The 67,500-nt window shown below is 52.1% G+C and overlaps 1 protein-coding gene across 1 annotated transcript; it reads right to left on the bottom strand.

The window, feature by feature from the left end:
* Positions 1-42,349: 42,349 nt before the first annotated feature.
* Positions 42,350-64,556, bottom strand: lsm4 (LSM4 homolog, U6 small nuclear RNA and mRNA degradation associated). The gene is made up of 5 exons (XM_087975876.1): positions 64,248-64,556; positions 57,597-57,638; positions 49,886-49,984; positions 44,262-44,454; positions 42,350-42,599 (listed from the first exon to the last, which is right to left on the bottom strand). Exons 1-5 carry the CDS (start codon positions 64,539-64,541, stop codon positions 42,508-42,510), a joined length of 720 nt encoding a protein of 239 aa, XP_087832002.1. The 5' UTR covers positions 64,542-64,556; the 3' UTR covers positions 42,350-42,507.
* Between the last annotated feature and the right edge of the window lie 2,944 nt (positions 64,557-67,500).

Raw genomic sequence — 67,500 nt, 5'->3', positions numbered from 1 at the left:
CTGGGGTACGGGCTCCCACACACACTGACTCTCACTGGGCTATGGGCTCCCACAGACACACACACTAACGTTCACTGCGGTACAGGGTCCCACACCCCCACACACACACACACACTGACTCTCACTGGGGTGCAGGGTCCCACACCCCCACACACACACTGATTGTCAATGGGATACGGGGTCCCTGACACACACACTGACTGTCTGTCACTGCGGTACGGGTTGCACGTACCACACACACACACACACACACACACTGACCCTCACTGGGATACGGGCTCCCACACACATGGACTCTCACTGGGATACAGGGTCCCACACACACACACTGACTCTCACTGTGGTACGGTGTCCCACACACACTGACTCTCACTGGGGTACGGGGTCCCACACACACTGACTCTCACTGGGGTACGGGGTCCCACACACACTGACTCTCACTGGTGTACAGGGTCCCACACACACACACTGACTCTCACTGGGGTACAGGGTCCCACACACACACTGACTCTCACTGGGGTACAGGGTCCCACACACACACACACACTGACTCTCACTGGGCTATTGGCTCCCACACACACTGACTCTCACTGGGGTACAGGGTCCCACACACACTGACTCTCACTGGAGTACAGGGTCCCACACACACACACTGACTCTCGCTGGGTTACTGAGTCACACACACACACTGACCCTCACTGGGATACAGGGTCCCACACACACTGACTCTCACTGGGGTACAGGGTCCCTCACACACACTGACCCTCACTGGGAAACATTGTCCCTCCCACACACGCTGACTCTCACTGGGGTACAGGCTCCCACTGACACACACACAGACTCTCACTGGTGTACGGGGTCACACACACTGACTCTCACTTGGGTACATGATTGCACACACACACACACTGACTCTCACTGGGATACGGGCTCCCACACACACTGACTCTCACTGGGGTACAGGGTCCCACACAGACACACACTGACTCTCACTGGGATACGGGCTCCCACACACACTGACTCTCACTGGGGTACAGGGTCCCACACAGACACACACTGACTCTCACTGGGATACGGGCTCCCACACACACTGACTCTCACTGGGGTACAGGGTCCCACACACACACTGACCCTCACTGGGATACAGGCTCCCACACACGCTGACTCTGACTGGGGTACAGGCTCCCACACACACACAGACTCTCACTGGGGTACAGGCTCCCACACACACTGACTCTCACTGGGTTACGGGCTCCCACACACACTGACTCTCACTGGGTTATCGGCTCCCACACACACTGACTCTCACTGGGGTACAGGGTCCCACACACACACACTGACTCTCACTGGGATCCGGCTCCCACACACACTGACTCTCACTGGGATATGGGCTCCCAGACACATAGACTCTCACTGGGGTACGGGGTCCCCCACACACTGACTCTCACTGGGGTACAGGGTCCCACACACACACTGACTCTCACTGGGGTACATGGTCCCACACATACACTGACTCTCACTGGGATACGGGGTCCCACACACACACTGACTCTCACTGGGTACATGGTCCCACACATACACTGACTCACTGGGGTACGGGCTCCCACACACACTGACTCTCACTGGGGTACATGGTCGCACACACACACACTGACTCTCACTGGGGTCCGGGATCCCACACACACACTGACTCTCTCTGGGGTTGGGCTCCCACACATACTGACTCTCACTGGGGTACGGGGTCCCCCACACACTGACTCTCACTGGGGTACAGGGTCCCACACACACACTAACCCTCACTGGGGTACGGGGTCACACACACACTGACTCTCACTGGGGTACTGGCTCCCACACACACTGACTCTCACTGGGGTACGGGCTCCCTCACACACTGACTCTTAATGGGATACAGGGTCCCACACACACACTGACTCTCACTGCGGTACGGGGTCCCACACACACTGAATCTCACTGGGGTACATGGTCCCACACACACACACACTGACTCTCACTGGGGTACATGGTCCCACACACACTGACTCTGACTGGGCTATGGGCTCCCACACACACTGACTCTCACTGAGCTATGGGCTCCCACACACACACACTGACTTTCACTGGGATACAGGGTCCCACACACACACACTGACTCTCACTGGGTTATGGGCTCCCACACACACCCACTGACTCTCACTGAGGTACAGGGTCCCACACACACTGACTCTCACTGGGGTCCCACACACACACACTGACTCTCACTGGGGTACGGGCTCCCCCACACATAGACTCTCACTGGTACAGGGTCCCACACACACACACACTGACTCTCACTGCGGTACGGGGTCCCACACACACTGACTCTCACTGGGGTACGGGGTCCCACACACACTGACTCTCACTGGGGTATGGGCTCCCCCACATATAGACTCTCACTGGTGTACAGGGTCCCACACACACACTGACTCTCACTGGGGAACAGGGTCCCACACACACACTAACTTTCACTGGGGGACAGGGTCCCACACACACACACTGACCCTCTCTGGGGGACAGTCCCACTCACACTGACTCTCACTGGGGTGCAGGGTCCCACACCCCCACACACACACTGATTGTCACTGGGATACGGGGTCCCTGACACACACACTGACTGTCTGTCACTGCGGTACGGGTTGCACGTACCACACACACACACACACACACACACACTGACCCTCACTGGGATACGGGCTCCCACACACATGGACTCTCACTGGGATACAGGGTCCCACACACACTGACTCTCACTGGGATACTGGGTCCCACACACACTGGCTCTCACTGGGGTACGGGATGCCACACACACACTGACCCTCACTGGGATACAGGGTCCCACACACACTGACTCTCACTGGGGTACAGGGTCCCTCACACACACTGACCCTCACTGGGGGAAACAGTGTCCCACACACACTGACTCTCACTGGGATACAGGGTCCCACACACGCTGACTCTCACTGGGGTACAGGCTCCCACTGACACACACACAGACTCTCACTGGTGTACGGGGTCCCACACACACACACACTGACTCTCACTTGGGTACATGATCGCACACACACACACTGACTCTCACTGGGGTACGGGCTCCCACACACGCTGACTCTCACTGGGGTACAGGCTCCCACTGACACACACACAGACTCTCACTGGTGTACGGGGTCCCACACACACACACACTGACTCTCACTGGGATACATGGTCCCACACACACTGACTCTGACTGGGCTATGGGCTCCCACACACACTGACTCTCACTGAGCTATGGGCTCCCACACACACACACACTGACTTTCACTGGCGTTGTGGGCTCCCACACACACACACTGACTCTCACTGGGGTACAGGGTCCCACACACACTGACTCTCACTGGGGTACAGGGTCCCACACACACTGCCTCTCACTGGGGTACGGGCTCCCACATACACTGACTCTCACTGGGCTATGGGCTCCCACACACAGTGACTCTCACTGGGCTATGGGCTCCCACACACACTGACTCTCACTGGGGTACATGGTCGCACACACACATACACTGACTTTCACTGGGGTACGGGCTCCCCCACACACTGACTCTCACTGGGGTACGGGCTCCCTCACACACTGACTCTTAATGGGATACAGAGTCCCATACACACTGACTCTCACTGGGGTACGGGGTCCCACACACACTGACTCTCACTGGGGTACGGGCTCCCTCACACACTGACTCTTAATGGGATACAGGATCCCACACACACACTGACTCTCACTGCGGTACGGGGTCCCACACACACTGAATCTCACTGGGGTACATGGTCCCACACACACACACACTGACTCTCACTGGGGTACATGGTCCCACACACACTGACTCTGACTGGGCTATGGGCTCCCACACACACTGACTTTCACTGGGATACAGGGTCCCACACACACACACTGACTCTCACTGGGTTATGGGCTCCCACACACACACACTGACTGTCACTGAGGTACAGGGTCCCACACACACTGACTCTCACTGGGGTACAGGGTCCCACACACACACACTGACTCTCACTGGGGTACGGGCTCCCCCACACACTGACTCTCACTGGGGTACGGGGTCCCACACACACTGACTCTCACTGGGGTACAGGGTCCCACACACACACTGACTCTCACTGGGGTACAGGGTCACACACACACACTAACTTTCACTGGGCTATGGGCTCCCACACACACTGACTCTCACTGGTGTACAGGGTCACACACACACACTAACTTTCACTGGGCTATGGGCTCCCACACACACTGACTCTCACTGGAGTACAGGGTCCCACACACACACACTGACCCTCACTGGGGGACAGTCCCACTCACACTGACTCTCACTGGGGTGCAGGGTCCCACACCCCCACACACACACTGATTGTCAATGGGATACGGGGTCCCTGACACACACACTGACTGTCTGTCACTGCGGTACGGGTTGCACGTACCACACACACACACACACACACACACTGACCCTCACTGGGATACGGGCTCCCACACACATGGACTCTCACTGGGATACAGGGTCCCACACACACTGGCTCTCACTGGGATACAGGGTCACACACACATTGGCTCTCACTGGGGTACGGGGTCCCACACACACACTGACCCTCACTGGGATACTGGGTCCCACACACACTGGCTCTCACTGGGGTACAGGGCCCCACACACACACACTGACCCTCACTGGGATACAGGGTCCCACACACACTGACTCTCACTGGGGTACAGGGTCCCTCACACACACTGACCCTCACTGGGGGAAACAGTGTCCCACACACACTGACTCTCACTGGGGTACAGGCTCCCACACACACTGACTCTCACTAGGATACCGGGTCCCACACACGCTGACTCTCACTGGGGTACAGGCTCCCACTGACACACACACAGACTCTCACTGGTGTACGGGGTCACACACACACACTGACTCTCACTTGGGTACATGATCGCACACACACACACTGACTCTCACTGGGGTACAGGGTCCCACACACACTGACTCTCACTGGGGTACAGGGTCCCACACAGACACACACTGACTCTCACTGGGGTACGGGCTCCCACACACACTGAATCTCACTGGGGTACATGGTCCCACACACACAAACACTGACTCTCACTGGGGTACATGGTCCCACACACACTGACTCTGACTGGGCTATGGGCTCCCACACACACACACTGACTCTCACTGGGGTACAGGGTCCCACACACACTGACTCTCACTGGGGTACAGGGTCCCACACACACACTGACCCTCACTGGGGTACAGGGTCCCACACACACACACTGACTCTCACTGGGGTACGGGGTCCCACACACACACACTGACTCTCACTGGGGTACGGGGTCCCACACACACTGACATTCACTGGGGTACGGGCTCCCACTCACATTGACTCTCACTGGTGTACAGGGTCCCACACACACTGACCCTCACTGGGATACTGGGTCCCACACACACTGACTCTCACTGAGGTACAGGGTCCCACACACACTGACTCTCACTGGGGTACAGGGTCCCACACACACACACTGACTCTCCCTGGGGTACGGGCTCCCACAGACATAGACTCTCACTGGGATACAGGGTCCCACACACACACACTGACTCTCACTGTGGTACGGTGTCCCACACACACTGACTCTCACTGGGGTACGGGGTCCCACACACACTGACTCTCACTGGGGTACGGGGTCCCACACACACTGACTCTCACTGGTGTACAGGGTCCCACACACACACTGACTCTCACTGGGGTACAGGGTCCCACACACACACACACACTGACTTTCACTGGGCTATGGGCTCCCACACATACTGACTCTCATTGGGGTATGGGCTCCCACACACACTAACCCTCACTGCGGTACATGGTCCCACACACACTGACTCTCACTGGGATACGGGCTCCCACACACACTGACTCTCACTGGGGTATGGGCTCCCAGACACATAGACTCTCACTGGGGTACGGGGTCCCCCACACACTGACTCTCACTGGGGTACAGGGTCCCACACACACACTGACTCTCACTGGGGTACAGGGTCCCACACACACACTGACCCTCACTGGGGTACAGGGTCCCACACACACACACTGACTCTCACTGGGGTACGGGGTCCCACACACACTGACATTCACTGGGGTACGGGCTCCCACTCACATTGACTCTCACTGGTGTACAGGGTCCCACACACACTGACCCTCACTGGGATACTGGGTCCCACACACACTGACTCTCACTGAGGTACAGGGTCCCACACACACTGACTCTCACTGGGGTACAGGGTCCCACACACACACACTGACTCTCCCTGGGGTACGGGCTCCCACAGACATAGACTCTCACTGGGATACAGGGTCCCACACACACACACTGACTCTCACTGTGGTACGGTGTCCCACACACACTGACTCTCACTGGGGTACGGGGTCCCACACACACTGACTCTCACTGGGGTACGGGGTCCCACACACACTGACTCTCACTGGTGTACAGGGTCCCACACACACACTGACTCTCACTGGGGTACAGGGTCCCACACACACACACACACTGACTTTCACTGGGCTATGGGCTCCCACACACACTGACTCTCACTGGGCTATGGGCTCCCACAGACACACACACTAACTTTCACTGGGGTACAGGGTCCCACACACACACACACACACACTGACTCTCACTGGGCTATTGGCTCCCACACACACTGACTCTCACTGGGGTACAGGGTCCCACACACACACACTGACTCTCACTGGGGTACAGGGTCCCACACACACACACTGACTCTCACTGGGGTACAGGCTCCCACACACACTGACTCTCACTGGGATACAGGGTCCCACACACACTGACTCTCACTGGGAAACAGTGTCCCTCCCACACACACTGACTCTCACTGGGATACGGGGTCACACACACTGACTCTCACTTGGGTACATGATCGCACACACACACACACACTGACTCTCACTGGGATACGGGCTCCCACACACACTGACTCTCACTGGGGTACAGGGTCCCACACAGACACACACTGACTCTCACTGGGATACGGGCTCCCACACACACTGACTCTCACTGGGGTACAGGCTCCCACACACGCTGACTCTGACTGGGGTACAGGCTCCCACACACACACAGACTCTCACTGGGTTACGGGCTCCCACACACACTGACTCTCACTGGGTTACGGGCTCCCACACACACTGACTCTCACTGGGTTATCGGCTCCCACACACACTGACTCTCACTGGGGTACAGGGTCCCACACACACACACTGACTCTCACTGGGGTCCGGGATCCCACACACACACTGACTCTCTCTGGGGTTGGGCTCCCACACATACTGACTCTCACTGGGGTACATGGTCCCACACACACACACACTGACTCTCACTGGGGTACATGGTCCCACACACACTGACTCTGACTGGGCTATGGGCTCCCACACACACACACTGACTCTCACTGGGGTACAGGGTCCCACACACACTGACTCTCACTGGGGTACAGGGTCCCACACACACACTGACCCTCACTGGGGTACAGGGTCCCACACACACACACTGACTCTCACTGGGGTACGGGGTCCCACACACACTGACATTCACTGGGGTACGGGCTCCCACTCACATTGACTCTCACTGGTGTACAGGGTCCCACACACACTGACCCTCACTGGGATACTGGGTCCCACACACACTGACTCTCACTGAGGTACAGGGTCCCACACACACTGACTCTCACTGGGGTACATGGTCCCACACACACACACTGACTCTCCCTGGGGTACGGGCTCCCACAGACATAGACTCTCACTGGGATACAGGGTCCCACACACACACACTGACTCTCACTGTGGTACGGTGTCCCACACACACTGACTCTCACTGGGGTACGGGGTCCCACACACACTGACTCTCACTGGGGTACGGGGTCCCACACACACTGACTCTCACTGGTGTACAGGGTCCCACACACACACTGACTCTCACTGGGGTACAGGGTCCCCCACACACACACACACACACTGACTTTCACTGGGCTATGGGCTCCCACACACACTGACTCTCACTGGGCTATGGGCTCCCACAGACACACACACTAACTTTCACTGGGGTACAGGGTCCCACACACACTGACTCTCACTGGGCTATTGGCTCCCACACACACTGACTCTCACTGGGGTACAGGGTCCCACACACACTGACTCTCACTGGGGTACAGGGTCCCACACACACACACTGACTCTCACTGGGATACAGGGTCCCACACACACTGACTCTCACTGGGATACAGGGTCCCACACACACTGACTCTCACTGGGAAACAGTGTCCCTCCCACACACACTGACTCTCACTGGGATACGGGGTCACACACACTGACTCTCACTTGGGTACATGATCGCACACACACACACACACTGACTCTCACTGGGATACGGGCTCCCACACACACTGAATCTCACTGGGGTACAGGGTCCCACACAGACACACACTGACTCTCACTGGGATACGGGCTCCCACACACACTGACTCTCACTGGGGTACAGGGTCCCACACACACACTGACCCTCATTGGGATACAGGCTCCCACACACGCTGACTCTGACTGGGGTACAGGCTCCCACACACACACAGACTCTCACTGGGTTACGGGCTCCCACACACACTGACTCTCACTGGGTTACGGGCTCCCACACACACTGACTCTCACTGGGTTATCGGCTCCCACACACACTGACTCTCACTGGGGTACAGGGTCCCACACACACACACTGACTCTCACTGGGGTCCGGGATCCCACACACACACTGACTCTCTCTGGGGTTGGGCTCCCACACATACTGACTCTCATTGGGGTATGGGCTCCCACACACACTAACCCTCACTGCGGTACATGGTCCCACACACACTGACTCTCACTGGGATACGGGCTCCCACACACACTGACTCTCACTGGGGTATGGGCTCCCAGACACATAGACTCTCACTGGGGTACGGGGTCCCCCACACACTGACTCTCACTGGGGTACAGGGTCCCACACACACACTGACTCTCACTGGGGTACAGGGTCCCACACACACACTGACCCTCACTGGGGTACAGGGTCCCACACACACACACTGACTCTCACTGGGGTACGGGGTCCCACACACACTGACATTCACTGGGGTACGGGCTCCCACTCACATTGACTCTCACTGGTGTACAGGGTCCCACACACACTGACCCTCACTGGGATACTGGGTCCCACACACACTGACTCTCACTGAGGTACAGGGTCCCACACACACTGACTCTCACTGGGGTACAGGGTCCCACACACACACACTGACTCTCCCTGGGGTACGGGCTCCCACAGACATAGACTCTCACTGGGATACAGGGTCCCACACACACACACTGACTCTCACTGTGGTACGGTGTCCCACACACACTGACTCTCACTGGGGTACGGGGTCCCACACACACTGACTCTCACTGGGGTACGGGGTCCCACACACACTGACTCTCACTGGTGTACAGGGTCCCACACACACACTGACTCTCACTGGGGTACAGGGTCCCACACACACACACACACTGACTTTCACTGGGCTATGGGCTCCCACACACACTGACTCTCACTGGGCTATGGGCTCCCACAGACACACACACTAACTTTCACTGGGGTACAGGGTCCCACACACACACACACACACACTGACTCTCACTGGGCTATTGGCTCCCACACACACTGACTCTCACTGGGGTACAGGGTCCCACACACACACACTGACTCTCACTGGGGTACAGGGTCCCACACACACACACTGACTCTCACTGGGGTACAGGCTCCCACACACACTGACTCTCACTGGGATACAGGGTCCCACACACACTGACTCTCACTGGGAAACAGTGTCCCTCCCACACACACTGACTCTCACTGGGATACGGGGTCACACACACTGACTCTCACTTGGGTACATGATCGCACACACACACACACACTGACTCTCACTGGGATACGGGCTCCCACACACACTGACTCTCACTGGGGTACAGGGTCCCACACAGACACACACTGACTCTCACTGGGATACGGGCTCCCACACACACTGACTCTCACTGGGGTACAGGCTCCCACACACGCTGACTCTGACTGGGGTACAGGCTCCCACACACACACAGACTCTCACTGGGTTACGGGCTCCCACACACACTGACTCTCACTGGGTTACGGGCTCCCACACACACTGACTCTCACTGGGTTATCGGCTCCCACACACACTGACTCTCACTGGGGTACAGGGTCCCACACACACACACTGACTCTCACTGGGGTCCGGGATCCCACACACACACTGACTCTCTCTGGGGTTGGGCTCCCACACATACTGACTCTCACTGGGGTACATGGTCCCACACACACACACACTGACTCTCACTGGGGTACATGGTCCCACACACACTGACTCTGACTGGGCTATGGGCTCCCACACACACACACTGACTCTCACTGGGGTACAGGGTCCCACACACACTGACTCTCACTGGGGTACAGGGTCCCACACACACACTGACCCTCACTGGGGTACAGGGTCCCACACACACACACTGACTCTCACTGGGGTACGGGGTCCCACACACACTGACATTCACTGGGGTACGGGCTCCCACTCACATTGACTCTCACTGGTGTACAGGGTCCCACACACACTGACCCTCACTGGGATACTGGGTCCCACACACACTGACTCTCACTGAGGTACAGGGTCCCACACACACTGACTCTCACTGGGGTACATGGTCCCACACACACACACTGACTCTCCCTGGGGTACGGGCTCCCACAGACATAGACTCTCACTGGGATACAGGGTCCCACACACACACACTGACTCTCACTGTGGTACGGTGTCCCACACACACTGACTCTCACTGGGGTACGGGGTCCCACACACACTGACTCTCACTGGGGTACGGGGTCCCACACACACTGACTCTCACTGGTGTACAGGGTCCCACACACACACTGACTCTCACTGGGGTACAGGGTCCCCCACACACACACACACACACTGACTTTCACTGGGCTATGGGCTCCCACACACACTGACTCTCACTGGGCTATGGGCTCCCACAGACACACACACTAACTTTCACTGGGGTACAGGGTCCCACACACACTGACTCTCACTGGGCTATTGGCTCCCACACACACTGACTCTCACTGGGGTACAGGGTCCCACACACACTGACTCTCACTGGGGTACAGGGTCCCACACACACACACTGACTCTCACTGGGATACAGGGTCCCACACACACTGACTCTCACTGGGATACAGGGTCCCACACACACTGACTCTCACTGGGAAACAGTGTCCCTCCCACACACACTGACTCTCACTGGGATACGGGGTCACACACACTGACTCTCACTTGGGTACATGATCGCACACACACACACACACTGACTCTCACTGGGATACGGGCTCCCACACACACTGAATCTCACTGGGGTACAGGGTCCCACACAGACACACACTGACTCTCACTGGGATACGGGCTCCCACACACACTGACTCTCACTGGGGTACAGGGTCCCACACACACACTGACCCTCATTGGGATACAGGCTCCCACACACGCTGACTCTGACTGGGGTACAGGCTCCCACACACACACAGACTCTCACTGGGTTACGGGCTCCCACACACACTGACTCTCACTGGGTTACGGGCTCCCACACACACTGACTCTCACTGGGTTATCGGCTCCCACACACACTGACTCTCACTGGGGTACAGGGTCCCACACACACACACTGACTCTCACTGGGGTCCGGGATCCCACACACACACTGACTCTCTCTGGGGTTGGGCTCCCACACATACTGACTCTCATTGGGGTATGGGCTCCCACACACACTAACCCTCACTGCGGTACATGGTCCCACACACACTGACTCTCACTGGGATACGGGCTCCCACACACACTGACTCTCACTGGGGTATGGGCTCCCAGACACATAGACTCTCACTGGGGTACGGGGTCCCCCACACACTGACTCTCACTGGGGTACAGGGTCCCACACACACACTGACTCTCACTGGGGTACAGGGTCCCACACACACACTGACCCTCACTGGGGTACAGGGTCCCACACACACACACTGACTCTCACTGGGGTACGGGGTCCCACACACACTGACATTCACTGGGGTACGGGCTCCCACTCACATTGACTCTCACTGGTGTACAGGGTCCCACACACACTGACCCTCACTGGGATACTGGGTCCCACACACACTGACTCTCACTGAGGTACAGGGTCCCACACACACTGACTCTCACTGGGGTACAGGGTCCCACACACACACACTGACTCTCCCTGGGGTACGGGCTCCCACAGACATAGACTCTCACTGGGATACAGGGTCCCACACACACACACTGACTCTCACTGTGGTACGGTGTCCCACACACACTGACTCTCACTGGGGTACGGGGTCCCACACACACTGACTCTCACTGGGGTACGGGGTCCCACACACACTGACTCTCACTGGTGTACAGGGTCCCACACACACACTGACTCTCACTGGGGTACAGGGTCCCACACACACACACACACTGACTTTCACTGGGCTATGGGCTCCCACACACACTGACTCTCACTGGGCTATGGGCTCCCACAGACACACACACTAACTTTCACTGGGGTACAGGGTCCCACACACACACACACACACACTGACTCTCACTGGGCTATTGGCTCCCACACACACTGACTCTCACTGGGGTACAGGGTCCCACACACACACACTGACTCTCACTGGGGTACAGGGTCCCACACACACACACTGACTCTCACTGGGGTACAGGCTCCCACACACACTGACTCTCACTGGGGTACAGGGTCCCACACACACACACTGACTCTCACTGGGGTACAGGGTCCCACACACACACACTGACTCTCACTGGGGTACAGGCTCCCACACACACTGACTCTCACTGGGATACGGGGTCACACACACTGACTCTCACTTGGGTACATGATCGCACACACACACACACACTGACTCTCACTGGGATACGGGCTCCCACACACACTGACTCTCACTGGGGTACAGGGTCCCACACAGACACACACTGACTCTCACTGGGATACGGGCTCCCACACACACTGACTCTCACTGGGGTACAGGCTCCCACACACGCTGACTCTGACTGGGGTACAGGCTCCCACACACACACAGACTCTCACTGGGTTACGGGCTCCCACACACACTGACTCTCACTGGGTTACGGGCTCCCACACACACTGACTCTCACTGGGTTATCGGCTCCCACACACACTGACTCTCACTGGGGTACAGGGTCCCACACACACACACTGACTCTCACTGGGGTCCGGGATCCCACACACACACTGACTCTCTCTGGGGTTGGGCTCCCACACATACTGACTCTCACTGGGGTACATGGTCCCACACACACACACACTGACTCTCACTGGGGTACATGGTCCCACACACACTGACTCTGACTGTGCTATGGGCTCCCACACACACACACTGACTCTCACTGGGGTACAGGGTCCCACACACACTGACTCTCACTGGGGTACAGGGTCCCACACACACACTGACCCTCACTGGGGTACAGGGTCCCACACACACACACTGACTCTCACTGGGGTACGGGGTCCCACACACACTGACATTCACTGGGGTACGGGCTCCCACTCACATTGACTCTCACTGGTGTACAGGGTCCCACACACACTGACCCTCACTGGGATACTGGGTCCCACACACACTGACTCTCACTGAGGTACAGGGTCCCACACACACTGACTCTCACTGGGGTACAGGGTCCCACACACACACACTGACTCTCCCTGGGGTACGGGCTCCCACAGACATAGACTCTCACTGGGATACAGGGTCCCACACACACACACTGACTCTCACTGTGGTACGGTGTCCCACACACACTGACTCTCACTGGGGTACGGGGTCCCACACACACTGACTCTCACTGGGGTACGGGGTCCCACACACACTGACTCTCACTGGTGTACAGGGTCCCACACACACACTGACTCTCACTGGGGTACAGGGTCCCACACACACACACACACTGACTTTCACTGGGCTATGGGCTCCCACACACACTGACTCTCACTGGGCTATGGGCTCCCACAGACACACACACTAACTTTCACTGGGGTACAGGGTCCCACACACACTGACTCTCACTGGGCTATTGGCTCCCACACACACTGACTCTCACTGGGGTACAGGGTCCCACACACACTGACTCTCACTGGGGTACAGGGTCCCACACACACACACTGACTCTCACTGGGATACAGGGTCCCACACACACTGACTCTCACTGGGATACAGGGTCCCACACACACTGACTCTCACTGGGAAACAGTGTCCCTCCCACACACACTGACTCTCACTGGGATACGGGGTCACACACACTGACTCTCACTTGGGTACATGATCGCACACACACACACACACTGACTCTCACTGGGATACGGGCTCCCACACACACTGAATCTCACTGGGGTACAGGGTCCCACACAGACACACACTGACTCTCACTGGGATACGGGCTCCCACACACACTGACTCTCACTGGGGTACAGGGTCCCACACACACACTGACCCTCATTGGGATACAGGCTCCCACACACGCTGACTCTGACTAGGGTACAGGCTCCCACACACACACAGACTCTCACTGGGTTACGGGCTCCCACACACACTGACTCTCACTGGGTTACGGGCTCCCACACACACTGACTCTCACTGGGTTATCGGCTCCCACACACACTGACTCTCACTGGGGTACAGGGTCCCACACACACACACTGACTCTCACTGGGGTCCGGGATCCCACACACACACTGACTCTCTCTGGGGTTGGGCTCCCACACATACTGACTCTCATTGGGGTATGGGCTCCCACACACACTAACCCTCACTGCGGTACATGGTCCCACACACACTGACTCTCACTGGGATACGGGCTCCCACACACACTGACTCTCACTGGGGTATGGGCTCCCAGACACATAGACTCTCACTGGGGTACGGGGTCCCCCACACACTGACTCTCACTGGGGTACAGGGTCCCACACACACACTGACTCTCACTGGGGTACATGGTCCCACACACACACTGACTCTCACTGGGTACATGGTCCCACACATACACTGACTCACTGGGGTACGGGCTCCCACACACACTAACCCTCACTGCGGTACATGGTCCCACACACACTGACTCTCACTGGGGTACGGTCTTCCACACACTCTGACCCTCACTGGGGTACAGGCTCCCACAGACACTGACTCTCACTGGGGTACAGGGGACCACGCACACACACACAGACTCTCACTGGGGTACGGGCTCCCACACACACTGACTCTCACTGGGAAACAGTGTCCCTCCCACACACACTGACTCTCACTGGGATACGGGGTCACACACACTGACTCTCACTTGGTTACATGATCGCACACACACACACACACTGACTCTCACTGGGATACGGGCTCCCACACACACTGACTCTCACTGGGGTACAGGGTCCCACACAGACACACACTGACTCTCACTGGGATACGGGCTCCCACACACACTGACTCTCACTGGGGTACAGGGTCCCACACACACACTGACCCTCATTGGGATACAGGCTCCCACACACACTGACTCTCACTGGGGTACAGGGTCCCACACACACACACTGACTCTCACTGGGATACGGGCTCCCACACACACTGACTCTCACTGGGGTATGGGCTCCCAGACACATAGACTCTCACTGGGGTACGGGGTCCCCCACACACTGACTCTCACTGGGGTACAGGGTCCCACACACACACTGACTCTCACTGGGGTACATGGTCCCACACATACACTGACTCTCACTGGGATACGGGGTCCCACACACACACTGACTCTCACTGGGTACATGGTCCCACACATACACTGACTCACTGGGGTACGGGCTCCCACACACACTGACTCTCACTGGGGTACATGGTCGCACACACACACACTGACTCTCACTGGGGTCCGGGATCCCACACACACACTGACTCTCTCTGGGGTTGGGCTCCCACACATACTGACTCTCATTGGGGTATGGGCTCCCACACACACTAACCCTCACTGCGGTACATGGTCCCACACACACTGACTCTCACTGGGATACGGGCTCCCACACACACTGACTCTCACTGGGGTATGGGCTCCCAGACACATAGACTCTCACTGGGGTACGGGGTCCCCCACACACTGACTCTCACTGGGGTACGGGCTCCCACACACACATTGACCTTCACTGGGGTACAGGGTCCCACACACACACACACACTGACTCTCAATGAGGTACACGCTCCCACACACACACTGACTCTCACTGGGGTACGGGCTCCCACACACACACTGACCCTCGCTGGGGTACAGGGTCCCACACACACACACTGACTCTCACTGAGGTACACGCTCCCACACACACACCGACTCTCACTGGTGTACAGGGTCCCACACACACACACACACACTGACTCTAACTGGGGTACAGGGTCCCACACACTGACTCTCACTGGGGTACGGGGTACGACACACACACACACACACACACACTGACTCTCACTGGGGTATGGGGTCCCACACACACACTGACTCTCACTGGGCTATGGGCTCCCACACACACTGACTCTCACTGGGCTATGGGCTCCCACACACACTGACTCTCACTGGGGTACATGGTCGCACACACACACACACTGACTTTCACTGGGGTACGGGCTCCCCCACACATAGACTCTCACTGGGGTACAGAGTCCCATACACACTGACTCTCACTGGGGTACGGGGTCCCACACACACTGACTCTCACTGGGATACAGGGTCCCACACACACACACTGACTCTCACTGGGGTACGGGGTCCCACACACACACACTGACTCTCACTGGGTTATGGGCTCCCACACACACCCACTGACTCTCACTGAGGTACAGGGTCCCACACACACTGACTCTCACTGGGGTCCCACACACACACACTGACTCTCACTGGGGTACGGGCTCCCCCACACATAGACTCTCACTGGGGTACAGGGTCCCACACACACACACTGACTCTCACTGTGGTACGGGGTCCCACACACACTGACTCTCACTGGGGTACGGGGTCCCACACACACTGACTCTCACTGGGGTACGGGGTCCCACACACACTGGCTCTCACTGGGCTACGGGATGCCACACACACACACTGGCTCTCACTGGGGTACAGGGCCCCACACACACACTGACCCTCACTGGGATACAGGGTCCCACACACACTGACTCTCACTGGGGTACAGGGTCCCTCACACACACTGACCCTCACTGGGGGAAACAGTGTCCCACACATACTGACTCTCACTGGGATACAGGGTCCCACACACGCTGACTCTCACTGGGGTACAGGCTCCCACTGACACACACACAGACTCTCACTGGTGTACGGGGTCCCACACACACACACACTGACTCTCACTTGGGTACATGATCGCACACACACACACTGACTCTCACTGGGGTACAGGGTCCCACACAGACACACACTGACTCTCACTGGGGTACGGGCTCCCACACACACTGAATTTCACTGGGGTACATGGTCCCACACACACACACACACTGACTCTCACTGGGGTACATGGTCCCACACACACTGACTCTGACTGGGCTATGGGCTCCCACACACACTGACTCTCACTGAGCTATGGGCTCCCACACACACACACTGACTTTCACTGGGATACAGGGTCCCACACACACACACTGACTCTCACTGGGGTTATGGGCTCCCACACACACACACTGACTCTCACTGGGGTACAGGGTCCCACACACACTGACTCTCACTGGGGTACGGGGTCCCACACACACTGACTCTCACTGGGGTACAGGGTCCCACACAAACTGCCTCTCACTGGGGTACGGGCTCCCACATACACTGACTCTCACTGGGCTATGGGCTCCCACACACAGTAACTCTCACTGGGCTATGGGCTCCCACACACACTGACTCTCACTGGGGTACATGGTCGCACACACACATACACTGACTTTCACTGGGGTACGGGCTCCCCCACACATAGACTCTCACTGGGGTACAGAGTCCCATACACACTGACTCTCACTGGGGTACGGGGTCCCACACACACTGACTCTCACTGGGGTACGGGCTCCCACACACACTGACTCTCACTGGGGTACGGGCTCCCTCACACAGTGACTCTTAATGGGATACAGGGTCCCACACACACACTGACTCTCACTGCGGTACGGGGTCCCACACACACTGAATCTCACTAGGGTACATGGTCCCACACACACACACACTGACTCTCACTGGGGTACATGGTCCCACACACACACACACTGACTCTCACTAGGGTACATGGTCCCACACAGACACACACTGACTCTGACTGGGCTATGGGCTCCCACACACACTGACTCTCACTGAGCTATGGGCTCCCACACACACACACTGACTTTCACTGGGATACAGGGTCCCACACACACACACTGACTCTCACTGGGTTATGGGCTCCCACACACACACACTGACTGTCACTGAGGTACAGGGTCCCACACACACTGACTCTCACTGGGGTACAGGGTCCCACACACACACACTGACTCTCACTGGGGTACGGGCTCCCCCACACATAGACTCTCACTGGGGTACAGGGTCCCACACACACACACTGACTCTCACTGCGGTACGGGGTCCCACACACACTGACTCTCACTGGGGTACGGGGTCCCACACTGACTGACTCTCACTGGGGTACGGGGTCCCACACACACTGACTCTCACTGGGGTATGGGCTCCCCCACATATAGACTCTCACTGGTGTACAGGGTCCCACACACACACTGACTCTCACTGGGCTATGGGCTCCCACAGACACACACACTAACTTTCACTGGGGGACAGGGTCCCACACACACACACTGACCCTCTCTGGGGGACAGTCCCACTCACACTGACTCTCACTGGGGTACAGGGTCCCACACACACACACTGTCTCTCACTGCGGTACGGGGTCCCACATACACTGACTCTCACTGGGGTACGGGGTCCCACACTGACTGACTCTCACTGGGGTACGGGGTCCCACACACACTGACTCTCACTGGGGTATGGGCTCCCCCACATATAGACTCTCACTGGTGTACAGGGTCCCACACACACACTGACTCTCACTGGGCTATGGGCTCCCACAGACACACACACTAACTTTCACTGGGGGACAGGGTCCCACACACACACACTGACCCTCTCTGGGGGACAGTCCCACTCACACTGACTCTCACTGGGGTGCAGGGTCCCACACCCCCACACACACACTGATTGTCACTGGGATACAGGGTCCCTGACACACACACTGACTGTCTGTCACTGCGGTACGGGTTGCACGTACCACACACACACACACACACACACACACACACACACACACACACACACACACACACACACACACACACACACACACACACACACACACACACACACACACACTGACCCTCACTGGGATACGGGCTCCCACACACACTGGCTCTCACTGGGATACTGGGTCCCACACACACTGGCTCTCACTGGGGTACGGGTTGCCACACACACACACTGGCTCTCACTGGGGTACAGGGCCCCACACACACACTGACCCTCACTGGGATACAGGGTCCCACACACACTGACTCTCACTGGGGTACAGGGTCCCTCACACACACTGACCCTCACTGGGGAACAGTGTCCCACACACACTGACTCTCACTGGGGTACAGGCTCCCACACACACTGACTCTCACTGGGATACAGGGTCCCACACACGCTGACTCTCACTGGGGTACAGGCTCCCACACACACACACACTGGCTCTCACTTGGGTACATGATCGCACACACACACACTGACTCTCACTGGGATACGGGCTCCCACACACACTGACTCTCACTGGGGTACAGGGTCCCACACAGACACACACGGACTCTCACTGGGGTACGGGCTCCCCCACACACTGGCTCTCACTGGGGTACAGGGCCCCACACACACACTGACCCTCACTGGGATACAGGGTCCCACACACACTGACTCTCACTGGGGTACAGGGTCCCTCACACACACTGACCCTCACTGGGGAACAGTGTCCCACACACACTGACTCTCACTGGGGTACAGGCTCCCACACACACTGACTCTCACTGGGATACAGGGTCCCACACACGCTGACTCTCACTGGGGTACAGGCTCCCACACACACACACACACTGACTCTCACTTGGGTACATGATCGCACACACACACACTGACTCTCACTGGGGTACAGGGTCCCACACAGACACACACGGACTCTCACTGGGGTACGGGCTCCCCCACACACTGAATCTCACTGTGGTACATGGTCCCACACACACACACACTGACTCTCACTGGGGTACATGGTCCCACACACACTGACTCTGACTGGGCTATGGGCTCCCACACACACTGACTCTCACAGAGCTATGGGCTCCCACACACACACACTGACTTTCATTGGGATACAGGGTCCCACACACACTGACTCTCACTGGGCTATGGGCTCCCACACACACACATTGACTTTCACTGGGGTACAGGGTCCCACACACACACTGACTCTCACTGGGGTTCAGGGTCCCACAAACACACACACACTGACTTTCACTGGAGTACACGGTCCCTCACACACACACACACTGACTCTCACTGGGGTATGGGCTCCCACACACACTGACTCTCACTGGGCTATGGGCTCCCACACACACACATTGACTTTCACTGGGGTACAGGGTCCCACACACACACACCGACTCTCACTGGGGTACGGGCTCCCACTCACACTGACTCTCACTGGGGTACAGGGTCCCACACACACTGACTCTCACTGGGGTACAGGGTCCCACACACACACTGACCCTCACTGGGGTACAGGGTCCCACACACACACACTGACTCTCACTGGGGTACGGGATCCCACACACACTGACATTCACTGGGGTACGGGCTCCCACTCACATTGACTCTCACTGGTGTACAGGGTCCCACACACACACTGACTCTCACTGGGGTTCAGGGTCCCACAAACACACACACACTGACTTTCACTGGAGTACACGGTCCCTCACACACACACACACTGACTCTCACTGGGGTATGGGCTCCCACACACACTGACTCTCACTGGGCTATGGGCTCCCACACACACACACTGACTTTCGCTGGGGTACAGGGTCCCACACACACACTGACTCTCACTGGGGTACGGGCTCCCACACACACACTGACTCTCACTGGGGTACGGGCTCCCACTCACACTCACTCTCACTGGGGTACGGGCTCCAACACAGACACTGACTCTCACTGGGGTACGGGCTCCCAAACACACATACTGACTCTCACTGGGGTACAGGGTCCCACACACACACACTGACTCTCACTGGGGTACGGGTCCCACACACACTGACTCTCACTGGGGTACGGGCTCCCACACACACTGACTCTCACTGGGGTACATGGTCCCCCTCACACACTGACTCTGACTGGGCTATGGGCTCCCACACACACTGACTCTCACTGAGCTATGGGCTCCCACACACACACATTAACTCTCACTGGGGTACAGGGTCCCACACACACACACTGACTCTCACTGGGGTACGGGCTCCCCCACACATAGACTCTCACTGGGGTACGGGCTCCCACACACACTGACTCTCACTGGGGTACATGGTCCCCCTCACACACTGACTCTGACTGGGCTATGGGCTCCCACACACACTGACTCTCACTGAGCTATGGGCTCCCACACACACACATTAACTCTCACTGGGGTACAGGGTCCCACACACACACACTGACTCTCACTGCTGTACGGGGTCCCACACACCCTGACTCTCACTGGGGTACGGGGTCCCACACACTGACTCTCACTGGGCTATGGGCTCCCACACACACTGACTCTCACTGGGTTACTGAGTCACACACACACACTGACTCTCACTGGGGTACGGGCTCCCACTCACACTGACTCTCACTGGGGTACAGGGTCCCACACACACACACTGACTCTCTCTGGGGTACGGGCTCCCCCACACATAGACTCTCACTGAGGTACAGGGTCCCATACACACTGGCTCTCACTGGGGTGTAGGGTCCCTCACACACACTGGCTCTCACTGCGGTACAGGGTCCCACACACACACACTGACTCTCACTGGGGTACGGGGTCCCACACACACACACACTGACTCTCACTGGGGTACAGGGCTCCACACACACACACTGACTCTCACTGGGGTATGGGGTCCCACACACACACACACTGACTCTCATTGAGATACGGGGTCCCACACACACACACACACTGACTCTCACTGGGGTACGGGGTCCCACACACACACAGACTCTCACTGGGGTACGGGCTCCCACACACACATTGACCTTCACTGTGGTACAGGATCCCACACACACACACACACTGACTTTCATGGGGGTACAGGGTCCCACGCACACATACTGACTCTCACTGGGGTACATGGTACCACACACACACTGACTCTCACTGGGGTACGGGCTCCCCCACACATAGACTCTCACTGGGGTACAGGGTCCCACACACACACACTGACTCTCACTGGGGTACGGGGTCCCACACACACTGACTCTCACTGGGGTACGGGGTCCCACACACACTGACTCTCACTGGGCTATGGGCTCCCACACACACTGACTCTCACTGGGTTACTGAGTCACACACACACACTGACTCTCACTGGGGTACAGGGTCCCACACACACACACTGACTTTCGCTGGGGTACAGGGTCCCACTCACACACTGACTCTCACTGGGGTACGGGCTCCCACACACACACTGACTCTCACTGGGGTACAGGCTCCCACACACACACTGACTCTCACTGGGGTACGGGCTCCCACTCACACTCACTCTCACTGGGATACGGGCTCCAACACAGACACTGACTCTCACTGGGGTACGGGCTCCCAAACACACACACTGACTCTCACTGGGGTACAGGGTCCCACACACACACTGACTCTCACTGGGGTACAGGCTCCCACACACACACACTGACTCTCACTGGGGTACAGGCTCCCACACACACACTGACTCTCACTGGGCTATCGGCTCCCACACACACTGACTCTCACTGGGCTATGGGCTCCCACACACACTGGCTCTCACTTGGGTATAGGGTCCCACACACAGACACTGACTCTCACTGGGGTACGGGCTCCCGCACACACTGACTCTCACTGGGATACAGGGTCACACACACACACACACTGACTCACTGCGGTACGGGGTCCCACACACTCTGACTCTCACTGGGGTACATGGTCCCACACACACAGTTACTCTCACTGGGGTACGGGGACCCACACACACACACTGACTCTCACTGGGGTACAGGGTCCCACACACACTGACTCTCACTGGGGTACGGGCTCCCACATACACTGACTCTCACTGGGCTATGGGCTCCCACACACAGTAACTCTCACTGGGCTATGGGCTCCCACACACACTGACTCTCACTGGGGTACATGGTACCACACACACACTGACTCTCACTGGGGTACGGGCTCCCCCACACATAGACTCTCACTGGGGTACAGGGTCCCACACACACTGACTCTCACTGGGGTACGGGGTCCCACACACACTGACTCTCACTGGGGTACGGGGTCCAACACACACTGACTCTCACTGGGCTATGGGCTCCCACACACACTGACTCTCACTGGGTTACTGAGTCACACACACACACTGACTCTCACTGGGGTACGGGCTCCCACTCACACTGACTCTCACTGGGGTACAGGGTCCCACACACACACACTGACTTTCGCTGGGGTACAGGGTCCCACTCACACACTGACTCTCACTGGGGTACGGGCTCCCACACACACACTGACTCTCACTGGGGTACAGGCTCCCACACACACACTGACTCTCACTGGGGTACGGGCTCCCACTCACACTCACTCTCACTGGGATACGGGCTCCAACACAGACACTGACTCTCACTGGGGTACGGGCTCCCAAACACACACACTGACTCTCACTGGGGTACAGGGTCCCACACACACACTGACTCTCACTGGGGTACAGGCTCCCACACACACACACTGACTCTCACTGGGGTACAGGCTCCCACACACACACTGACTCTCACTGGGCTATCGGCTCCCACACACACTGACTCTCACTGGGCTATGGGCTCCCACACACACTGGCTCTCACTTGGGTATAGGGTCCCACACACAGACACTGACTCTCACTGGGGTACGGGCTCCCGCACACACTGACTCTCACTGGGATACAGGGTCACACACACACACACACTGACTCACTGCGGTACGGGGTCCCACACACTCTGACTCTCACTGGGGTACATGGTCCCACACACACACTGACTCTCACTGGGGTACGGGGACCCACACACACACACTGACTCTCACTGGGGTACAGGGTCCCACACACACTGACTCTCACTGGGGTGCAGTCCCACTCACACTGACTCTCACTGGGGTGCAGGGTCCCACACCCCCACACACACACTGATTGTCACTGGGATACAGGGTCCCTGACACACACACTGACTGTCTGTCACTGCGGTACGGGTTGCACGTACCACACACACACACACACACACACACACACACACAGAATCTCACTGGGATACGGGGTCCCACACACATGGATTCTCACTGGGATACAGGGTCCCACACACACTGACTCTCACTGGGATACTGGGTCCCACACACACTGGCTCTCACTGGGGTACGGGGTGCCACACACACACACACAGGCTCTCACTGGGGTACGGGGTCCCACACACACACTGACCCTCACTGGGATACAGGGTCCCACACACACTGACTCTCACTGGGATACTGGGTCCCACACACACTGGCTCTCACTGGGGTACGGGGTGCCACACACACACACTGGCTCTCACTGGGATACAGGGTCACACACACACTGGCTCTCACTGGGGTACGGTGTCCCACACACACTGGCTCTCACTGGGGTACAGGGCCCCACACACACACTGACCCTCACTGGGATACAGGGTCCCACACACACTGTCTCTCACTGGGGTACAGGGTCCCTCACACACACTGACCCTCACTGGGAAACAGTGTCCCACACACACTGACTCTCACTGGGGTACAGGCTCCCACACACACTGACTCTCACTGGGGTACAGGGTCCCACACAGACACACACTGACTCTCACTGGGATACAGGGTCCCACACACGCTGACTCTCACTGGGGTACAGGCTCCCACTGACACACACACAGACTCTCACTGGTGTACGGGGTCACACACACACACACACTGACTCTCACTTGGGTACATGATCGCACACACACACACTGACTCTCACTGGGATACGGGCTCCCACACACACTGACTCTCACTGGGGTACAGGGTCCCACACAGACACACACTGACTCTCACTGGGGCACGGGCTCCCACACACACTGACTCTCACTGGGGTACAGGGTCCCACACACACACTGACCCTCACTGGGATACAGGCTCCCACACACGCTGACTCTCACTGGGGTACAGGCTCCCACACACACTGACTCTCACTGGGTTACGGGTTTCCACACACACTGACTCTCACTGGGTTATCTGCTCCCACACACACACTCTGACTCTCACTGGGGTACAGGGTCCCACACACACTCTGACTCTCATTGGGATACGGGCTCCCACACACACTGACTCTCACTGGGGTATGGGCTCCCAGACACATAGACTCTCACTGGGGTACGGGGTCCCCCACACACTGACTCTCACTGGGGTACAGGGTCCCACACACACACTGACTCACACTGGGGTACATGGTCCCACACATACACTGACTCTCACTGGGATACGGGGTCCCACACACACACTGACTCTCACTGGGTACATGGTCCCACACATACACTGACTCACTGGGGTACGGGCTCCCACACACACTGACTCTCACTGGGGTACGGGCTCCCACACACACTGACTCTCACTGGGGTACATGGTCGCACACACACACACTAACTCTCACTGGGGTCCGGGATCCCACACACACACTGACTCTCTCTGGGGTTGGGCTCCCACACATACTGACTCTCATTGGGGTATGGGCTCCCACACACACTAACCCTCACTGGGGTACATGGTCCCACACACACTGACTCTCACTGGGGTACGGTCTCCCACACACTCTGACTCTCACTGGGTTATGGGCTCCCACACACACTGACTCTCACTGGGGTATGGGCTACCACACACACTGACTCTCACTGGGGTACGGGGTCCAAAACACACACACACACACACTGACTCTCACTGGGGTACAGGCTCCCACAGACACTGACTCTCACTGGGGTACAGGCTCCCACACACACTGACTCTCACTGGGGTACGGGGTCCAAAACACACACACACACACACACTGACTCTCACTGGGGTACAGGGTCCCACACACACAATGACTCTCACTGGGCTATGGGCTCCCACACACACACACACTGACTCTCACTGGGGTACAGAGTCCCACACACACACTGACTCTCACTGGGATACAGGGTCCCACACACACACTGACTCTCACTGGGGTACGGGCTCCCACTCACACTGGCTCTCATTGGGTTTACAGGGTCCCAAACACCCACACACACACTGATGGTCACGGGGATATGGGGTCCAACACACACACACTAACTGTCACTGGGGTACGGGTTGCCCCTACTACACACACACGCACACACACACAGACTCTCACTTGGGTATGGGCTCCCACACACATGGACTCTCACAGGGATACAGGGTCCCACAGACACTGATTCTCACTGGGGTACAGGGTCCCACACACACTGACTCTCACAGGGGTACAGGGTCCCCCACACACACACTGACTCTTACTGGGGTACAGGGTCCCCCACACACACACTGACTCTCACAGGGGTACAGGGTCCCACACACACACAGACTCTCAGTGGGGTACACTTTGTTTCGATTGACTCACAACGAGTGCACTTCACTGGTTGGTCCAGCATTTATTGCCCATCCCTAGTTGCCTTTGAGAAGGTGGTATTGCACTGCCTTCTTGAACCACTGCAGTGCATGTGCTGTAGGGACATCCTCAGTGCCCTTAGCAAGGGAGTTCTTGGATTTTAAACCAATAACAGTGATGTATTTCCAAGTCAGGATGGTAAATGGCTTGGAGTAGACCTTGCAGGGGTTGGTCTTTCATGAATCTGCTGAGGTAGAGGTCATGGATCCAAAAGGTTCTGTTGGTTCAGCACTGGTGAGTTATTACAATTCACCTTGAGGATGATAACACTGTTACCAATGTGTTAGTGCTGAAGGTGGTGGTTAGGGCGCTCATCAAGCAGGCTCCTTTATCCTGGATAATGCCAGGTTCTTGAGTGCTGTTGAAGCTGCACTCACCCAAGTCGGGTGTATTCCATCACACTCCTGACTTGTGCCTTGCTGATTTAAGACAACAAGGAGGAATTTCTTCTCAGAAGGTGGTAAATCTCTGAATTCTTTACTGCAGTTATCTACTGAAGCTGGCTCATTCACTATAGTCAAGGCTAAGATGGATAGGCATTTAATCAACAAGGGAAGCAAAGGTTATGGGGACAAGGCAGGAAAATGGAGGTTGAAAATTTTTAGATTGGATACAATCTCAATGAATGGTGAAGAAAAGTTGATGGGCTGAATGGCCTACTTCTATTCCTATATTCTATGGCCTATTATTTGTTACTTGCTGCAGAATTTATGATCTGCGCTTGCAGCCAATAGTATTTATATGACTGGTCTAGCTTACTTTCTGATCAATAGAAAGAAAGTGGGGCATTCAGCAACTGTAATAACATATAATGTCAAAAGGCGATGGTTAGATTTGCTGCATTTGAACATGGACTGCTTCCGTATCCGAGGAGTTGTGAATGCTGCTGAACATTGTGCAATCATCGGTGACCATCCCCCCTTTTGACCTTAGGATGGAGGGAAGGACATTGATGAAGCAGCTGAAGACGGTTGGGCCTAGGACACTCCCCTGAGGAACTCCTGCAGAGATGTCCTGGAGCTGAGATGACAGACCTCCAACAATCGCAACCATCATGCGTTGGCTCAGAACTAATTGCTGGAAAATCTCAGCAGATCTGGCAGATCTATGGAGAGAAATCAGTTAATGTTTTGGGATCAGTGACATTTCAGAACACTTCTGATTTTTAGAGATTCTTTGGAGCAGATTTGACTCCATGTTATGCTCCTCTTACTCAATGTGGGGGTTCAGAGACATGGCTGATATCCCTGACTTCTTCACATGCAGGAAGTGTGTCCAGCTGCAGCTCTTGTTCGAACGGATGACGGCTCTGGAGCTGCAGATGGACTCACTTTGGAGCACTTGCAATGCTGAGGAGGTTGTGGATAGCACACTTCGTGAATTGGTCACACTGCAGATTAAGATTGCTAAGGGAGAAAGGGAATGGGTGACCAAAAGGCTGAGAGAGAGCAGGAAGGCAGTGCAGGTATCCCATGCGGTCATCTCCCTCCAGAGCAGGCATACCATTTTGGATACTATTGGGGGAGATGGTTCACCGTGCTGTAGCTGGCTTTGCTGTACAGCAAGGCAGGAAAAAGTGGAAGGGCTATAGTCATAGGGGATTCAATTTATAACTGGAATAAATAGGAGGTTCTGTGGTCGAAAACGAGACTCCTGAATGGTATGTTGCCTCCCAGGTGCATGAGTCAGGGATGGCTCAGATCAGTTGCAGGACATTCTGAAGGGGGAGGGTGAGCAGCCAGTTGTCGTGGTGCATATAGGCATCAATGATATAGGTAATAAACGGGGTAAGGTCCTACAAGCAGAATTTAGGGAGTTAGGAGCCAAGTTTTAAAAGTAGGACCTCAGAGGTAGTAATGTCAGGATTGCTACCAGTGCCATGTTCAAGTTGAAGTAGAAATGAAAGAGTAAGCAGGATGAATGAGTGGCTTGAGAGATGGTGCAGGAAGGAGAGATTCAGATTTTTGGGACATTGGGACCAGTTCTGGGGAGGTGGGACTTTTACAAATCAGATGGTCAACACCTTGGCAGGACTGGAACCAGTGTCCTGGGAGTGCTTTTGCTAACCCTGTTGGGGAGGGTTTAAACTAATGCGGCAGGGGAATGGGAACCAAATGAGGTGGCTAATGGACAGTAAGTAACTAAAGCCTGTAAGGAACTGGATAAGAAGTTAGCATGACTAATGGGAAGAGTAGGGAGGGAGCAAAGGGACAGGTGGTCTGAGGTGCATATGTTTTAATGCAAGAATTGTAGTAGGTAAAGCAGGTGAACTTGGGGCTTGGATTAGTACCTGGGAGTATGATATTGCTATTACTGAGACTTGGTTGAGGGAAGGGCATAATTGGCATCTCTCCATTCCAGGATATGAATGCTTCCAGTGGATAGAGATGGGGGTAAAAGAGGAGCAGGAGTTGCATTACTGGACAGCGGATATAGTAGCTGTGCTGAAAGAGGGCACTATGGAGGACTTGAGCAGTGAGGCAATATAGGCAAAGCTCAGAAATAGGAAGGGTGTGGTAACAATGTTGGAGCTGTACTACAGGCCTCCCAACAGCGAGTAGGAGGTAGATTATGGAAAGATGTAGGAACAACAGGATGGTGATGGGAGATTTTAATTTTCCCAACATTGACTGGGATTCACTTAGTGTTCGAGATTTAGATGGAGCAGAATTTGTAAGAAGCATCCAGGAGGGTCTTATATAGCAGTATGTAAAATCCAACTTGGGAAGGGGCCACACTGGACCTGGTGTTGGGGAATGTGCCCGGCCAGGTGGTTGAAGTTTCAGCAGGGGATTATTTTGGGGACAGTGATCACAATTCTGTAAGTTTAGAATATTCCTGGACAAAGATGAGAGTGGTCCTAAAGGAAGAGTGCTAAATTGGGGGAAAGGCCAACTATAGCAAAATTTGGCAGGAGCTGGGGAATGTGGATTGGGAGCAGCTATTTGAGGGTAAATCCACATTTGAAATGTGGGAGACTTTTTTGTGAGAGGTTGGTGAGAGTGCAGGAGAAACATGTCCCAGTGAAAATGAGGGATAGAAATGGCAAGATTAAGGAACCATGGGCGACAGGTGAAATTGAGACTAGCTAAGAGGAAAAAGGAAGCAGACATGAGGTCTAAGCAACTGAAAATAGATGAAGCTTTGGAAGAATATCAGGAAAGTAGGACCAAACTGAAAAGAGGAATTAAGAGGGCTAAAAGAAGTCATGAAATATGTGAAGGTTTGTAGCTCAGGTTGAGGTTTAGGGTGTAGGTTTGCTCGCTGAGCTGTAGGTTTGATATCCAGACGTTTCATTGCCTGGGGCTAGGTAACATCATCAGTGGCGACCTTCAAGTGAAGCGAAGCTGTTGTCTCCTGCTTACTATTTATATCTTTCTCCTGGATGGGGTTCCTGGAGTTTGTGGTGATGTCATTTCCTGTTCGTTTTCTGAGGGGTTGATAGATGGCATCTAGATCTATGTGCTTGTTTATGGCGTTGTGGTTGGATTGCCAGGCCTCTAGGAATTCTATGGCATATCTTTGTTTAGCCTGTCCCAGGATAGATGTGTTGTCCTAGTCGAAATGGTGGCTTTTTTCATCCATGTGTAGAGCTACGAGGGAGAGAGGGTGGTGTCTTTTTGTGGCTAACTGGTGTTCGTGTATCCTGGTGGCTAACTTTCTTTCTGTTTGTCCTACGTAGTGTTTGTGGCAGTCCTTGCATGGAACTTTGTGGATGACGTTGGTTTTGTTCATGGGATGTACTGCGTCTTTTAAGTTTGTTAGTTTTTGTTTGAGAGTGTTGGTGGGTTTGTGTGTGACTTGGACTCCGAGGGGTCTTAGTAGTCTGGCTGTCATTTCTGAAACTTCTTTGATGTATGGTAAGGTGGTTAGGGTTTCTGGCTGTGTTTGGTCTGCTTGTCGTGGCTTGTTCTTGAGGAATCTGCGCACTGTATTTTATAAAAGCCACCATTTCGACTAGGACAACACATCTATCCTGGGACAGGCTAAGCAAAGACATGCCAGAGAATTCCTAGAGGCCTGGCACTCCAACCACAACGCCATAAACAAGCACATAGATCTAGATGCCATCTATCAACCCCTCAGAAAACGAACAGGAAATGACATCACCACAAACCCCAGGAACCCCATCCAGGAGAAAGATATAAATAGTAAGCAGGAGACAACAGCTTCGCTTCACTTGAAGGTCACCACTGATGATGTTACCTAGCCCCAGGTAATGAAACGTCTGGATATCAAACCTACAACTCAGCGAGCAAACCTACACCCTAGGTCATGAAATATCTTTAGCAAACAGGGTTAAGGAAAATCCCAAAACTTTTAATTCATATATAAGGAGCAAGAGGGTAATTAGGAAAGGGTTGGTCCACTCAAGGACAAAGGAGGAAAGTTATGGTGTGGAGTCAGAGAAAATGGGTGCGGTTCTTAATGAGTACTTTGCATCGGTATTCACCGAGGAGAGGGACATGGTGGATGTTGAGGATAGATGTTTGATTTCTCTAGGTCACATCAGCATAAGGAGGGAAGAAGTGGCATTAAGGTGGACAAGTCTTCAGGTTCCGATGGGATCTATCCCAGGTTACTGAGGGAAGTGGGAAAGGAAATAATTAGGGCCTTAACAGATATCTTTGCAGCATCCTTGAACACAGTTAAGGTCCCAGAGGACTGGAGGATTGCTAATGTTGTCCCCTTGTTTAAGAAGGGTAATAAGGATAATCCAGGTAATTATAGACCTGTGAGCCTGATGTCAGTGATAGGGAAGCTGCTGGATAAGAAACTGAGGGATAGGATCTATTTGAATTTGGAAGAAAATGGGCTTATCAGTGATAGGCAACATGATTTTGTGAAGGGAAGGTGATGTTTTACCAACTTAATACAATTCTTTGAGGAAGTGACAAAGTTGATTGATGAGGGAAGAGTTGTAGATGTCATATACATGGATTTGATAAGGTTCCTCTTGGTCGGCTTGTGGAGAAAGTGAAGTCACATGGGGTCCAGGGTGTACGGGCTAGATGGGTAGAGAACTGGCTGGGCAACAGGAGACAGAGAGGAATAGTGGAAGGGAGTTTCTCAAATGAAGAACTGTGACCAGTGGTATTCCACAGGCACTGTTCTGGAACCATTGTTGTGTGTAATAAACATAAATGATCTGGAGGAAGGTATAGGTGGTCTGATTAGCAAGTTTACAGATGATACTAAGATTGGTGGAGTAGCAGATAATGAAGGGGACTGTCAAGAGAATGCAGCAGAATATAGATAGATTGGAGAGTTGGGCAGAGAAATGGCAGATGGAGTTCAATCCGGGCAAACGCGAGGTGATGCATCTTGGAAGATCAGATTCTAAAGCAAACTATACAGTAAATGGAAAAGTCCTGGGGAAAATTGATGTACAGAGAGATCTGGGTGTTCGGGTCCATTGTTCCCTGAAGGTAGCAACGCAGGTCAATAGAGTGGACAAGAAGGCATACAGCATGCTTTCCTTCATCGGATGGGGTATTGAGAACAAGAGTTGGCAGGTCATGTTATAGTTGTATAGGACTTTGGTTTGGCCACATTTGGAATACCATGTACAGTTCTGGTCGCCACATTACCAGAAGGAGGTGGATGCTTTGGAGAGGGTGCAGAGGAGGTTCACCAGGATGTTACCTGGTATGGAGGGCGCTAGCATTGAAGAGAGGTTGAGTAGATTAGGATTATTTTCATTAGTAAAGACGAAGTTGAGGGGGGATCTGATTGAGGTCTACAAAATCATGAGAGGTATAGACAGGGTGGATAGCAAGAAACTTTCTCACAGAGTGGGGGACTCAATTATTAGGGGAATTATTTAGTTCAAAGTGAGAGGGGAAAAGTTTTAGAGACATTTGCACGGAAGGTTCTTTATGCAGAGGGTGGTGGGGGCCTGGAACACGTTGCCAGCGGAGGTGGTAGAAGCAGGCATGGTAGCATCATTTCAGATGTATCTGGACAGATACATAAATGGGCAGGGAGCAGAGGGCCACAGATCTTAGAAAATAGATGACAGGTTTAGATAGAGGATTTGGATCAGCGCAGACTTGGAGTGCCGAAGGGCGTGTCCCTGTGCTGTAATTTTCTTTTGTTCTTTTAATTCGCACTGACTCATTTTGCTCGGGCATCTTCATGCCACACAGGCAAATGCTGCTATAATGTCAAGGCAGGCACTCACCTCATCTCTGGAATTCTTAATGTCCAGAGGGCATTATTTAAGAATACAACTGCATTGGCAGCTGCTCAGGTTTACTCAACTAATTCCTCTGGGATGAATGGGGTTTCTCTCATATGGAAGTGCTGTACAGGCTGGATCAGCATCCAATGGAGTTTATAAGAATGACATGATCTTGGTGCAAAAGCCATTCTGGATATGATATGGAAAGGAATGAGAGGTGATCTGGAGGGGCTGTTGTGGCACAGTGGTACTGCTTCTACTGCTGAACCAGGAGTCCTCCCTGTTCCAGAGGCATGCAATAAGATCTCTGAACAGTTTCATTGGGAAATACCAGACAGGTGGCCTTGTTGAAACAAATGAGATGTGAGGTGATTTGAGAGGGTGGATACGAGGTAGCTGTTTCACTTTGTAAAAGACTCTCAAAAAAGGTGCCATGGTTTAAAAATAAGGGGCCTCCGCCATGTGCGTAACCTCAACTATGACACGCAGCTCCTGTTCGTCGACCGTGACGGTTTGGAGGTCGTCCTCAAGACGCTGCCGGTCTTTTACCAGGATCTGATCACTGTCTGGAACATGGTCGAATCGCGTCGCGCCTACCCTCCGGCTGGAGAAGCAGCTGTCGTCAGGGAGCCGTTGCTCAGGAATCCGCACCTCCGTACTCGCGGGTTCGAGTGGCTGTCGGAGGGGAGGGCCGTGGCGGCGAGGGTGACCAGGGTCGGGGACGTGCTGGGTGCCGGGGGCCTGGGCTGGACGCTGCCGCAGGACATAGCGAGCAGGGCAGCGGTAGACGTCCAGTACGTGGCCACCGCCATCCGACGCCTCAAAACGGCGGTGCTCGGACCCGACGTAGTGCACCAGTTGGAGGACGCTCAGGTGTGCGATGGGATCCCGTCCGCGCTCACCCCAGCCCAGACGGAATTTCACATTAGCCCCAAGGTCCCGTACTTCCCGCGGGAGCCTGTGCCCCACAACCTGAGCCGCCTCCGGAATTTTAGTTTTGTCCCTTTTAAGGACATAAAAAGACGGGCCCTGTATAGACTGCTGCTGCACACCATCCACCTCTTCTCCCTCATCCACCGTCCGGACACGCCTTGGCGTGCCCATTTGCCACCAGGCAGTGGGGATCCCCAGTGGAGGGCTCTCTACGCGGGAGTCCTCCCCCTTTCTCTCGGGGATCTGGGGTGGAGGGTGCTGCACGCAGCGGTCCCCTGCAACCGCAGATTGCGGTGGTTCACGGACTCCCAGCCCAACTGCTTGTTCTGTGGCGCTGTGGAATCCGTGGACCATGTGTATATTGGGTGTGTGCGTTTGCACTCCCTTTTTGATTTTCTCAAAAACCTCCTCCTCTGCTTTTGGTTGCACTTCAGTCCCACGCTCCTGATCTTCGGGCACCCGGTACGGAGGAGGAAGGGCAGGTCTGAAGACCTCCTCGTGGGTCTGCTCCTGGGCCTGGCCAAACTGGCCATAAACAGGTCCAGGCAGCAGGCTGTGGAGGGGGTCGTTAGGGCCGACTGCCTGCCCCTCCTCCGCGGTTACTTTAGAGCCCAGGTGAAGAAAGAAGAATTTAATTTCTCTCTGCTGTTAGTTTGTGGAATTCTCTTCCCTTGAAAGCAGTTAGCATCACTGAATATTTTGCATTTTGATTTGATTAGATTGCTGAATGACAAGTGAAAGGGTTACTAGACGAGTCCAGAAGTCACAATCAGATTAAGAATGATTTCTCAAATAGTGCAGCAGCACTGAGCAGCTGTATACTGTACACTAGTTCCTAATTTGTCTGTTTGTACAGGGTTAGAAACGTTCCAGCCTGACCTTCTGCAGTGATATGCTGGGCTCACCCATCAAAACAGGGATATTTGGCAGCTCCATCCTCCCTCCAGTAAATTGTTCAATTACACATCACCATTCACATTGAGCAGGGGCAGGATAGCAAAGCTTCGAGCTGGTCTAGTGTGTGATGAAAGTTAGCTCTGTCTTGTGCACATTGTTTCCGACCTTTAGCCTGACCCGTGTACCTTCTCACTCTGACCGGACACCATACCCCCATTCAGCCCCTATCCTCCCCTCTGACCAGTCCACAATCTGAGGAAAGGCAGGAAACAGAGAGAAAGTGGGATCTCCATTTAACTTACAGAAATAAAATTCTCCACAAAAAGGGCAGAAATCCGTGGATCTGATCCTGATGTCAGTGCAGTGTATGCAGATTCGACGTCACAAAATCACCAGCCTCACGGTTCAGCCAACCTCGCTGACGTACAACTAAAAAATAACCTGGGCCTCAGGATGTTTGTGCTCTTTGCATCAGCACCAGTTTAACACAGACAGGCCTTTCTATCACTATGGCAACAGTGACATTGTCTGACGACAACTTCCTGCAGCAGGGGTGGGACAGGGTCTGGAAATCTCACTTTCAGACAAGACGTGGAATTAATCCCAGATCAGACCCCAGCGTCTGTAATGAAGTAGAACAGCTCTCCATACTCCAATTCTGTACCTTTCACAAAATATTTACTTAATCGTCTGCTCAGAAACAACGGTGTCAGGACAATTTCAGCTTGCCAACTCTCTAAGATAGCACTGGAGTCTGCAGGAATTAGTGATTAAGCACCAGGACATGGCCTCAAACAACACCAGGAAGAGTAAACTTTCTCCAGAAATATAATTAGGTGATTCTGATTTTATTTAAAGAAAGCTTTTTATGAATCACAATTAGAAGTGATCTGATGAACCAGTCAGGTTCATTTGAAAGTGAGAGGTATCAATCAAATCTTATATTTTTCATTCATTTGGATGTAGGTGTCACAGCATTTATCACCCATTCTCACCCCTGGAGAAGGCTCTGGATATTTGCTGATTGACCTGTTCAAATATGTTTACTACACAGCTCTGAAGCAGGCAGGACTCAAACCAGGCCTCCTGCCCCAGAGGTAGCACTGGTAGGAAGGGCATTCCAGGATTTTGTCCCAGTGACACTGGAGGAAGAGTGATATACTCCTATGTCAGGATGGTGAGTGGCTTGGAGGGGAACTTGCAGAGGGTGATGTTCTCCTGTATCTGCTGCCCTTGTTGTTGTAGAGGTCATGGGTTTGGAAAGTGCTGAATAAGGATCTTTAGCAGTGTATTCTATTCACAAAATGAGTCCAGAACTCACTGTCACTGTGAAGGAAGTGAATGCTACAGATAGTGAACACAGTGTCAATCAAATAGGATGCTTTGCCCTGATGATTTCAAGCTCCATTAGTGTTGTTGGAGCTGTACTCATCCAAGCAATTGGAAAAGATTCCATCACACTTCTCCTGACTGTCCCCTACAGATAAGGGACAGGATTTGAGGAGGCAGCAGTGAGCTATTTACCTTTGACATGCTTTAGTGGCCATGGCTGGTATATACTGGTCCAGTCCAGTTTCTGATCAATGGTCATCTCCAGGTACTCAATAGTAGGAGCGTCACTAATGGCAATGCCCGAAACGTCAATTTTCCCTGCTCCTCGGATGCTGCCTGACTTGTTGTGCTTTTCCAGCACCACTCTAATCTAGACCCCTATAATGTCATTCTCTGTCAAGCCTGGTTCGATTCTCCGTTAGAGACATTTACTGGCACATTGGTGGACTGTTCCAATATCCAAGGAGCTGTGAATGCACTGAACTTGTCTTCTGATGATTGCACATCCCCACTCTGACCTTATGATGGAGCTAATTACTGCTGGGAACACACTTCAAGTTATGGTGCCTTGGATCTTTTTTGCAAAGTTAGTTTTAAGCTCCCTTTGTTTTTAAAAAGAAAGAACTGGAATGCAGATGTAGGAAAAAAAAGGAATTTGACTCAGTTAATTCACAAATAAATAAAGTCAGAGTCCCAACTGGAAGATCCTGTTCAGGGAGTTTGATCTTCCTTGCATACATGCCAACATTTCCCCAAATCAGACAGTTAACCTTACACTAAGTCATAGTCAACCAAATAAACAGGATTGCACCACATGTTCAGATATGGCTGTGTCACATACACAAGGATGAACCAGGCAAAAGGAAAAAAATATACAACATGTTTAACAGTCACCAAAAAGACAGAAGGATTGAATTTGGTTGGATCTTGGTGTGCAGCAGTCAATTTCAAAGTTTGCAGATGATATGAAACTTGAGAGAATTGTAAACAGTGAGGAGGATAGGTAGGCTCCTCACAGACAGGTAGACTCTAAAACAACATAAACTAGTGGAGTGGGTGGACAGGAAGCAGATACGTTTCATGAGGAACAGGATCAGAGGGACTTGGATGTATAGGTGCACAGACATGCAAAATAACCAGAGAAAAACTCTTTCACCGAGTAGTTAAGGTATATGATGCACTGCTACATTCTCCCCAGCCCCACCCACCTCCCATTTATCTCTCCACTCCAGAGGCTCCTTGCCTTCATTCCTGATGAAGGGCTTTTGCCCAAAACGTCGATTTTCCTGCTCCTCGGATGCTGCCTGACCTGCTGTGCTTTTCCTGCACCACTTTAAGCTAGATTCTGATCTCCAACATCTGCAGTCCTCACTTTTGAGTAGTTGATTTTAACCTTACTGCGAATCCTCTTGCAAGGATGTCTACCTTGAAGAACCACCTGATGAAGGAGCAGTGCTCCGAAAGCTAGTGCTTCCAAATAAACCTGTTGGACTATAACCTGGTGTTGGGGGATTTTTAAACTTTGTCCACCCCAGTGCATCACCGGCAGCTCCAAATCATACCTTGAAGAAGTTCTCCTCCACACTCTACAAGAATCTCAGAGAGTCTTTCTCTCACTGCCAGCCCCAGGTCATCTCCTCTGCCCTGAAGCTCTTCAACCATGTCCTGAAACAGACTCACTACCACAGCCACATCTGCTTCCTTCACCACCCGACGCCTGAAGGAAGAACGCCTCATCTTCCGCCTCGGAACACTTCAACCCCAGGGCATCAATGTGGACTTCACCAGTTTCATTTCCCCTCCCCCACCTTGCCCCAGTTCCAAACTTCCAGCTCAGCACTGCCCTCATGACCTGTCCCACCTGTCCGTCTTCCTTCCCACTTACCAGGTCCACCCTCCTCTCCAACCTATCACCTTTATCCCCACCCCCATCCACCTATTGCACGCTCAGCTACTTTCTCCCCAGCCCCACCCCCCTCCCATTTATCTCTCCACCCCAGAGGCTCCCTGCCTCATTCCTGATGAAGGGCTTTTGCCCAAAACGTCGATTTTCCTGCTCCTCAGATGCTGCCTGACCTGCTGTGCTTTTCCAGCACGTGTAGTCCTCACTTTTGCCTGTCTGGAAGTCTGGTGGGTTGCAGGTTCAATGGACGCATTCAGAACAGACATTGGATGATTATTTAGACAAATAGCATGTAAAAGTGTAAGGAAAAAGCAAGAGAATGGCACAAGGTAATGATGCTCATTTGAAGAGATAATACAGTCATAACAGACTGAATGGCCTCTTCTGCACTGTAACAGAAGTAACTGTTCCCAGGCTTTTCCCAAACAAACAGTCTTGAAACATTTACCTAATTGATTGAAACTTCTACCTGCATGTTCCCTCAGGTTCAGGAGGAACCATTTGCTTGGGTTGCAGCATTAATAGATTTTAATCTGAAATTTTCAGCTGTCAGACACGTTCAGGCATGTGACAACACACCCGATAGCAAAGTACCTTTTAATCTCTGACAAGATGCTAACAATATGTCTGTCAAAGGGTTCTCTCCCCAAACCGGTTCCTCCAGTACAGGCGACAAGGTGGCTGGGAGATTAAAGTCTGGGTGGGGTTTTATGTTCACCACAGGCAGTTTGCAATCTGTTTTGCTCAAATACATTGCAGACATTCAAATTGTTGAACATTTGCTTAAAAAGGGAAAGGGATAAGTTCAAAAATATTATGGAGAGAGAGAGCAGTGCACCAGGATCATTTAGAAAAAGTCAGCACAATCACATGGAGATCCTTCTATGCAGTATCATCCAATAAAGTAGCAAAAACGGCCAGTTTGCACACTCAGCAGCAGCAAAACACAAGGGGTACAGTACTGGTGGGGACAGGTCTATCACTGTAAAACACTGGGGACAGTACTGGTGGGGACAGGTCTGTCACTGTATAACACTGGGGTGCAGTACTGGTGGGGACAGGTCTGTCACTGTAAAACACTGGGGACAGTACTGGTGGGGACAGGTCTGTCACTGTATAACACTGGGGTGCAGTACTGGTGGGGACAGGTCTGTCACTGTATAACACTGGGGTACAGTACTGGTGGGGACAGGTCTATCACTGTAAAACACTGGGGACAGTACTGGTGGGGACAGGTCTGTCACTGTATAACACTGGGGTACAGTACTGAGAGTTCATCCCCACAAGGGAAAATACCAAGACTCTCACCCTGAGATTCAACATACTGATTCATATGTAATGTTGATTGTAGGGTAGCACGTCAAAGAAATATGTTGTTTGGGTTTAACAACAACAGCTGAAACCCTGTCTTCGTTCTGCAGTGGACACTCCGGGAATAATGGAGTTCAGGCAGTGCCCTGCAGGGTGGTCACTGTAACCTGGGGCATGTTCCAGAATTGGACAAGCTTTTCCCATGGCTGCTCAGGCTATGCCTGGGGTTTAAAAAGTCTTTGCGAAATGTGGGCAACTCTGGCTAGCCAGCGTTTACTGCCCTTCCTGAGATGCTCTTGAGAAGGTGGGGGTGAGCTGCCTTTGTGAACTGCAGCAGTTCCCCTGCTGTGGGCTGACTCAAGGCCCTTGGATCTTTCTAGATGGAAGTGGTTATGGGTTTGGAAGGAGCTATCTGAGAATCTTTGGTAAATTCTGCAGTGCATCTTATGAATGGTACATACTGCTGCTACTGAGCATGTGGGGTCAAGGGAGTGGATGCTTGAGAATTTAGTGCTAATCATGAGGAGACTTTGTCCTAAATGGTACCAAGCTTCTTGAGTGGGGAGTATTACACCACATTCCTGACTTGTGTCTTATAGATGGACGAAGTTAAATATCACACAACATCAGGTTATAGTCCAAGGTTTCTTTGGAAGCACGTACTGTTGGACTATAACCTGGTGTTGTGATTTTTAACTTTGCCCATCCAAGTCCATCACTGGTTCCTCCAAATTATGATTTAGAGATGGAGGATAGGCTATGGGGAGTTACTCGCTTCAGTATTCCTAGCCTCTGACCTGCTCTTGTAGCCATTGTGTTTATGTGGTGAGTCCACTTGAGTTTTTGGACAATAGTAACCCCCAGATGGTGATAATGGGAATTCAGTGATGGTAACAGTGATGTTTAGGCCAGACCTCCCTGTAATAGAATCAAACCTGTTCCAGGAAGGTACTTTCACGCACTCTCCACCTGACTCCAGACTGTTCCATGTGGAACACATTGGGATCCTGACTATTGAGACATACACTACCTTGTTGGTTTGCTGGTGTTGGGTTGTGTGGCAGTTCTGAATCTGATTCAGGAACCACACCCTGTGGGTGGAGTACAGAGAATGAAAACAATCAAAACAGGATTTGCATAGAACAACCTTGTAAAACACAGCAGACACATTTTGATATGAAGTAGCAGGAGAAAAACACAAAAGTGAAAGTTCCTCCAGTCCCAGAGGATCAGAACTGCTCTCTACTTCATATCAATGACTGGGGGGTCTCCACAACTCAGACAAGATTGCAAATTAAAGATAATTCCAAGAATATCCTTCACGTCCAGAGGTTTGATTACTAACGTGAAACACTGGGGACAATGAAAACACTGATGGTCACACAGTGACTGACAGCTCTGCACAGCCATTTTGCTCTCCCTGCTCAGAATCATCGCCAATCTTATGTTTCATTTCAGGTTCACAATGCTTGCTGTCCCTTCTGAAAACATATCTCTAAGGAGTCAGCAAACAGCAAAACTCGGTTATAAAGTGACCTTGAGAGAGCAGAGGCATCAATACAAAACAATGCCTACGGTCTCCTTCTGCTCCAAAGTATTTCATTTAGAAGATGGGAGGCAAGAGTGGTGAACTATAAGCAAAACATGAACTTCCAAAAAACACCCTCCAACCCCCACTGCTTCTGGATTGTATAGCAGAGCCCACAATTCCTACCTTCTGAATTTTCTCAGCCCCTACACTCATCAAATCCCAACTTAAAATCTACCAATTCTTGAAGATTGGTAACAAGTGAAGACTAATTTATCCACGATGCAGCACCCTGACCCAAATGAACTACTGACCAGGCCAGAATTTGAATTCTATAATATACACGTACTGGGCTCAATGAGAATTTCAACAGCTGGAATCTCCACAGGATTGCACTGTTAACTGGGGAGTCAGTTTTCTCACTGCCCTCCAAGGGGTGGGGGGGGGGGGGGGGGGGGGGGAGGAGTGTTAATGTGGGTGTACAGACTTGCTGACAAGGCTGTGGAATGCAGATTCCTGCCTTCAGATTGAAGGAGTGCATGAGCTCATTGTCAACATTCTTCAGTGCAGTGAAGAACGAACACAACACACCCAGCTGAATCACAAGCTGGCAGCTGCACCATCTAAGGCTCTCTTGAATAAACAGAATGTAGATATTAACAGAGAAGCTGAGATGCAGAGTGATCCCTAGGAGCAGCTATAATAACAAAACAGCGTGTGGTTTACTGCTGCATGAACACTTCTGAAGGGCCAGCCAGAACAGGGTCTCACTCAGCGTAGACCACAGACAGTCACTGACCAGCACACAGATGAGGAGAAGAAGAAACTTCCCCATCTCAAAACCCATCTTACAAATTGTGCACACACTCACTAAACATCATCCTCCTGGTCTCACTCCGGGAGCTATTCAATTTCTATTCCAGGCTTTAAACTTCAAACAAAGCTCATTCATTTACCAGTGACTCAAATGATTTTTTTTATTTCTCTCCGACAAAATCTATTTATATTTTACAAAACATCTAATTAAACACAACGTGAATGTGACTCATTTACACAACCTGTACAGAAAACAAACAGTCGGAATCTGACACACGCACGCATAAACAAACACACGATTTCTTTCATGGTTTCTTCAGTCCTGATAACTTTCCTGGTTTCTTCTCTTGTCCTCTGTTTACTCCGGCCACTCCACGTCCACGCCCACCAAACACACCTAGCAACATGAAACAGCACCAGGTTATACTGACCCTTCAGCACTGCCGAAACCTCACTATCTGAAATCATTACTCTTTTGCTGCTCAGTGAAACCATGCCTTTGTCCAGGGGTGTCTAGAGTGCTGACCCTTCTTTGAACAGTTGAACTGAAGGATTCTGGATTAGTGGTGCTGGAAGAGCACAGCAGTTCAGGCAGCATCCGAGGAGCAAAATCGACATTTCGGGCAAAAGCCCTTCATCAGGAATAAAGGCAGAGAGCCTGAAGCGTGGAGAGAGAAGCTAGAGGAGGGTGGGGGGTGGGGAGAAAGTAGCATGGTACTCGCTCATCTTCCACCTTGGAAGGCTTCAACCCCAGGGCATCAATGTGGACTTCAACAGTTTCCTCATTTCCCCTTCCCCCACCTCATCCTAGTTCCAAACTTCCAGCTCAGCACTGTCCCCATGACTTGTCCGGACTTGTCTTACCTGCCTATCTCCTTTTCCACCTATCCACTCCACCCTCTCCTCCCTGACCTATCACCTTCATCCCCTCCCCCACTCAACTATTGTACTCTATGCTACTCTCTCCCCACCCCCCTCTAGCTTATCTCTCCACCCTTCAGGCTCTCTGCCTTTATTCCTGATGAAGGGCTTTTGCCCGAAACGTCGATTTCGAAGCTCCTTGGATGCTGCCTGAATTGCTGTGCTCTTCCAGCACCACTAATCCAGAATCTGGTTTCCAGCATCTGCAGTCATTGTTTTTACCTCGTTGAACTGAAGGGTCTGTTTCTGTGCTGTATGACTCGAAGACTGAGCACTGAGCTTTAACTCCATGCATTTACCTAACTTGAGTTAGGAGCTTGTGTTTAAAGACTCACCCCAAACACACTAGGCCATTACCTCAGTGGACGCAGCCAATGCTGCAAGATCTCAAACTCTTGGAGGGAAGGGGGTGATGCTCTTGCTTTGGCATCTAGGGTCAGTATCTAGTCCTGAACCACTATCACAAATGGAGTCTAGGAGAAAGTGAGGACTGCAGATGCTGGAGATCAGAGCTGAAAAATGTGTTGCTGGAAAAGCGCAGATCAGGCAGCATCCAAGGAACAGGAGAATCGACGTTTCAGGCATAAGCCTTCCTGAAGAAGGGCTTATGCCCGAAACGTCGATTCTCCTGTTCCCTGGATGCTGCCTGACCTGCTGCGCTTTTCCAGCAACACATTTCCAGCTCTGATCTCCAGCATCTGCAGACCTCACTTTCTCCTCAGAAGTTGTGGAAGGACTATCAAAATGCAATCTTTTTATCCAGACAATTAACAGGGATTCAGGAGCAGGGACCCTCTACCATCTACTGCCTCCAAGGATTCAGGGGCAGGAACACCAGCAATGCAGCCCTCGGATGCACACCAACACCTTGAATGTAGGACCTTGTGCTAACACAAGGACAAGGCAAGGCCTCACTCTAACCAGGGAGATTCATGTCGACACTTTCAGATTCTGCTGTTGGCACAATCAAGATGGTATGTTCACAGAGGGGAGAGAGGGAACAAAGGATTCACTGTACAACATGCATCCTGCTCAAACATCAGGCTGCAAGCTGGCTAAGTGCACACATCAGAAAGTTCCCCTCCATCTCAAACAGTTGCCTACCCGAGTCACAAGACTATCCAGAGCTAAGCATTACCTCTGCCAGCTGCGCCACCTGCACCCCGGCCTTTCTGTTGTTGCTGTTGCTTCTGTTGCTGAATGCCACGTCCTCGGCCCTTCGACAGTACCTCCTCTTTCACCATGTCGATGATTTCATCTGGGATGCGGAGATACTTGATGGTGCTGCCACGAATGTAACATTCCGGCATCTTCCAGAACTTATCCCCGTCCTATGAAGCAGACAAACAAATGAGGCAGACACCTCTGGTATAAACAATCCACTCGATTGAAGGCTGCTGGCAGCAAGCTGGGTTGGCAACCTCCAACAGTGGCACAGTATTTGGCAAAACCTCAGACTAGACCTAATTCTAACAAGAAGCTACATCAAAGCAGCCAAACTAGTTACTAATGCAGGAAGAAAATCAATTTAATACAGGTCATTAACAGAGTACAATTCACTCCTTGCCTAGAGATCTTAAATCATCCCATTTAAAATGTTTCTACATCAACAATACTCAAGATACTGCAGTATTATACAGCAACAGACATATCCCCACTAGTATTGGACCCCAGTGTTATACAACGACAGATTTTTTTCCAGCAGTACTGAACCTGTATTTAGTGACAGACCAGAGTTGGTGAGGTGGAAATGCGTTGCTGGAAAAGCGCAGGTCAGGCAGCATCCAGGGAACAGGAGAATCGACGTTTCGGGCACAAGCCCTTCTTCAGAGCTGGTGAGGGGTGATTACTGATACAGCACAGGATATCAGTGCAGAGTCACTGGAATCAATGAAACCAAAAGGTTCCTTTGTCAGAGCAGCCTCTGCTGCCACCCAGTGGTGAGTCTGCCCAGCCAGAGGCTTTTGGAGTTGGTCTTGTTCATCAGTCGTCATGTCTCAACAGCCAGGCTGCAGGCTTTGTTTCCTGATGGACAAGGAGAAAACAACCAGCAACCCTCACACACTTCACCACAGTGCCCTTACTTCACAATCTATACAAGTCACTGGCCCTTCCAGCTGTTTTAGTAGCCAACCAGATAGAAATCCTTCCCAGGAGAAAGTGAGGTCTGCAGACGCTGGAGATCAAAGCTGAAACTTTATTGCTGGAACAGCACAGCAGGTCAGGCAGCATCTAGGGAACAGAAGATTCAACGTTTCGGGCACATCCTTCCCACTCAGCTCCTGCAATTTTGCAACCTCAGTGCCTTATGCCCAAAGGGCTTATGCCCGAAACGTCGAATCTCCTTCTCCTTTGATGCTGCCTGACCTGCTGCGCTTTTCCAGTGACACATTTTTAAGCTCTGATCCCCAGCATCTGCAGTCCTCACTTTCTCCTAATAGACAATAGGTGCAGGAGTAGGCCATTCTACCCATCGAGTCTGCACCACAATTCAATATGATCATGGCTGATCATTCCTAATCAGTATTCTGTTCCTGCCTTATCTCCATAACCCTTGATTCCACAATCCTGGAGAGCTCTATCCAACTCTTTCTTAAATGAATCCAGAGACTGGGCCTCCACTGCCCTCTGGGGCAGAGCATTCCACACAGCCACCACTCTCTGGGTGAAGAAGTTTCTCCTCATCTCTGTCCTAAATGGTCTACCCCGTATTTTTAAGCTGTGTCCTCTGGTTCGGCACTCACCCATCAGCGGAAACATGTTTCCTGCTGCCAGAGTGTCCAATCCTTTAATAATCTTATATGTCTCAATCAGATCCCCTCTCAGTCTTCTAAACTCAAGGGTATACAAGCCCAGTCGCTCCAGGAGATTACCGGTGACCTGGACAAGTTAGGTGAGTGGTCAGATGCATGGCAGATGCAGTTTAATGTGGATAAATGTATAGTTATCCACTTTGGTGGCAAGAACAGGAAGGCAGATTACTACCTAAATGGAATCAATTTAGGTAAAGGGACAGTACAGAGAGATCTGGGTGTTCCTGTACACCAGTCAATGAAGGTAGGCATGCAGGTACAGCAGGTAGTGTAAGGTAATCCCGCCATTCCAGGAATTGACCTCATGAACCTACGCTGCACTCCCTCAATAGCCAGAATGTCTTTCCTCAAATTTGGAGACCAGAACTGCACACAGTTCTCTAGGTGTGGTCTCACCAGGGCCCTGTACAGCTGCAGAAGAACCTCTTTGCTTCTATACTCAATCCCTCTTGTTATGAAGGCCAGCATGCTATTAGCCTTCTTCACTACCTGCATGCCTACCTTCATTGACTGGTGTACAGGAACACCCAGATCTCTCTGTACTGTCCCTTTACCTAAATTGATTCCATTTAGGTAGTAATCTGCCTTCCTATTCTTGCCAAAGTGGATAACTATACATTTATCCACATTAAACTGCATCTGCCATGCATCTGACCACTCACCTAACTTGTCCAGGTCACCTGTAATCTCCTAACATCCTCATCACATTTCACCCTGCCACCCAGCTTAGTATCAGCAAATTTGCTAATGTTATTACTAATACCATCCTCTATATCATTAACATATATTGTAAAAAGCTGCGGTCCCAGTACTGATCCCTGCGGTACCCCACTGGTCACTGCCTGCCATTCCAAAATGGAGCCGTTTATCACTACATGGATCAGCTGGTCATGCCACAAGATGTTACTGCCTGCACAGTTTCACTTGTCAAATGTTTGTCACACTTCACCTGTGTGGTATGCTGAAAATCAAGCCCTATTGAGATTCCCAGAATCATCACAAAAATTTAAAGATTTTGAATAGTATGCAGAACTCTCCAATTTAGTCTTTTACACTCAGATTGGCAGAAAATACAGACCAGGTTTCTATACTTAAGGTAAAATTGCTATTTAGTACAAACCAATAGATTCTAACTACAGATAAACAATAAACCATCGATATTTAGCTCTACTAGTTAAAACTGTAACCCCCTTATGAATTCCCTCTGACTCATACACACAAACAGACACAGGAAGGGAAAACGAATGGGGAAGACTGGGATGTCAGTTCAGTAGTCCCTGTCTACAAGGTTTGCTGAAATGAATCTTTTGCTGATCAAACATTGTTTATTGATCTTCCTTCTCCAGATACTTTCACTAGTTCACAGGAAGCAGATGGCTGGCTCACACTTACACAGGTCTTTAACATATTAATTAATAAGTCACAGTTTAAGCAAGATAAAGAACAGATCTCACTTGTTTCAGAAAATGGTGCTAAGACAGGTCATCTATGATCTAACTGAATGGTGGAGCAGGCTCAAGGGGGCCAAATGGTCTCTTCTTGCTCCCTTTTCCCATGTTACTGGCAACAGCACACCTTCAAAGTGAAGCGGATTTAATTGGGCAGATGTGGAAAGGCTGATTCCCCTGGTGAGTGTGTCTTGGGCCAAACGGTATAATGTCAGAATAAGGGGCTGCTTATTTAAGACAGAGACAAGGAGTTTCTTTTCTCAGACGGTAATGAATCTGTGGAATTCTTAATCATGGAGGGCTGCCAAGACTGGATTGAGAAGCATATTCAAAGACGAGACAGACAGACCTCTGAATCAACAAGAGAACTATGAGTTATAGTGAGAGGCAGCAAAGTGGATTCGAGGATTATCAGATCAATCATGAACTCATTGAGCTCAGCAGACTCGATGGGCTGAATGGTCTATCCCACTCCTACATTTTATGGTAAAGAGGTGCAAACTGAGCACTGTTCTGATCAAAGACCCAGGCACTATAGATAGGAAAACTGAGGTTATAGAATCATAGTCATACAACATGGAAATAGATCCTTTGATCCAACACGTCCATGCCAAGCAGGTTTCCCAAACTAAAGGTTTGCTAACATTCTAAAGGAAATCAGTAAAGTAGACAAAGGGAAGGTGTTTCCATTTGTGGGGGAGGTGAAAATTGAAACTCATAGCTATCAAACTATGCAATAGGGAATCTAGGAGGATATCTTTAAAGCAGGGAGTGGTTGAAGTGAATGGTACTGATGCTTTTACAAGGAAGCAAGTCAAGAAAGTTAGGGAGAAGGAAACTGCGATTGGAGAAACACCAGCAGAATCTGATGGGCAAACTGGCCAGTTTCTGCACTGAATAGTTGATGTAATGCAAGAAATCCCAGAGACTAAAGAAGCCTTTTTAAAAGACTGATTTCAGTGACATGACACTGCACACTTTGATCTATACTGTAATACTTTATACAAGAACCTGCGTATTCTTTGTTAAGGCAGCACAGTGGCTCAGTGGTTAGCACAGCACCAGGGTCCCAGGTTTGATTCCAGCCTCGGGTGACTGTCTGTGTGGAGTTTGCACATTCTCCCAGTGCATGCATGGGTTTCCTCCGGGTGCTCCGGTTTCCTCCCAAATTCCAAAGATGTGCAGATCAGGTGAATTGGCCACGCTAAATTGTCCATCATGTTAGGTACATTCATTTCAGAGGGAAATGGATCTGGGTGGGTTACTCTTCGGAGGGTCGGTGTGGACTGGTTGGGCCGAAGGGCCTGTTTCCACATTGTAGGGAATCTATTCTAATCCATTGGTTCTGCAAGGCTCCGAGCAAGCACCCAGTTTGTGCATCTACTCTGTACTGTTCATTCCTTCACAATTCTCTGCACAGCTAAAACCTGACAGTCACTTATAACATGGGTCTGCAATAGTCAGAAAACATCAGCATTCCTTCCTGCCTGATATTTTCTAAACAGATTTACCTTTGCTAAGATGAGCATTGTGTTGAATATAAAAACGGATCCTGCATGAATCCCTGGGTTAGGCCATCACTGGATTATCAGTTCTGGTCAGCACCAAACTTGCAAAGTTACTTGAAAAGGTGTATAAGACATTCAGAATCATTCAAGGGGTGAGGGATTTAAGTTGCAAGGCTGGGATGGAGAAACTTTGTGATGGTGGTGGTGGGGAGTGGCATAGGGGATGGAGAGTTATTCTCCTTTGAACAAAAGAGATTAAGGGGAGACGATAGCAGGTGCTCAATGATTAGGAGACATGGGGGGGATGTGAATCAGAACCTTTTTAATGCAGTTAGTGGTAATGAGCTGAACTCAGCACAGTATAGTTGAAGTGGAGACAATGAACAATCTCAAAGAAAATTGGGACGGGCATCTAAAGAGAGTGAACATGCAGGCTGAGAGGGATACAGCTGAGGAACAGAACTGATTGGATTGAGTCAATGATGGAAATGTGTTGCTGGAAAAGCGCAGCAGGTCAGGCAGCATCTAGGGAACAGGAGAATCGACGTTTCGGGCATTAGCCCTTCTTCAGGAATGAGGAAAGTTGGTCCAGCAGGCTAAGATTGAGTCAATGCCAGCTCTCTGTAGAGCAATGGGCCAAATGGCTGTCCTCTGAACTGTAAAGTCTGTAATGTGATGTAACTGAATTTATACATTGTAAAATTTTTCAATATATAATTTCAGTTACATCACACTGTAAATTTTTGCTATAAATTCGTGTGTTAGGATTGAGCCCTCCACTACCACCTGAAGAAGGAGCGTCGCTCCGAAAGCTAGTGTGCTTCCAATTAAACTTGTTGGACTATAACCTGGTGTTGTGTGATTTCTAACTTTGTACACCCCAGTCCAACACCGGCATCTCCAAGTCATCCTTAAAAACAAGTATTTATAATCAGCTTGTCACTGCTTTGCATGTTTTAGTAGTTCATTGTTACTCCAAAGAATGACACATACCCTGGATGTACAAATGACCTCCCGCAGGTTGATATTCATCCAGTTGTCACAGCTGACCAGATGACCATTGTATGTTTCTCCATTCTTCAGCTCCACAAGCTGCAAACACAAACATGTTTAATTAAACGGAGAGAGCTTCTCAGAATATTGATTGCAACATTAGAATCTTGCTGATAAGAGGAATTGATTCTACCGCTCAGTTATTTAGAAACAAATCATTCAATTTTACATGGAGAGGGATTTCAGAGAAGTTCAGACAAATTCCATCCCTGGACTGACTCAGCCAATTGGTGAGGTCCATCCTTGTGGTGTAAAATTCCAAGCAGTGGAATGTGGTGAAACGGTTAAAAATTATGTCCCAATACATGTGTGAATCTAACCGGAATGGAGGTGTTGCTTAGTCCCGTGTGAATCTTATTACACACCTCCCCGTGTGAATCTTCTTATCTGTATGTAACCAGAATGGAATGTGTTTTTTAGCCTTGCTCTGCTGTTCACATGAATGTTTATATCTGGAAAAGAGTATATCAGCTGGAAAAGTCTCCAGTTCGGTGAGTCTGCTCCGGGGTTACGTTTAACCGCCGAGCGTGGGTTGTTGGCAACCGCTCTACGAGAACTGACGGCTCCCAGTTTTGGTAACATGTAGAGTGAGTATAAGCCAGACCCGTTGTGGCGACGCTGCGGGGAATAAAATGCCCATATTCTAGCAGACTCGCCTCTTGGTCGTTTGTTCTGTGTCAGACTACTCTCCTACGAACCTGACCTTGAGAATTTTTTAAAACAATCCTCTATCTGGGGGCTTGGGGACAGTCTGGTATTTGAAATGTACCAGGAAGCAGAGATTATGCTGTTCATGGTACTTATAAGAAGGCAGACATGTTTGAGATAGACTTGCTGGAGATTTTTGACAGTGTAACTTGTGGCACAGAATGGATGAAGAGTGGAACTGGAAAAAGCAATGCAGGTCAAGCAGCAGACATCCTAATGAAAGGTTCTTACTGGAAATGTCGATTCCCTTCTCCTCTGGTGCTGCTTGAGCTGCTGTGCTTTTTCCAGCTCCAATCTGATTCTCCAGCATCTGCTGTCCTGATTTACTCCAACTTGTAGCATTGTCAAAGGACAACTAGTGGATCTCATGTATTTCATGTTTTCAGATAGCACTTGATCAGGTCCCACACAGATTAGTAAACACAGTGCATGGAATGAGAGAAATAATATAAGACATAATAGCAGAAGGCAGCACTTCAGCAACTGAGTCTGCTCTGCCTTCAGTGAGATTGTGGCTGATCCTCAATTCCATTTTCTCACCTTTTCCCCATCACCTTAGGTTCCTTTAGTGATTAAAAATCTGTTTCGCAGCCATGAATATACTTAACGAACCAGCCTCTGCAGCTCTCTGTGGTGAAGAATTCCATGGAACTTTCCCAACACGTTAAGTGCTGTTTCTAAAACACAATTTTTCTACAACATGGGGTTGCACAAGAACACAACCTTCAGGTTATAGAAGAACGACCTGTAATTCTCCTAATCTCTGTTTTGAATGGGCGACCCCTTATTTTGAGATATGTCCTCTAGTCTCTCATAAGCAGAAACAACCATTCGCATCTACCCTGTTAAGTTCCTCAGAAACCATGAGTGCTTCAAATAGGTCACCTATCATTCTTCTCAATCCCCAATGAGTGCAAAAAAGTACTCTCTTGTAAGAAGACCAACATCAACCTGGGAAACCTTCTGCAGACTGCCTCCAACCCCAGGAGAGATCAACGCGTTCCACACTGTTCCAGTTATGGTCCGACCAGGTGGTGTGTGTGTGTGCGTGCGTGCGTGCGTGCGTGCCGTGAGGAGGAGTGCCTCATATAGTTTTAGCAAAACTTCCCTATTTTTAAAACTCATTCCCTTTGAATGAAAGGTTAACATTCTAGTTGCCTTCCTTATTACCTGCTAATCTTGAATGAACTTTGAGATTCATACAGGAGAACCTTAAAACCTGTGTGCTATAGCTTTCTGCAGTCTTTCCCATTCAAATAATATCTTCTACTCTTTCCACTGAAGTACATAACCTCACATTTTATCTCATATTATATTCCATCTGCCAAGTTTTTGCCCACTCAAATTTGTCTACATCGCAATGCAGACCCTTTGTGCCACTCTCGCTTCAGTCTTTCACCCTTTTTATATGATTCACAAACTTGGCGATAGCACATTCATTTTCCTCTGAAAATATCTTGTGAATAATTGCAGACCCAGCAATGATCGATGTGGCACTCCACTAGTTCTAGGCTGCCATCCTGAAAATTTCCCCTAAATCCCAATGTCTTCCCTGTATTGTTAGCCAATTCTTCATCCATATTAATACCTATCGCCAACACCATGGGCTCTTATCTTACTAAGTAGCCTTATGCATGCACCTTGTCAAATATTTTCACCTTTTGGAAATTCAAATATATTATCTATACAGGTTGCTGACTCTGCTTGATTATATCACGTCTTTCTAAATGCTCTGTCATTACATCCTTTATAACAGACCCTAATATTTCCGGTTGACAGATGTTAAGCTAATTGGCCTATAGATACCAGTTACTTGTCTCCTTTCCTTGACGAATAAGAGTGCAACATTGGAAATCTTCCAACGCTCTGGAAGTCCTCCAGTAGTTAAGGATTCCTAAAAGATTACTACCCTTTTCCTTTCATTTCACTGATGGAATGTGGGCATCTATGGCTGACTGGCCATCATTTACTAATCATCTCTAATTGCCCTTGAGGAGGTGGTGGTGAGCTGCCTTCTTGAACCACTCTAGTCCATGTGCTGTAGGTTGACTCACAATGCTGTTAGGGAGGGAATTCCAGGGTTTTGATCAAGCAAAGCAATAGTGAAGGAACGGCAATATATTGTTAGAGTGGCTTGGAGAGAGGCTTATAGTGGGTGGTGTTCTATGTATTTGCTATCCTTGTCCGTCTAGATGAAACTGCTCATGGGTTTGGAAGATGCTGTCGAAGGATATTTGGATTGGTGGTGCACCTGCTATTTCTGTAACTATTTATTTTAAAATTCTAGGATGCAACATAAAAGGGCCCAAATCCTTCGCAGTTTCCCTAGTACTTTTCTTATGGTGGCAGTTCTTGTGTTTGTTTCCTCTACTCTTCAACACCGCCCCCACCGCCCACCTTTTACCCCATTTATTATTATTTAATACTTTTGGAATGCTATTAGTGTTCATTACAGCGAAGATCGATGCAAATTATTTGTTCAACTCCACTCTTATGTACTGGATCAAACTCCCTCAAAACATTCAGAAGGTAGTCTAGACCCTAACCGTTTCTTATTTTAAAGGTAAAATGTAAGGTGTTGCATTCCTGATATAATTTGATAGTTCAAACTACCAGATTTAAAGCAAAAACAGACTGTTCATCCACTATAGTTAAAACACAAAAAACAAAGGAATTGGTTTAACTTAACTCTGTTGGAAAAGTTAAAAGAATAATAGATACAGTAACTATGACTAATTATCTGTTCCAATATAGCAACATTTTATAAATAACCCCTAGGCAAAAGGTAAATTCAGGCACAGATCGTCTCACATGGAATTCCCATAGCAGGCAGAGAAGCCTCAGTTTATGACTGTAACTGAGAGGGGGAAAAAATTAGCTTCCATCTCTTCAAGATACCAATAGCAAATATTGAAATCTAAGCCCCCCCAGTTCGAAACTGGAGAAAGGCTACTTTTGACGGTATTAGGCAAGAACTTTCAAAAGCTGATTGGAGACAGATGTTCGCAGGTAAAGGAACAGCCAGAAAATGGGAAGCCTTCAGGAATAAGATAACAAGAATTCAGAGAAAGTATATTCCTGTCAGGGTGAAAAGAAAAGCTGGTAGGTATAAGGAATGCTGGATGACTAAAGAAATTGAGGGTTTGGTTAAGAAAAAGAAGGAAGCATATGTCAGGTACAGACAGGATAGATCGAGTGAATCCTTAGAAGAGTATAAAGAAAGTAGGAGTATACTTAAGAGGGAAATCAGGAAGGCAAAAAGGGGACATGAGATAGCTTTGGCAAATAGAATTAAGGAGAATCCAAAGGGTTTTTACAAATACATTAAGAACAAAAGGGTAACTAGGGAGAGAATAGGGCCCCTCAAAGATCAGCAAGGCGGCCTTTGTATGGAGCCACAGAAAATGGGGGAGATACTAAATGAGTATTTTGCATCAAAAGGATATGGAAGATGTAGATTGTAGTGAAATAGATGGTGACACCTTGCAAAAGTCCATATTACAGAGGAGGAAGTGCTGGATGTCTTGCAACGCATAAAGGTGGATAAATCCCCACGACCTGATCAGGTGTACCCCAGAACTCTGTGGGAAGCTAGAGAAGTGATTGCTGGGCCTCTTACTGAGATACTTGTATCATCGATAGTCACAGGTGCTGGAAGTCTGGAGGTTGGCTAATGTGGTGCCACTGTTTAAGAAGGGTGGTAAAGACAAGCCAGGAAACTATAGACCGGTGAGCCTGACGTCGGGGGTGGGCAAGTTGTTGGAGGGAATCCCGAGGGACAGGATGTACATGTATTTGGAAAGGCAAGGACTGATTAAGGATAGTCAACATGGCTTTGTGCATCAGAAATCATGTCTCACAAACTTGATTGAGTTTTTTGAAGAGGTAACAAAGAGGACTGATGCGTGGACAGGTTGGACCGAAGGGTCCGTTTCCGTGCTGTACATCTCTATGACTGATGAGGGCAGAGCGGTAAATGTGATCTATATGGACATCAGTAAGGCGTTCGAATAGGTTCCCCATGGGAGACTGGTTAGCAAGGTTAGATCTCACGGAATACAGGGAGAACTAGCCATAGAGGGTGGTGGCGGAGGGTTGTTTTTCAGACTGGAGGCTTGGGACCAGTGGAGTGCCACAAGGATCAGTACTGAGTCCACTACTTTTTGTCATTTACATAGATGATTTGGATGTGAGCATAAGAGGTAGATGACACCAAAATTGGAGGTGTAGTGGATAGCGAAGGTTACCTCAGATTACAACAGGACCTTGACCAGATGGGCCAAATCGCCGAGAAGTGGTAGATGGAGTTTAATTCAGATAAATGTGAGGTGCTGGTGACGGAGCGCGGCAGGGGGGCGGAGACACTTCTTCTCCTGCTGAACACTCTCTGCTCATTCCTGAAGAAGGGCATGTGCCCGAAACGTCGAATCTTCTGTTCCCTAGATGCTGCCTGACCTGCTGTGCTGTTCCAGCAATAAAGTTTCAGCTTTGATCTCCAGCGTCTGCAGACCTCACTTTCTCCTCGAAAATTTAAATTGATTGGCCTAACTCCAACCCAGTTTGAACTGAGTATACTGTGTCATTGGCTTTTAAGATTGTCAATCTGATGCTTCAGGGGTATAAGACCAGGGAAAATTAAACAGTTGGGAGAACTGCCAAGCTACCAGCATGTAAAAAAACTGACCGAAAAATAGCTCTCTTAAAAAGGTACCGTTATCAGTCAGTAACCTGTGAATGCAGAATCCCCAAGGAGAAGAAAAGACAAAGTGAGAGAAAACGAAAGCTGCCTGGATTTGAGATAAGAAGTTTTGTTTTGTAAATCGTAATCAAGAATTTTATCGGACTAGGTAAAAGGTAGGTTAGAGGAAAGAATGGTAAATAGTGGTTAGTTAATTATTCTGTTATACTTTAAGAAATAATGTTGTTAATTTTTACTTTAACTAGTTCTTGGCCGATCAAATTTTTTACAGATTACTGCACGGGATAAATCTTGTGTTGCTGGTTTTAAATTAAGCAGGTGAGTTTACCCCATGTCGTAACACACTCAAACCGAATGCTTTATGATCACTGTTCTAGAGAGTATCTCTTATTCTCGGTTAATTTACCAAACTTGCCTCAATACGCATGACCAGATCCAAAGGAACCTGATCCCTGATAGTTTCCTCAAAGAATTTCCTGGTGAATCCAATCTCAAATATATTATGAAGCTTTTATTGCCACCTTTGCAAACTTCATTCTCCCAATTTACGTGAAGATTAAAGTCACCCAAAATTAACGTACTATTCTTTTAACATGGCTTCATTATCTCACAATTGGTGAACTGACAGAAGGCCGAGCATAGCAACAAATGAATCATTCTCAGAATGGGAAGCTGTTGTTACTGTGCTAAGAGCATAACTCTTCATAATCTGCACAAATTTGCATGTTAGAACCAGTTGTAATATTTCCAAATTTGATGGCGATACCAAGCTGGGTGGAAATGCAAATTTGAGGAGGGTACGGTGGGGGGTGGGGGGGGGGCGGGGGGTGTTAAGAAGACTTGGACAGGCTACATGAATAGGGTGGAACATAGCAGATGGAATGGAATGTTCATTGTAATCTCATTGGCATGAAGAACGATGAGATGACTTGACAGGTGTACAAGATGATGAGCGGCATAGATAGAGTGAATATTCAGACTTTTTCCCAGGGCAGATATGACTATCACGAGGGGGCATATCTTGACGTGAGTGGAGGAAGATTTGGAGATGTCAGAGGTAGGTTCTTTATACAGAGTGTGGTGGGTACGTGGAATGTACTGCCAGCAGTGGGAGGAGAGTCAGATACATTAGGGACATTTAAATGACTCTTGGATAGGCACATGGTACACTGGTGAAACCGAGCAAAGGCTACAGCAACGGATGAATGGGCACCACAGAAGAATCAACAGACAGGAGGGATCCCCCCCAGTTGGGGGGCATTTCAGCAGTCCAGGATATTCGACCTCTAACCTTCGGGTGACCATCCTCCAAGGTGGACTTCAGGACAGGCAGCAGTGAAAAGTAGCTAAGCAGAGGCTGACAGCTAAGTTCTGTACCCACGAGCAGGGCCTTAACCGGGACCTTGGGCTCTCTCTCTCACTCAAACCCCACATATACACACAAGTTTGTGGGGTGGATTTGTAGTTGCCGAGTTACATTGTACTTTGCTCAAAAACTACATGAAAGCACGTAAGACTCTTATCTCGCTTTTTAGATTAGAATCAGTCTAAACATTATGGCATAGACAGGGAACACAGGGGGCTAACACCTTCAAAATATTGTCTGGGCTGACACCAAATGTTACAGTTAACCTGAGAATGTAACTTTTAAAAGAAGTTTTGTGATTTACACATGAAAGAAGTGAAACTATCATGGTCATTCTAACAGATGAGAGACTTAACAAACAATTAAGGTATTTTTCAATGTATAATTACAGTTACATCACACTGTAAACTTTTGCTATAAATTCTGTGTCTTACAATTGTGTCCTCCACAATCACCTGAAGGAGCAGCGCTCTGAAAGCTAGTGCTTCCAAATAAACCTGTTGGACTATAACCTGGTGTTGTGATTTTTAACTTTGTACAGCCCAGAGGAGATATTCAGCCATGATCTAGAATACTGGAGCAGGTTCAATGGTACACTCGTCGCCACGTTCAATAATATTAATGCCGGGTAGTAGCACTCAGGTAGGGGCTGGGGATTAAGGCATTTCAGTACAAAAATTAATTGCCATGATTGCTAACTTACTCTTTAAAAATAACGAGTTGTCAAACACTGAGATTAAAAAAACCTGCCTGCTGGCTGAGGGAGTGATAAGCGTCCTCTTGAATCACTAAGGAGCTCAATATGTCCTTGTGCCAAAGTGGGAGCCCTGCCTGGACCAATCATCGCACAAAATGCAGACATTATCAGTCTCGCTTACCATTGGGTGATTCTGCGCTGTCTTAAGTAATGAGAGGGGCAGCTGAAATAAAGAAAAAACATTTGATTAAATCAGAGAAGGAAGTTTAATTCATCAAAACAATCACTGCCAATCAGAACGGAAGCTCCCCTATCAGTCGAAGCTGAAATTCAGGCAGATCAATCACCACCAGATGCGAGTATAAGAGGTACAGCTAATAAGTTTGCAGATGACACCAAAATTGGAGGTGTAGTGGACAGCGAAGAGGGTTACCTCAGATTACAACACAATCTGGACCAGATGGGCCAATGGGTTGAGAAGTGGCAAATGGAGTTTAATTCAGATAAATGAGAGGTGCTGCATTTTGGGAAAGCAAATCTTAGCAGGACTTATACATTTAATGGTAAGGTCCTAGGGAGTGTTGCTGAACAAAGAGACCTTGGAGTGCAGGTTCATAGCTCCATGAAAGTGGAGTCGCAGGTAGATAGGATAGTGAAGAGGGCGTTTGGTATGCTTTCCTTTATTGGTCAGAGTATGGAGTACAGGAGTTGGGAGGTCATGTTGCGGCTGGGCAACCAATGTTAGGCCACTGTTGGAATATTGCGTGCAATTCCGGTCTCCTTTCTATGGGAAAGACGTTGCGAAACATGAAAGGGTTCAGAAAAGATTTACATGGATGTTGCCAGGATTGGAGGATCTGAGCTATGGGGAGAGGCTGAACAGGCTGGGGCTGTTTTCCCTGGAGCGGAGGTGGAGGAGCGACCTTAGAGGTTTACAAAATTATGAGGGGCATGGATAGGATAAATAAAGTCTTTTCCCTGGGGTGGGGAAGTCCAGAACTAGAGGGCATAAGGTTTAGGGTGAAAGGGGAAAGATATGAGAGACTTAAGGGGCAACCTTTTCACTCAGAGGGGGTACGTGTATGGAATGAGCTGCCAGAGGAAGTGGTGGATGCTGCTACAATTGCAACATTTAAGAGGCATTTGGATGGGTATATGAATAGGAAGGGTTTGGAGGGATTTGGGCCAGGTGCTGGCAGGTGGGACTAGATTGGGTTGGGATATCTGGTCGGCATGGACGGGTTGGACCGAAGGGTCTGTTTCCATGCTGTACATCTCTATGACTCTAATTTTCTCTTTCCATCATTTCCCTCGCAATCTACTGGGTATATCAGCATAACGCAGACCCACACACCACACCACCTCCCATCCCACCAGCCTCAGCATTCTCGCTGCTCCCACCCACCTTCCTGGCAGTATATCACTATAACACTCTGGTTCATTCTCTTCCCTCACCATCCATTCTTTCCACCCAACCCCACCAAACCCATATACCTCTGCTATACTGCAAGCAGGCATCAGATCCGCCCCGCATTTGCCACGGGACTATGCCTACATCGGTAAAACTATAGGAATTCATTTTGTGTTTTAAACGGCAGCTGCAGCTTAAACCCTCAGAACTCAGCAGCTGCCGGTCCGCCCACGTGACCGGGAGATGGGAGCCAGAGGACAGATCAAATCCACACTAGGCCAGACACTAACCATGACTCCGGAGCTAATTAATATGGAAACCCATCTCCTAATCAAATCAAGAGACTGACTGAAACACACCCATATTCCTCAATACAGAACCACCCTGACACAAAGGACAGGCATCCACCAGACAGGAACAAACAGACTAATACACACCAGCACCCCAAGGGAACAAAGGGGGGTGCTAGCCCCCAGCCCTCACAGAGAGACAAGCAGATAGTACCCGGACCCGTTTACATAATCCAATTAGCACCCTATTGTGTGTACACTGCAACTCTCCTGGGACGGCAGGATACCCACCATTTGCACCTACTCCAGCGATGATGGGGAACTATCATCCCATTCATACTCAAAATCCTCACATCCTGACAAAGAAAGGTATATAATGTGTAGCAGCGCGCGGGAACAGCAGAACAGCTGAGATTCGGACCTCGGTTGGTCTCCGCCAGTGTTACTGTATCAAGAAACGTTACCGATTGTGGAACCGCACTCTGGGCTCGGACTGATATCATTTCATCCGCGCTAACAATACCATAGTTCAATGTCTCTCTCTTTCTCCCTCCCTCCACAGTATAGAACACTAAAAATCTTCTCCCCCTTCCCATGTTGCAGTATGTAACACAATAACTCATTCTCTAACCTCTCCCTGAAACATTTCTTTTTATCATTCACTCATGGGATGCAGATATCACTGGCTAGGGCTTTTGCCCGAAACGTTGATTTCAAAGCTCCTTGGATGCTGCCTGAACTGCTGTGCTCTTCCAGCACCACTAATCCAGCATTTTTATTGCCTGCCCCTAGTTGCCCTCGAGAAGGTGGTAGTGAGCTGACTTCTTGAACTGTCGCAGTCCATATGCTACAGGTTGACCCACAATGCCATTATTGAGGGAATTGCAAGATTTTGACTCAGTGACAGTGAAGGAACGATAACATATTTCCAAGTCAGGACGGTGAGTGGCTTGCAGGGAAACTTGAAGGTGCTAATGCTCCCATGTACCTGCTACCCTTGTCCTTCTAGATGGAACTGATCCTGGGTTGGAAGGTGCTGTCAGAGGAAATTTGGTGAATTTCTGCAGTGCAACTTGTAGATAGTATCAGCAGTGTGTACTGAGCATTGTTAGTGGAGGGAGTGAATGCTTGTGATGTGGTGCCAATCAAGCAGACTGCTTTGTTCTGGATGGTGTTGTGCTTGAGGCGTTGTGGGAGCTGCACCCATCCAAGTGAGGAGTATTCCATCATGCTCCTGACTTGTGCCTCATCGATAGTGGACAGGCTTGGGGGAAATCAGGTGGTCAGTTACTCATCACAGTATTCCGAGCCTTGACCACCTTTTGTAGCTACTGCACTTATGTGGCGAGTCTAGTTGAGTTTCTGGTTAATGATAATCCCAAGGATGTTAACAGTGGGGGTTCAGTGATGATAACAGATTGTCAAGGGGCAGTGGTTAACTGTCTCTTAGTGGAGATGACCAAAAGGCATTTGTATGAGTTGAAAATGTGTTGCTGGAAAAGCGCAGCAGGTCAGGCAGCATCCAAGGAGCAGGAGAATAGACGTTTCGGGCATGAGCCCTTCTTCAGGATTCCTGAAGAAGGGCTCATGCCCGAAATGTCGATTCTCCTGCTCCTTGGATGCTGCCTGACCTGCTGCGCTTTTCCAGCAACACATTTTCAGATTTTTATGACACAAGCATTACTTGCCACTTGTCAGTTCAAGCCTGGATATTGCCCAAATCTTGGTGCATTTGAACAGGGACTGCTTTGGTATCGGAGGGGCCGTAAATGGTGCCAAATCCTGTACAATTAATTGGCAAACATCCCTACTTCTGGTGTTATTGACGAAACAGCTGAAGATGGTTGTGCCTAGGACACAAACCTGACAAAGTCCTGCAGAGATGTTCTGGAGCTGGGATGATTGGAAGATGGTTGTGGTTGTTGGAAGTCAGTGTGTCAGGTATGACTGCAAACAGTGGAGAGTTTGCCCTCTGACACCCATAGGTTCCAGTTTTGCTCAGGCTCCTTGAAGCCACACTTGATTGAATGCAACCTTCATGTCAAGCTCTGTCACTCTTACCCCGCCACCCCGCCCTCTGGAATTCAGCTCTTTTTCCATGTTTGCACCAAGGCTGTAATTAGGTCAGAAGCTGAGTGGCCCTGGCAGAACCCAAACTGGATGTCACTGAGCAGGTTATTGCTGAGCATGTGCTGGCTGAATGCACTGTTAATGACACCTTCTATTACTCTACTGATGACAGAGTATATTGATGGGGCAGTAATTGGCCAAGTTGAATTTGTCCTGCCTTTAAAGTACAGAGCATACCTGGGCAATTTTCCACATTGTCAGGTAGATGCTAGTACTGTAAACGTTGCCAGTGGAAGAGCTTGGCTCGGGAAGCAGTGAGTTCTGGAGCTCCAGTCTTCTGTACTTTTGCTGGAATATTGTCAAAGCCTATTGTCTTTGCAGTATTCAGTGTCTCTAGCTGTTTCTTGATAGCATGTGGAGTGAATCAAATTGGTTGAAGACTGGCATATGTGATACTGGAGACCACTGGAGGAGGCGGAGGTAGATCATCCATTGAATGTTTCAGCTTTACCTTTTGCACCGGTATGTTGGGCTCTTCCATCAATGATGATTGGGATATTTGTGGAGCTTCCTCTTCTAGTGAGTTGTTTAATTGTCTAATTCATGATTGGAATGCAACAGGTCTGCAGAGCTTAGATCTGATCTGTTGGTTGTGGAATTGTTTCCCTCTGTCTATCATTTGCTATTTGTGCTGTTTTGGCGTGCAAGTAGACCTGTTTGGTGGCTTCATAAGGGTGACCTCAGGTATACCTGGTGCTGCTTCTGACATGCCCTCCTGGACGCATCACTGAACCAGAATTGATGCCCTGGCTTGATGGTAATGGTTGAGTGGGGGATATGCTAGGTCATGAGATTGCAGATTGTGCTGGAGTACAATTCTACTGCTGTTGATGGACCACAACACCTCATGGATCTCCCGTATTGAATTGCTGAGGTCAGTCCCATTTAGCACAACATGATGGAGATTATTCTCAACGTGAAGGCTGGACTTTGTCTCCATGAGGACAGTATGGCAGTCTCTCTTACCAATACAGTCACGGACAGATGCATCTGCAGCTGGAAGATTGGTGACGATGAGATCAGGTATGTTTTTCCCTCTTTTGGTTCCCTCACCATCTGCTGCAGACCCGGTCTAGCAGCGGTGTCCTTTAGGACCTTGACCAACTCCATTGCAGTCACCGAGATACAGAGCACTGAAACAGACCCTTCGGTCCAACTTGTTCATGCTGACCAGATATCCCAACCCAATCCAGTCCAACGTAACGCTGCTGCCCAGCCACTCTTGATGATGAGCATTGAAATCCCCCATAGAGTATATTCTATGGCCTTGCCATCCTCAGTGCTTCCTATAAGTGTTCTTCACTGACTGAACTGGTCCTCACCCTGAACAACTTCTCTTTCCAATCCTCCCACTTCCTCCAAACGAAAGGAGTAGCCATGGGCACCCGCATGGGCCCCAGCTATGCCTGCCTCTTCGTAGGATATGTGGAACAGTCCATCTTCCGCAACTACACTGGCCCCACCCCCCACCTTTTCCTCCACTCCATCGATGACTGTATCGGCGCCGCCTCGTGCTCCCACGAGGAGGTTGAACAGTTCATCCACTTCACCAACACCTTCCATCCCGACCTCAAATTCACCTGGACAGTCTCAGATTCCTCCCTCCCCTTCCTCGACCTTTTTATTTCTATCTCAGGCGACCAAATCAACACGGACATCTACTACAAACCGACCGACTCCCACAGCTACCTGGACTACACCTCCTCGCCCCCTGTTAAAAACGCCATCCCATTCTCCCAATTCCTTCGTCTCCGCCGCATCTGCTCCCAGGAGGACCAGTTCCAAAAACGTACAACCCAGATGGCCTCCTTCTTCAAGGACCGCAAATTCCCCCCCGACGTGGTCAACGATGCCCTCCACCGTGTCTCTTCCACTTCCTGCTCCTCCGCCCTTGAGCCCCACCCCTCCAACCGCCACCAGGATAGAACCCCACTGGTCCTCACCTACCACCCCACCAACCTCCATATACAGCGCATCATCCGCCATCATTTCCACCACCTCCAAACGGACCCCACCACCAGGGATATATTTCCCTCCCCTCCCCTATCAGCGTTGCGAAAAGACCACTCCCTACGTGACTCCCTCGTCAGATCCACACCCCCCACCCCCAGCACCTTCCCCTGCAACCGTAGGAGGTGCAAGACTTGCGCCCACACCTCCCCCCTCACCTCCCTCCAAGGCCCCAAAGGAAACTTCCATATCCGCCACAGATTCATCTGCACCTCCACACACATCATCTATTGCATCCGCTGCACCCGATGTGGCCTCCTCTACATTGGGGAGACAGGCTGGCTACTTGTGGAACGTTTCAGGGAACACCTCTGGGACACCCGGACCAACCAACCCAACCACCCTGTGGCTGAACACATTAACTCCCCCTCCCACTCCACCAAGGACATGCAGGTCTTTGGACTCCTCCATCGCCAGACCATAGTAACACGACGGTTGGAGGAGGAGCGCCTCATCTTCCCCCTAGGAACCCTCCAACCACAAGGGATGAACTCGGATTTCACCAGTTTCCTCATTTCCCCTCCCCCCACCCTGTCTCAGTCAAATCCATCGAACTCAGCACCGCCTTCCTAACCTGCAATCTTCTTCCTGACCTCTCCGCCCCCACCCCACTCCGGCCTATCACCCTCACCTTAACCTCCTTCCACCTATCACATTTCTGACGCCCCTCCCCCAAGTCCCTCCTCCCTACCTTTTATCTTAGCTTGCTGGACAAACGTTCCTCATTCCTGAAGAAGGGCTAATGCCTGAAACGTCGATTCTCCTGTTCCCTGGATGCTGCCTGACCTGCTGCGCTTTTCCAGCAACACATTCTCAGCTTCTTTAACACTAGCTGAGGGAGGTATATAACATTATAATAAACTCTCTGCCTTTCGCCCCATGGTATATAACTCACTATATACCGGTATATAATAATACTTGGTTACTCAGACTCTCTGCCCAATGCACCGCCAGCCCCCAACACTACAGTTCACACCCTCCCCGCACTCACCATCCTGGGCCTGGCTCTGGGTGTCCGTGTCCGCGGGGCTGGGGCTCGAGCAGTCGGGGTCTCTCGCTGTTTCCCGCTCCCGCTGTTGATGCTGAAACCAAACTTACGGCCCCAACCTGGACCCGCCCCTGGGCTGATGGACAAGCAAACCCCCCTATCACCTGCCGCGCTCCCTGGCGCAGCCAATCGGAGCGAGCAGCAGGTTTGGTAGTCCAGATCGATGCCGTACACTGGATTTGCCTGCGCTACAGCTGTCGTAAAGTGAGGCCTACTCCAGGTGGAGCAGCCTGACATCGAGCTGAGCGCCCCTCTCCCTGCAGCTTTGCCCCGTTCACGGGCGGTGGGTCTCATTCCTGCTTCTCTCCTGATTATTCTGGAACTTTGTTGTCCTTTTACGTGCACAGCTCCTGGTCCTCACATCCCCTCCCCCTCCCCCTCCCCTCCCCCCCGTCCCCCCCCCACCCCCTCCCCCCCGTCCCCCCCCCACCCCCTCCCCCCCCCCCCTCACCCCCTCCCCCCCCCTCTCCCCCCCTCCCCTCCCCCCCCTCTCCCCTCCTCCCCTCCCCCCCCCTCTCCCCTCCTCCCCTCCCCCCCCCTCTCCCCCCCCCTCCCCCTCTCCCCCCCTCCCCCCCCCCTCCCCCCCTCCCCCCCCTCACCCCCCACCTCTCCCCCCCTCCCCCCCCCCTCTCCCCCCCTCCCCCCCCTCCTCTCCCCCCCTCACCCCCCACCTCTCCCCCCCTCACCCCCCACCTCTCCCCCCTCACCCCCCACCTCTCCCCCCTCACCCCCTCCTCTCCACCCCTCACCCCCTTACCCCCTCCCCCCCTCCTCCTCCCCCCCCCCCTCCTCCTCCCCCTCCTCCTCCCCCCTCCCCCCCCTCACCCCCCTCCCCCCCCTCACCCCCCTCCCCCCCCTCACCCCCCTCCCCCTCCCCCCCCTCCCCCCCCTCACCCCCCTCCCCCCCCTCACCCCCCTCCTCCCCCTCCTCCTCCTCCTCCCCCCTCCTCCCCTCCCCCCCTCCTCCCCTCCCCCCCCTCCTCCCCTTCCCCCCTCCCCCCCTTCCCCCCTCCCTCCCTTCCCCCCTCCCTCCCCTCTCCCCCTTCCCCCTCCCCCTCCCTCTCCCCCTCCCTCTCCCTCTCCCCCTCCCTCTCCCTCTCCCCCTCCCTCTCCCTCTCCCCCTCCCTCTCCTCCCCCCCCTCACCCCCCCCCTCCCCTGACCCTAACCCTAACCACCCTAACCCTAACCACCCTAACCCTAACCTTTCCCCCCCCTTCCCCCCCTCTCCCCCCCTCCCCCCCTCCCCCCCTCCCCCCCTCCCTCCCTCCCCCCCTCCCTCCCTCCCCCCCTCCCCCCCTCCCTCCCTCCCCCCCTCCCCCCCTCCCTCCCTCCCCCCCTCCCCCCCTCCCCCCCTCCCCCCCCCCTCCCTCCCTCCCTCCCTCCCTCCCTCCCCCCCTCCCCCCCCTCCCCCCCCCTCCCCCCCTCCCCCCCTCCCCCCCCCCTCCCCCCCTCCCCCCCTCCCCCCCCCTGTCCCCCCCCCCTGTCCCCCCTGTCCCCCCCCCCTGTCCCCCCCCCCCCCTGTCCCCCCTGTCCCCCCCCCCCCTGTCCCCCCTGTCCCCCCCCCCCTGTCCCCCCCCTGTCCCCCCTCTCTCCCCCCTCTCTCCCCCCTCTCTCCCCCTGTCTCCCCCTCTCTCCCCCTGTCTCCCCCCTCTCCCCCCTGTCTCCCCCCTCTCTCCCATCTCCCCCCTCCTCCCCTCCCCCCTCCTCCCCTCCCCCCCTTCCCCCTTCCCCCCTCCCCCCCTTCCCCCCTCCCCCCTTCCCCCCTCCCCCCTTCCCCCCTCCCTCCCCTTCCCCCCTCCCCCCTTCCCCCTCCCCCCTTCCCCCCTCCCTCCCCCTCCCCCCCCTCCCTCTCCCCCTCCCTCTCCTCCCCCCCCCCCCTCCCCCCCCCTCCCCCCCCTCCCCTAACCCTAACCCTAACCACCCTAACCCTCCCCCCCCTCCTCCCCCCCCCTCCTCCCCCCCTCCTCCCCCCCCTCCTCCCCCCCCCCTCCTCCCCCCCCCCTCCCCCCCCCTCCTCCCCCCCCCCGTCCCCCCCCCCCGTCCCCCCCCCCCGTCCCTCCCCCCCGTCCCCCCCCCCCGTCCCCCCCGTCCCCCCCCCCCCCGTCCCCCCCCCCCCCGTCCCCCCCGTCCCCCCCGTCCCCCCCGTCCCCCCCCCCCGTCCCCCCCGTCCCCCCTGTCCCCCCTGTCTCCCCCCTCCTCCCCTCTCCCCCCTCCTCCCCTCATCCCCCCCTCCTCCCCTCCCCCCCCTTCCCCCCTCCCCCCCTTCCCCCCTCCCTCCCCTCTCCCCCTTCCCCCCCCCTCCCCTCTCCCCCTTCCCCCCCCCCTCCCTCTCCCCCTCCCTCTCCTCCCCCCCCCCTCCTCCCCCCCCTCCTCCCCCCCCTCCTCCCCCCCCTCACCCCCCCCAACCCTAACCCTAACCACCCTAACCCTAACCACCCTAACCCTAACCCTCCCCCCCCCCCACTTCCCCCCCCCCTTCCCCCCCCCCTCCCCCCGCCTCCTTCCCCCCCTCCCCCCCTCCCCCCCCTCCTCCCCCCCCTCCTCCCCCCCCTCCCCCCCTCCCCCCCCTCCTCCCCCCCCTCCTCCCCCCCCTCCCCCCCTCCCCCCCCTCCTCCCCCCCCTCCTCCCCCCCCTCCCCCCCCTCCTCCCCCCCCCTCCTCCCCCCCTCCTCCCCCTCCCCCCCCTTCTCCCCCCCTCCTCCCCCCCGCTCCTCCCCCCCCTCCCCCTCCTCCCCCCCCTCCTCCCCCCCCTCCTCCACCCCCTCCTCCCCCCTCCCCCCCCTTCCCACCCCTCCTCCCCCCTTCCCCCCCCCCTCCTCCCCCCCCCTCCCTCCCCCCCCTTCCCCCCCCTCCTCCCCCCCTCCCCCCCCCCTCCCCCCCTGCCCCCCTCCCCTCCCCCCCCTCCCCCCCCCTCCTCTCCCCCCCTCACCCCCTTACCCCCTCCCCCCCTTACCCCCTCCCCCCCTTACCCCCTCCCCCCCTCCCCCCCCTCCTCCCCCCCCCTCACCCCCCCTCCTCTCCCCCCCTCTCCCCCCCTCACCCCCCTCCTCTCCCCCCCTCACCCCCCTCCTCTCCGCCCCTCACCCCCTTACCCCCTCCCCCCCTCCCCCCCCTCCTCCCCCCCCCTCACCCCCCTCCTCTCCCCCCCTCACCCCCCTCCTCTCCCCCCCTCACCCCCCTCCTCTCCCCCCCTCAC

This window comes from Chiloscyllium plagiosum, unplaced genomic scaffold (genome assembly GCF_037043375.1).
Source record: "Chiloscyllium plagiosum isolate Xiang-an unplaced genomic scaffold, Cpla_swu_hap1 HiC_scaffold_28, whole genome shotgun sequence".
In the NCBI taxonomy this organism is placed as follows: domain Eukaryota; kingdom Metazoa; phylum Chordata; class Chondrichthyes; order Orectolobiformes; family Hemiscylliidae; genus Chiloscyllium; species Chiloscyllium plagiosum.
Note: the sequence above shows the minus strand (reverse complement) of the source record. Positions and strands in the feature narration are given on the sequence as shown.

Bases quoted from the DNA above. Each gene is read 5' to 3' on its own strand.
- lsm4 (XM_087975876.1), bottom strand. From the start codon at position 64,541: ATGTCAGGCTGCTCCACCTGGAGTAGGCCTCACTTTACGACAGCTGTA. The intron at 49,985-57,596 runs GTAAGCGAGACT...TTGTGTTTGCAG, and splicing joins CAGCGCAGAATCACCCAATG to CTTGTGGAGCTGAAGAATGG. The intron at 44,455-49,885 runs GTATGTGTCATT...TCTGCTTCATAG, and splicing joins AGGTCATTTGTACATCCAGG to GACGGGGATAAGTTCTGGAA.